This window comes from Lampris incognitus, chromosome 3, assembly GCF_029633865.1.
Source record: "Lampris incognitus isolate fLamInc1 chromosome 3, fLamInc1.hap2, whole genome shotgun sequence".
Lineage (NCBI taxonomy): Eukaryota > Metazoa > Chordata > Actinopteri > Lampriformes > Lampridae > Lampris > Lampris incognitus.
This window is the reverse complement of record NC_079213.1, coordinates 23,385,345-23,457,120: the sequence shown is the minus strand read 5'-3', so window position 1 is coordinate 23,457,120 and position 71,776 is coordinate 23,385,345. Positions and strand designations below refer to the sequence as shown.

The 71,776-nt window shown below is 46.8% G+C and overlaps 9 non-coding genes across 9 annotated transcripts; all 9 read left to right on the top strand.

Annotated features, from left to right (window-relative positions):
• Window positions 1-33,509: 33,509 nt before the first annotated feature.
• Window positions 33,510-33,581, top strand: trnad-guc (transfer RNA aspartic acid (anticodon GUC)). Its single transcript has one exon. It is a non-coding gene; the product is annotated as a tRNA-Asp (tRNA).
• A 4,479-nt stretch (window positions 33,582-38,060) lies between these two features.
• trnar-acg (transfer RNA arginine (anticodon ACG)) lies at window positions 38,061-38,133 on the top strand. The gene has a single exon. It is a non-coding gene; the product is annotated as a tRNA-Arg (tRNA).
• A 611-nt stretch (window positions 38,134-38,744) lies between these two features.
• On the top strand, window positions 38,745-38,816 carry trnad-guc (transfer RNA aspartic acid (anticodon GUC)). The gene has a single exon. It is a non-coding gene; the product is annotated as a tRNA-Asp (tRNA).
• Window positions 38,817-45,876: 7,060 nt separating this feature from the next.
• Window positions 45,877-45,951, top strand: trnad-guc (transfer RNA aspartic acid (anticodon GUC)). Its single transcript has one exon. It is a non-coding gene; the product is annotated as a tRNA-Asp (tRNA).
• Window positions 45,952-54,477: 8,526 nt separating this feature from the next.
• Window positions 54,478-54,549, top strand: trnad-guc (transfer RNA aspartic acid (anticodon GUC)). Its single transcript has one exon. It is a non-coding gene; the product is annotated as a tRNA-Asp (tRNA).
• A 1,509-nt stretch (window positions 54,550-56,058) lies between these two features.
• Window positions 56,059-56,130, top strand: trnad-guc (transfer RNA aspartic acid (anticodon GUC)). Its single transcript has one exon. It is a non-coding gene; the product is annotated as a tRNA-Asp (tRNA).
• A 1,509-nt stretch (window positions 56,131-57,639) lies between these two features.
• On the top strand, window positions 57,640-57,711 carry trnad-guc (transfer RNA aspartic acid (anticodon GUC)). Its single transcript has one exon. It is a non-coding gene; the product is annotated as a tRNA-Asp (tRNA).
• Window positions 57,712-59,220: 1,509 nt separating this feature from the next.
• On the top strand, window positions 59,221-59,292 carry trnad-guc (transfer RNA aspartic acid (anticodon GUC)). Its single transcript has one exon. It is a non-coding gene; the product is annotated as a tRNA-Asp (tRNA).
• A 1,509-nt stretch (window positions 59,293-60,801) lies between these two features.
• trnad-guc (transfer RNA aspartic acid (anticodon GUC)) lies at window positions 60,802-60,873 on the top strand. The gene has a single exon. It is a non-coding gene; the product is annotated as a tRNA-Asp (tRNA).
• Window positions 60,874-71,776: the final 10,903 nt, after the last annotated feature.

Below are 71,776 nucleotides of genomic sequence, written 5' to 3'. Positions count from 1 at the left end.
ACATTAATTACAAATAATAACTAGACATTCACTGACATTAATTACAAACAAGCTCCATGTGCCAAAATAGGCAAAAATTAGAACCTTTTTCCCCATAAAATGGGAAAATGTTAAGATATTTTTACAAATTTCGTCTGGGCCCCAACTACTAAGCCATATAAGTGTGCTAATAAAATTTAAAAGAAATCGGTAAAGAAATGTGACTGGTAGAGCGTTCACAAGCAAGTGTCTGTGGTTGCAACAGACGCTGATTCACTAAAACTGCCCCTTCTCCTCAGCCCACTGCTTCTTTTCTGTCTTGTAGAAGGCTGACTGTTGAAATTCCCCCCAGGTCATTTCAGTGTTCAGTCCATCTGCCCTGTACAGGGACAGCACCTTGGCAGGACAGTAAATGTACTTGCCCACCACACTCCGGAACCAATGGTGGCCATGTGGGCTTTCTGGCCCCTGCTTTAGGGGCTTGTGGCAGAACATGCAGAGCCGACCGGTGGGCTGCGGGTTTTCTGCCTTCCGTTTCACCCACAGCTCAGCCAACCTCCATGCCTCTGCTGACCTGAGCTTGGCTGCCTCAAGCTCTCTGGTAAAGAACGGCATTTCGGCAAAGTCCACAAATGGCATTCTGGGGTCAGTGAGGCCTTCTGCTGCATACAGCTGGTGGACTCTTACCGAGCAGTAGAAGTACTTTACCTCCCCTGACTGGTAAAAAAAGTGGATGGAGGAACCGTCTCCCCGGAACCGTGACTTCGGCAGGCCACAACCAAGACAGCTCCTCATCTTCTTTTTTCCCAGCTGCTGCTGCTGTTGTTGCAGTGCCATATGTTTCTGTGTGTGTGTGTACATACACACAGGGTGTTGTGATGCGTCTAGTGCAGCAGTGTGTAGTTGGAGGGAAGGTGCATGTGTTCTTCCAACCCGCTTGTGTCCTTCCTGCCCTTAGCTTGCTGCCGCTGGCTAGCCTTTGTGGCGAATAGGGAAGCATCCTAGCGTGTAAGCCTTCCCTTGCCAGTACATAGCCTCTCCTTCACCAAGACTCCTGCCAGGCCTCCCCGTGGCCACACATGGTAACTGGGGTCTTGCGGCCCCAGGCTAACTTGGCAGGGGATCTCGGAGCAGCAGTGGGCCCCAGAGATATGGTGTGCAGGCCCACCCTGGTGGACACGCCCTGGCACCTATCAACCACTGCCCCGCTGCCTTGTGGGTGAGTCTGGAAGACATAAGGCTAAGGGAGCTCACCCCAACAGCAAAGCAAGCTGTGGCGGCACGCTTCGAGGCGGTTTCCGAAAAACTGGATTTCCGGCAGCCCCCTGCAGTTGTGTGGAGGTGCCGGTCGTCTAGGGATCCCCCTTGCCATCGGAACCATCTCCTCTACAATCAAGTCATGTGGCGTTGGGAGAAGCGCACCCCCCATGCCACTTTAAAAACCATCTCTGCGCAGGTATCTTCTGCTATCTGAGTCCTCAAAGGACCCACAAATAGAAGAAGATGGTCATCATCGGGCACGATGGACAACCAGCAAGCAAGCAAGCCATATGTTTCTGGATGATGTCCCGCACCATGTCCTCAATGGCAGGCTTTGTCAAAGGGGCCTCCTGGGGATCACTCGTAGGTGGATTTACCGCAGCAGGTGGCAGCGTCACCACTGGCACACTCTTGGTCTCACTCTCCGCTGTCAGGTGTTGCCACAGCTGCTGCGTCTCCAGGAGTTTCTCGGGGCTGGTGTTCAGGGCTGTGCTGGTGTTGGTCTGCTTTGCCCAATGCTTCACATACCATGAAATGTGCGGCTTTGTTGTGGGAGGCAACAGGCTGTTGGGATCACAGGGAGCAGCCAGCACCAAGCCAGCATACTCCCTGTCCACCTGCTGCAGGAAGTCCTTCGACCCTTGGTGGATTGCTATGAGGCCGTCTATGACCTTCCTCATGGCCTATGGTCCAAGACATACAGAAGCCCGCCTGCCTTGATGGACGTTGTGCAAGTGGCATGCAGAGAGGCTATGATGGGCAGTGCAGGTATCACTGGCAGATCTGAAAATAAGCAGAAATAACAAATAATAAAGATTAAATATGGCTCTTTCCAGGATAAGTAACATTACAGTTTGGTGAATACCATATACAATAAGTATTTAGCAATAAGTAAACATACAGCTATTAAATTGTAGATGGCCTTCTTGTACAACACTTTTATCTGAATCATAATCTTGAGTATGCATCTCATTCAGCTATTACTAGAAGATGTGTAAAATGAGTTATATTAACTTAATTACCTCCATCCATGTCCGACGTCTCACTTTTGATCGGGGTTGATTGCTGGATTGGCAGGAGTGTGGCACAGGGCAAGGCTGGAGAAGTCTCACCAAAGATGTCATCCTGCAACTGAAGTAGCACATGCATTTCAATTACATGGGGGGTGGAGCAGCCATAGAGACGGGGCAAGATATAATTGTTCCTCACTCTCTCCATAATGGCGTGCTCTGGTTTCCAAATGAAAAAAGGGTGTAGTTGGAAGTATTTCAGAGATGGCAAATTATAGAGTGAATCTATGAGTTCTGGCTGGGTTGGATGACGCCACAAGGAGATCATACCCATTACATGTCGCACGGCTCGAGATCCTGGCCACAGTCCCAAAGTTTCCATCTCTGCCTTTACCCAGATCTGTTGGCTGTGGGAGCAGTTCCACTGGCTGACGTCTTGGTCATACCTGGGGAGTAGTGGGATAGTAGATGGAGCAGGATGGGGTAGAGCATCAGCAGCAGTTGGAGTAGGATGGGGTAGACCGTGAGCAGCAGACGTGGAAGGAGATGGAGCAGAGTGTGGTGGGCATGGTGGAATAATAGATGCAGACAGCGCAGGGGCCTGCTGGTCTCTGATAGCTGGAAAATATGCAGCAGAGGTGCACAACTCCAGTCACTGGTGACCGAAATGCTTTCTGGATTTATCCTAGATTAGCTGGAGAGTGTACTCACTTAATATTGACAAAATATCAGCACACACTCTTTTTGCATGAAGAATGCAGCATAGCCATCGGCCCTGCTATCCCAAACATCCAACCAGGTGTTCTTGGCCCGGGCTCCAAAGCCCACAAGTCTCTCGTCCTCTGAGGACACAACAGGTGCAGGTGTTTGTTTGCTGAGGTAGTCCAGGAGGTCATTGGTGTTCTGAAAGCCCCTGGAGTACTTGATAAAGGACATTAAGCTGTCCTTACTGTTTCCCTCTGCATGGAAGTGCCCTGATAGTATCTCCTGGTCTACCTTGTTGATGAGGTACAAGATGTAGCCTACATCATTTTCCAGCAGCCAGCAGGAGGATTTCCCCTTGTATTTTCCAAACTGGAGGATGTATTCTCCTATTAACTCCTGCCAGTCTGAAACATCCCCCCATCTCTGTAAGACCCCAGTGTGGGTGTTGGCCATCACCACATCTTCCCTCTGAGGTACAGACTTGTCCTGCAGGGACGGGTTGCTCTTCAGGCGTTTGGCAGCATCAGAGGGGTCCTGCCGTAAATGGCCTGAGTGGCCTCTTCTGAAGGCCACCTGGACCTTACCTGGGAAGAACGCCATCTTCTTCATGGAGCTGACTCTATACCACATAAGACAGATAGTGTTGATTGATTGATACAGATACAATGCACATAGATTAAAACAAAATATTCCATGTAATAATCCCAAAGCAGGAGAAACAAATTTGCTCTAATTTATAGATAGCTGGCCGATAGTAGCTATACTCTTTTGATGGTCACTACATCACACTTGTTGCTGCCTTTCTACTTCACAGACAGTAGATTTGACTTTGATGTGTGGGAGATGAAAGGTGGAATAACCCCAAGATTATTCAAAGTAATTAGACCTACACTGAGATAAAACTAATGACAAAAACCCGAAACTATTTCAAGTTACTTTACCTTATGTGTCAATCAAACATTTAACCGTGAATGAACATGTTTGCGTTGATTCCTTAGGGAAAACAGGTGCAAACTTTCCACTGGTATTTTAGATATTAGCTAACGTTAGCGACTGTGTAACATTAATTTAAATAGTCATGACATGAAACAAATACTTTGATCGACAGTAATACTGACAACAACATGACATAACGTTAGTTACCTACATATCAATAAAGTTTGGGTTACAAGATAAAATAACATCATTCGCTAACTTCATAACTAGTTAACTGTTAGTTAGCTAGCAAGCTAACGTTAGTCAGTCAGTTGACATAACGTTATAACGTTACATTAATTACACATCAATAACTTTATTCCAAATCGTTGCTAATGCGGACAAAACAATAATAAATTAAGGTGACCTTACCAAAAATGTCCAAAAGTACGTTGGTCTCGTCGCTGTGTTCACTGCAGCTACTTCACTTGTCTGATAGGAACAGCGCCCCCAAAATCGCTATAGTGGCCAAAACTGGAACTGATCAGTAAGGTTAAGGCTTACCATAGAGAATGAATGGGAAAATTTAAGAGTTAAGCTTAACCATATGTAGCCCGTGGAATTAGATACCACACAGGACACAATTACTTCCGGGGTTCTTGTAGCTTTAATTTTATTGTTTGAACCTTCGAATGCAGATCGTTTTACTGAGTGCATACATTCCTGTGTCTTTCGAGCAAACAGCTCATAAATGTTCACAGATGTGGCAAGTTTAACAGAAAAGATTTTAAAAAGGGAAATAATAAATACAAAATACGGTGCAAAATACGGCAGTGGACTATGTACGTTAAACAGGGTTTAACAAAGACATGTGGAACTTCCTGAAGATCGCGCAACTTCTCACTCTGTCAGTTACCTTTAAACAGAATTAAAATGCATATAAAACCTTTACATCCCAAATACAATGGCATGGTGTGGCTTTATTCACGCCAACATTACCTTGTCATGCCTGCAATGGCGAACAACGGTCGACGGCTCGCGCCCAAAATCACCGAACATCAACTCCAGTAGCGTCTAAATCAAACCATCTTGTCAAATTACCGACATACAATATTGTTTGGAATAATGTTACAGGTATATTTCACAAGATATTTACCCTTACTTACTACGGAGTCAGAGCACTGTCACACCGCAATCTTCAGGCGCTCCACACAAGAAAAAAAAGAAAGAATACCCAAGATGGACTTGGATAACTTGCACGGAGTTACAATAAAAGTCCGCCACTGCCACTTACTGGTCAAAACATGCAATGACAACCAAAACTATAAAAATACACTCACAATCTGCCTCACAATTTAAATACATCAAATGACATTTTACATGGCTTGACAGTGTAACAATTACATATATTAACAGTTAAACTATACTAAATTTAAGTGGAAAATCATTTAACATATTTAACAGATTTACCACCCGGCTACATACTCCCCTGCAAATATAGTCAACGTCCTCGGTGACTACGAAACATGAACTGACTCAAATACTCCCTGCAAGGCCTTTTCAAAGAGAGCAGCACCCAGGCTTGTCAAAACCTTAGAGACCATGTCTGTGCTGACTGAGACTGCATTACAGGCTGACTTTGGCAGATGAAATGGGTTTGAATGAGATCCAGCCATTTCCCGCTTGCTTTTCCTAATGGCAGGTTTAGGTGCATAGGTTCTACGTCCTGCTCCACCAGCATCCTCTGTTAGTGCGGGCCTGTCCCTGTTTTCAATAATGGGCAAGTCACTGTCGCTAACGTTTGGATGCACATCATTAACACATTCTGTTTCTGTGCCACAATTTCTCATATCTGAATAACCTTCCTCAGGTCCTTCACCGTCACTCTCATCTGTGGGTGCTGTCACAGGTAAACTAACACTTTCTGCTGCAAGAGGCAGGTTAGGTACTTGCACAAGCCGGCGAGGGATGACTTCCTCAACAATAACAAAATCAGCCTCAGGTGACTCAGGCTCATCCTCAGCTACAGGCTATGTAGTGGTCTGTAACCTAGTTCTAGTTCTTGGTTTGGGAACTGGTTTCGCACAAGGTCGCAACTCTGACCTATGAACTCTTTTAATGGGACCTCCCTCAAAAGGTTCAACAGTGTGTGTGGTACCCTGGATGTCAACTACCTTGTAGACTGTTGAGGTCCATGTGTCCTGAATCTTATGTCTACCTGGGGGTCTGTGACGTAGGAAAACCAACTGACCAATGTCCACAGGAGGACAATACACCTTCTCATTTTGCAGTGAGATCCTCTCAGCTGCCTTCTGCTCTGAGTACTCTCTGGCTCTCTCATGTGCCTGTCGGAGTCTCTCCTGATGAACAGACAACCAATCCTGTTTCCTGTCTGACACACACTCACGCCCTAATAAAGCATCTACTGGGAGATGTGGCTGTACCCCGAAAAGCAAATAATAAGGCGAGTACCCTGTGGTGGAATGAGGAGTGACATTATAGGCATATACTACTTCAGACAGATGCTCTGGCCAACGCTTTTTTTTCTCTGGTGGGAGTGTCCTTAACAAGTCAAGGAGTGTGCGATTGTATCTTTCACACTGACCGTTTCCCTGTGGCCTGTAGGGAGTTGTCCGTGTCTTTTTAACCCCATAGAGTTTGCACAGCTCTGCTATAATTTCACTCTCGAAATTTCGACCTTGGTCTGAGTGCAGTCTCTCTGGGACCCCATATTTCATGAACCACTCCCTGAGCAAAACTTTAGCTGTAGTGTCAGCCTTCTGGTCTTTGGTAGCATACGCTTGTGTGAACTTTGTAAACACATCGGTCACAACAAGGACATTTTCACGGCCATCTGAAGCTGCCTCCAACACTGTAAAATCAACAGCCACCACTTCTAGAGGTCGGGAGGCCAGGAATGCCTGAACTGGAGCATGGATTTTTGGCTGAGGCATCTTGGTCAAAATGCACCGCTCGCAGTTTTTAACCCAGCTTTCCACATCCTCGCATAGCCCTACCCAAAAACACCTCCCTCTTAGCAAGTTTACAGTGCGCTCTATGCCCTGATGTCCCATGTTGTTATGTACATTTTCTAGAACTTGGTCCCTCAAACAACTAGGCACGAGTAACTGCCACACTTCTCCATGACGTGGGTCTGTGATAACCCTGTACAACAACCCTTCTCGTTGTTGTATGCATCTCCATTGTTTCAACAATCTTTTCACTTGACTAGACAGGGCTGCTCTCTCTCTGGGACATGGCCTCCTCCCCCGATCCCAAAATGCCCTAAACTCTTTTAGGGTGGGGTCACCGGCCTGAAAACCTACCAGCTCCTCTCTGGTATAACCTGGCAGTGTGGGGGTGTTGCCCTGTTTAGTACCTGTCTCACCAGACCTCGACTCCCCAGCACGGATCGGTCTCACTTTGTAACACTCCAGACCTCTAGAGACAAGACCAGGATCCAGAACTGTTCCTCGCTCAATCAGGTTACACACAGTGATACAGTCGTCAAAATCCGAGTCAGGGTCTGTTTCAGGCTCCCCTGCAAACTCCTGCCTAGAGAGAGCATCTGCGGCGGCATTACTGCAACCAGGACGGTACTTAACCTCGAAATCAAAAACAGACAGTTGCGCTACCCACCTCTGCTCTATAGCACCTAACTTGGCTGTCTTGAGGTGGCAGAGGGGATTGTTATCAGTCAGGACAACAAACTTTGAACCAAGCAAGTAACCCCTGAATTTTTCAGCAACTGCCCATTTTAAGGCAAGCAACTCCAACTTCATGCTACTATAATTTCGGTCATTCTTCTCAGCCTGGCGTAGTCTGCGGCTAGCATATGCTAGGACACGTCTGGTGTCACCTTGCTGCTGACACAATACAGCACCTAATCCATGCTGACTAGCATCTGTCTCAACTACAAATGGTTGTGTGAAATCGGCAAAACCCAAAATGGGAGCAGAGGTAAGTTTTTCCTTTAACTGCTCAAAGGAAGAGTCACACTCTGGTGTCCACATATTACAAAACTGGTGACCTACTTTCCCTGTTTTTTTCACACCTGAACATTTGTTGACTAGGTCATGCAGTGGCCCGGCAATCTGTGAGAAGCCTCGAATGAATCTCCTGTAGTAACTACAGAAACCCAAGAACGACTGCAGCTCTTTGGCAGTGGTTGGGACCTTCCAGTTCTTAACAGCAGAGACCTTGGAGGGGTCAGTTCCTATACCTTCTGCTGACACCTGATGACCCAAAAACTTTACTGACTGTTGTAGAAAAGCACACTTCTGCAACTTCACCTTAAGGCCCGTCTCTGCCAGTCTCTTAAACACAGTCTCAAGTCTCTCCAAATGCTGCTCAAATGTCTCTGAAAAAACCAAGATGTCATCTAGGTAGACCAGGAGTATCTGAAAAATGAGATCATTCATAGTAACTTGCATAAGTCTCTGAAATGTAGCTGGACCGTTACAAACACCAAAAGGCATTCTCACGTACTCATACAGACCAAACGGTGTAGTAAATGCAGTCTTAGTCCGATCTCTCTCATGCATAGCTACCTGGTGGTATCCGCTCGCCAGATCTATGGTCGAAAAGAACTTTGCCCCTCTCAGCGCATCAAAACTCTCATCAATTCTCGGGAGCGGGAATGCATCACGTCTTGTCTTTGAGTTGAGTTTCCTGTAATCGACACATAGCCTCAGACTACCATCTGCCTTTCTCACTAGTACTATGGGCGAAGCATAAGCACTAGAGCTTTCTTGAATGACCCCTTTTTTAAGCAGCTTGCCAATATGTTCCCTGACTTCACTGTACTGTGTGGGTCGGATTCGTCTGTATGGCTGTGTTACAGGTATGTCATCTGTCAGATGGATCTCATGTTGTACTTTGTCAGTGTGGCCTAGATCTTCATCTTCTGTTGCAAACACAAAAGAGTACTTCTCCAGTAACAAAGTCAGCTGTGCTTGCTGTTCTGGGCTACCACAAAAATTGAGCTTGCCGAGAATTTCCTGCACATCTGTCGGTGTTTCGGGGTGTTCACTGATACTCACTTGTTCAGTGTCTGCTGAGATTCTCTGGAACTGTACCTCACAAAGCTCATCATTTTTCACACAGTCTACCTGAGTCAAAACCCCTAGCCTAGTCCGTGGCCCTAGCCAGATATCTTCATCAGACATGTTCATGACTCGGACTGGAAAAATGTGATTGCCTGATGAAACCAAAGTAGGCACAACAACCAAACCTCCAGGAACGGGGACACCCACAGACTCCAGCAACAAAAAAGAACCATCCTCACTCACAGTCCTGAGTCCCCTAGCCATAACTGTAGCAGCAGATGAAGCAGGTATATGGACTACATCCTTACCAGCTACCCTAGCGAAAGAGAGTCTGTCTGTTGCATGTACTGCATGAAGATGATTAAAAGCCTCTCTCCAGTTTGAGTCAAACCTCTCCTGCAGTGTGGTGTGTCAAACTCAGTGTGTACTAGCTCTCTGCATTTTTTGACAATGTTCATCCCTATTAGACCTGGAACAGAGGAAGAGTGTTCAGAATCTTTAACTATCAGAAAACCTCGCTCTGGGATAGTCAGACCCATGGCTTCTACATCAAGCTCCACATAGCCCATATAGGGTATGTCTAATCCATTAGCTGCAGTGATCTTTAACCACTCAAATGCCGGGTGAATGTCTTCGCCTTTCACTGACAGGTGTTCCCTGAAAAAACTCTCAGAAATTGTACTGACCTGGCTACCAGTGTCAAGTAAGCAGGACACTGTAACACCTCGTAGTTTCACCTCAACAGTTTTACATTCTCCGACTGCACGCTCTAAGATCCTGCTTCTGTCTGGAGTCTCTTTTGGTGAGCCAGCTTCCTCCCCTCGAGTTGTGTGGCTCATGACAACTGAGGGTGCGAGTTTTCCTGCACTACATAAGAACTAGGTGTTGCGTCCCCTTGACCCCCTCTGGCCTGTGAGCATTTTCTTGCAATGTGACCTATGCCTCTACACTTGAAACAGATAGGCGGACCATCTGGTGTGAACTTTGGCTGGGGTCTAGGTCGTGGCTTGGGCTCTAGGAATGTCTGTTGAGTGCTGCGCTTACTCAGTTCACCTACAGCAAAGGCTAGATCAGCGAGTGTTTTGCCTAACTCTGCTAGCTGTTTTTCTTGATGGGCTACTGCTCTCCGAACATCATTTAATGCAATACCTTGGTCATTGTTTGTTTTAATAATAGAGCACTGGGTCTCCGGAACCTCTGATGTAACTTGGTTGCTCTTTATGACCCTGGGACGATGAGACCTGCTGTCCTCCATCTCCCACAGGAGGGCCTCGTTCCTCACATCTAGAAGACTGCTCTCTGGTTTGTCCCTAACCATTTTCCTGAGTTCACGCCTGAGTGCTGCTTCTCTTAAACCCTCAATAAACCGGTCTCTGAGCACAGTTTTCTCATTAGGTATTACATCTGTGGACTGTTTCACTACAGAGCTCAAAATCTGGGATAGTGCATGGGAGTAGTCACGGAGGTCTTCTCCATCAGCTTGGTTACGGTTGTAAAAGGTCTGCAAAAGCTGCGTGGAACTGCGCTTTTCCCCAAATGCATTGCTCAGGTAAGAGTATAAATCACTGGGCCCCACTGACTGACCCCGCATGCATAGTCACACCTCTTCCAATGCAGGGCCACGCAATAGAGATAGTATATAGTCACATTGTTCTTCTGTTGTTTGCTCTCTGTATCTTAAAACCCTTTCAACCTCTTCAATAAACTCTTCGACAGATCTCCTGTCTGTACCACACTCCCCACTAAATGCTTGGATCTGGCGTTCTCTTGGAACGTAGATGTATGAACGTGTGGGTGCACTGTTATCACTTGCTCTCTGAGCCCTTGCTTCACCATTTAACCTGGTGAGCTCATCTCGCAGTCTGGCGAGCCCTTGCATGGTGGTCTGCATTTCTTTTTTAGCACCTTCACCTATACCCATTATGCCACCTGAGGTGTGGCCATTATCATTACGTGAACTCCCTTCATCACCAGAATCACTAGACATAATGATATATTAATCTTTACTCAGTCCAGTATAAATGAGGATATTTAGTTCAAAACCTGGTTCAAGGATACTACAAGGACAGTCTTTAACTTGGAGCCTTGCTGGATCTTGGTCTTTGTAGCTGAAGTTAGCGCTGGAGTCCTCTGCGCTCGTACGGCTGAGTCGTGTGAAACAGGAAGCACCAGAACCTCTTAGAGGCCCTCACGTCGTCTCTCGCTGGTCACCACCTCCACAGCAGGATGGCTTCAGACTCAACACCAACGGACGTCACCAGCAATCTTCACCACTGCCGTATTTTTTTTTAAGTAAAAATAAGCCACTCTGTTGCCAATTTAAAAAAAAAAGTTTTAGCTACACCCCACTCCTGGTAGCAAAATTATGTAGCCCGTGGAATTAGATACCACACAGGACACAATTACTTCCGGGGTTCTTGTAGCTTTAATTTTATTGTTTGAACCTTCGAATGCAGATCGTTTTACTGAGTGCATACATTCCTGTGTCTTTCGAGCAAACAGCTCATAAATGTTCACAGATGTGGCAAGTTTAACAGAAAAGATTTTAAAAAGGGAAATAATAAATACAAAATACGGTGCAAAATACGGCAGTGGACTATGTACGTTAAACAGGGTTTAACAAAGACATGTGGAACTTCCTGAAGATCGCGCAACTTCTCACTCTGTCAGTTACCTTTAAACAGAATTAAAATGCATATAAAACCTTTACATCCCAAATACAATGGCATGGTGTGGCTTTATTCACGCCAACATTACCTTGTCATGCCTGCAATGGCGAACAACGGTCGACGGCTCGCGCCCAAAATCACCGAACATCAACTCCAGTAGCGTCTAAATCAAACCATCTTGTCAAATTACCGACATACAATATTGTTTGGAATAATGTTACAGGTATATTTCACAAGATATTTACCCTTACTTACTACGGAGTCAGAGCACTGTCACACCGCAATCTTCAGGCGCTCCACACAAGAAAAAAAAGAAAGAATACCCAAGATGCACTTGGATAACTTGCACGGAGTTACAATAAAAGTCCGCCACTGCCACTTACTGGTCAAAACATGCAATGACAACCAAAACTATAAAAATACACTCACAATCTGCCTCACAATTTAAAAACATCAAATGACATTTTACATGGCTTGACAGTGTAACAATTACATATATTAACAGTTAAACTATACTAAATTTAAGTGGAAAATCATTTAACAGATTTACCACCCGGCTACACATAGAAGGCTGTCGCTGCCGCGCGACAGACCGGGATTCAATTCCCCGACGGGGAGGGTGCATCAATTTATGACTTGAGTCGTTACCATGTTGACTTCTCCCCATGTTTCCTTCAACGATGGCAGGAGTGTGACTGCCTGCTCCTTGCTGGGGAAAACTAAATCAGCAGCAAACCAAGGCAACAATAAAAACCTATCTAATATCTCTGCCTGCTCTTTCCTCTGTGCCTAAATTAAGACCTAGTATTTTGGTATAGCTATTGTTGGTCTTATATGGACGGTTTCTGCTCTAGATCCTCTATATAGCTTTTGGGATTGCTCTGTGTTTACTTTTGCCTCTGATGTTTCAACAGCCAAAGGAACTTAAATTTGAAAGATAATAGCTTAGAAGAGAACTGCAATGACTTCAACTTTGGACACAACAGGGTTTTTTACAAAAGTTGTACAATATCAGATCAACAGAAATATAAACGGAGAAAGTGACGTGCAAACACATTTTAGCTTGTTTGCAGATTTAAACAGTCTACGGTTTTGTGTAAAGACTTGTAGTTCGCTGTATTGCGGTGATGGTACACTGCTTAGTACTCTGCCTTGTAGATGCAGCAACCCAGGTTTGAATCCCGGGCATGACAGTGGTTGTTGTGAATTTATGGTTCTATGAAGGACTTTCGCATTGGGAGTAATTTAACTGAAAAATACTTAAGTCCCCATGTATTTCCATGCACAACATGCTATCGTGCCATTATAACTGAAAGTTTGGTGTGACCTCAAGGCGCCGTGCAGTAAAGCATAACAGTTGAAAGACTATTTTCCAGCCAAAAGCCGTGTGTGTTTAATATGTGTGAGTTGAATTGAACATACAGAGGTGTCATTTATGGGCTAGTGGCGCAATGGATAACGCATCTGACTACGGATCAGAAGATTCTAGCTTCGACTCCTGGCTAGCTCGTTTTACATGGGAAAAAGTCTCTTTAAGAGTATCCAAGTTGCCACACAGTAATTTGTAGGCGTGTTATGAGTCCAAGAAAAGTCTGGCAAAATGGTTATCACATAGAGTTTCATCAACACTTAATACTGTGTCCTAACTGAATGCGACGCGAGGGAGCTTCAGGAACAAATTAGTTTGGCTGCTTTAATTTTTACAAAAATGTCCCAAATGGCCTCGAGTGACGCAGTGCTGTCGTGGACGATGCAGTCGGTTGTTGGATGCCCTGTTTTATTTACTTGATGTCCCTCGGGTTGAAAAGCGTTATGTCACGGACGAGTGTTGTATTCTTATGGACAAAGTACCCGGGGATGACTTTATATAAAGGAGCTTTTATTCATATCTCTCGGCTGTACATGTCCACCTGACTGTCAAGGCATTGGAGAGCGCAGTTCTGGGTTTTGGCGCTTTTGCACCTAATATTTATATCCTTTCTGGGCGGGGTTACATCCGGTCAACAACATGTAAACAATAAGTAGTTCCGTATACACAGTGAATGATAGAACATTTATCAATACACCACATGCCTCCCCGGAAACTTTAAACCTCTCATATTTTCATCTGAACAAAAAAAAAAAAAAAAAACCCGTTTTCCACCCACAGCAGTGACATTCTTTTTCCTATTACAGTCAACACTCAATGAACAGTTGTTTACAATCAATGTTTCTCCTAAACAGATTATAAAGTTAACCTATCAGGTGCTCGCCTGTTTCGCTGTGGTCGGGTGCGTGGTGCTTCCGTAGCGGCAGATGCTTCATCTCTTTCCAGTTCACCACTTGGTACCCCCTTTGTTTCTGGAGCCCTGACAAACACATGTTCTGCAATGTCAAATTCTGGGTCTCCTGTGTTGTCTGTGGTCTTATCTGTGATCAACTGGTCAATGTGTTTCTTGAGGGTTTGCCCCTCTACCTTGACTAAGTAAGTCACTGGCCCTAGAGTTCGCTCTATCGCCCCTGGTTTCAATTTCTAAACCACCCCCTCCCCGAAAATCCCTAACCTTCACCTTCTGATTGGGCTGGAGGGTTCTAGGACTGCCTGTAACCTTTGTGTGTTTCTCTTGCATCTGTGCTGAGAATTTTGGCTTTATCAGTGACAACCTGGTTCGAACCTGAAAGAGCTCAGCTGGGGTTTTCCCTGTGGTTGTTGATGGAGTGTTCCTATAACTAAACAAAAAACTATCAATGCACTGTTGCACTGGATACCCATATTCCTTCTGCTTCTCTAAAGACTGTTTAAAAGTCTGGACCAACCTTTCTGCTTGTCCACTGGAAGCTGGATTGTAAGGAGTGGACTTGATGTGTTTGACACCATTTTATTCTAAGAAGGTTCAAACTCCCTTGACACTAGCTGTGGGCCATTATGTGAAACGACCACTTGGGGGAGCCCCCACGCTGCAAAGAGGCCCCTCATTGCATCTACTAGGGCTGTAGCTGTAGTCCTGGTCATAAGCTTGACCTCTGGCCAGCGCGAGTATGCATCACTGACCAAAAGAAACGGCTGTTTCCCTTTTTCTGCAAAATCGATGTGGATTCGTTCCCATGGCTGCTCTGGCCATTTCCATGGGTGTACGGGCGCTTTGGTGGGCAGGTGTCTGTTTGCTTGGCATAAAATACAATTGTTTACCATATTTTCTATTTCCTGATCTAAGCGTGGCCACCAAAAATGGCTTCTGGCTACTGCTTTTGTCTTCACAATGCCCAAATGCTCTGTATGCAACTCTTTCAAGAGTGTAGGTCTCAGTGTCATGGGTATGATTACCTGTAAACCCCATAACACACAGTCGGCTTCCACTGTGAGCTCGTCACGTCTGTTCCAATATGGCTTTAATTCTTCATCTGCTACATGTTTAGGCCATCCTGTCTGTATAAAATGCCTAACTTTTGTGAGCACCCTGTCTTTATCTGTTTGGATTTTAATATCTTTGGCAGAGACCGGCATTGCTTCTAACCAAGACACTCTGTACTCTGGGTTACTCGTTGGTGCTTCTCCCTGTACTGGGAGCCTGGACAGACCATCTGCATTTGCATGCTGTAAGGAGGGTTTGTAGACTATGGCATACTGATAGGCGGAGAGGAGTAATGCCTATCTCTGCAGGCGGGCAGCGGCTAATGCTGGACCCTTGTTGTTGGCCCTAGAATCTTTACTAAAGGCTTATGATCCGTCACTAATATGAATTTCCTTCCATATAAGTAGTCCCTAAATTTTTTTATCCCAAAAATGATGCCTAGTGCTTCTTTCTCAATTTGAGAGTAGTTGATCTCAGTTTTGCTAAGCGTGCGTGAGGCATATGCGATTGGACGTTCACTACCATCTGCCATTCTATGTGCTATCACTGCTCCTAACCCATAGGCACTTGCATCACATGCTAGTAATAGTGGTAGCTGGGGGTCAAAGTGAGTCAGCACTGTGTCTGATGTTAACTGGCTCTTGGCCTTCTCAAAGGCTTCCTGGCACTTAGTAGACCATACCCATGGCTTGTCTTTCTGTAACAACTCAGTCATAGGCTTTATGATAGTGGATAAGTTGTCCATAAACTTCCCATAATATGTCAGTAGGGCTAAGAATGCTCTCAGTTCTGTGACATTCTTTGGGGTGGGAGCATTTGCTATGGCTGTTACCTTCTCTTCTATGGGGTGTAACCCTTCCTTGTCTATTTTGTGCCCTAAATATGTAACACTTGGCTGGCAGAAGGCACACTTGTCTTTGTTCACCCTTACACCTCTGTCTTGTAACCACTCCAGCACTCGTTCTACCTTTTCCCAGTGTTCGGCTTTTGTTGTCCCTGTTGTAGCACACTTGATAAGAATGACACTTACAAGGGCTGGTGTTTTTGTTGTTTTACTCCATCTGTCAAATAGACATTACAGAGGACACGTTTTCAGAGCATGGCTAACTATACGAACGGCAACACTCATCTCCAATTTATACACAATAAGAGCACCAAATATATTCTTCCATAAATTCACATTAGTCTAGCCTACCGCTAGCAAAGCTAAACAGTATATAACGTTACGGAACATGGGGGGATCAAAATAGCAACACACATAGGCCTACCTTCATATTTACACAGTGTGGAGACACTAAACATAGTAAAGGGAGACTAATCACACATACAGACAATGTCAAAGCCAAGCTACAGAACAATGGGTTCAGACCGCGGGAGCTATGGCTATGCTAACGTTAGCAAGTCGCTAGCAATCTAGCTAACGTTAGCCAGTGATATGACGTTATCAAAATAAATATGAAAGTCCCTTCGTGGGTATTTCTAATAGGCATCCATATCCCACCTACACATCATATTTAATCACCATCCTAATTCCATATGTCTAACTAGTCTGCTTACCTGTCAAATAGACATTACAGAGGACACGTTTTCAGAGCATGGCTAACTATACGAACGGCAACACTCATCTGACGACTCTACCCGAATGCCCCAGAGTGCACCGCGGGAGCCAGCACTACGTCACACAGGCTAGAAGCAATTAACCTGCAGTGCCCTCCTGTGGCGAGAACCGGCTATCACAACAACACAGCAGACAATTCTCCTCTTTACTAGTAGTGAGTGGTCAATGAAGGTAAGTATATAAAATAAAAAATAGATGGGGGGCTACTAAATCCCAAGTACCCCACACTCTCCCCTCAAAAGATAATGGCGTCCCGACATAACAAATCTACCAGTCCACATTGCATAACTTTTCATTGAAAAGATAGGTTATTACTAAGCAGGAGTCAATCTGGATACTGTACTGTAATCAGTCATAACATATAACACACATCTCCTATTAATGGTATATGTTTGCAGTAAATAATGTGCACTTGAATCCACTGCTTCGTCCGTCTTGAGGCCGGGGAGCTATAGTATCTGACTAAAAGCAAATAACTTTGTAATAGTAATATCCCTGGTGGTAACAGGTGTGTTCTAAAACACCAATGCTACAGTAACTCTATGTCTGGTGATCACAGGACAACTAAAATCACATAGCTATAACAATTGTAACATGTCAAAAGTTTTTTTTTTGTGGTTTTTTAAAAAAAAATTTTTCCCATTTATTTATTTATACTGACTTGTCTGATTTGCTTATCTACCAGACACACTAGGCTGCCCTAGTCTGTGATAAGTAAACACTGGTGTAGGTTTTCTATTTCTCAAAGGATATGCTTTTTCTCTGGCAGGCTGCACAGCTTCCCCTGGAGGAGGCTGCAAGGCATCTTCTGGTGGAGGCTGCAAGGCATCTTCCGGGCTCTTGTCGTCATCGGGCTCATCCTCTTCTTCAGCTCCAGATGTCTCGCCATTCTCTGACACTGTCCCATTGTCCTCTATTGTTGCAGGCTGCTCCGCAAAATCCTCTTCATCTTGACCGTCTCTTTCCTCCGGATAGAACTCCAAGGCGTCTGGGCTCAGCTGACTCTGGATCCGCTCACTGGCTCTGACTGTTGGTCGTCCCACAATGCATCTCCAGTTATCCTCATCATCTGAGTCACTGTCCTGTTCCTGGTTCCACTGCATTTGTCTGTCTGTCTTCTTTCTCTCCCGTCTAGGTTTCACAGGTAAGTCCTCTTCTCTTGGTTCCACCGGCAGGAAGTCGCATGGCAGAAGAAGGTTCCTATGCATGATTCTGGTTCGTCCTTTTCCATTCTCCGGCTTCAGCTCATACACAGGGCTGTCGGCGTGCTTCCTCTGTGTTACTACATGCACCTGGTCCTCCCAGAATGGTCTTAATTTCCCCGGTCCTCCTTTCTCGTTCAGGTTGCGGATGAGAACCCTGCATCCGGGATACAGCTCTGTCCCGTGGGCCTTTTTGTCGTATAGTGTTTTGTTTCTGGCCCCCTCCTTCCGTGCTGTCTCTGATGCTAGGCGATAGGCGTCATTCATGCGGGCCTTCCAATTCTCTGCATATTCTTGATGGGATAGTGTCTGGTCCTTTGCTCTAAGGCCAAACATCAGGTCAATGGGAAGTCTTGGATTTCTGCCGAACAACAGATAGTAAGGTGCAAATCCGGTCGCTTCATTTCGGGTGCAGTTGTATGCATGTATCACCTTTGGGAGTGACGCTTTCCAATCCGTTTTCGCAACCGCTGGCAGGTTTCTCAGCATCGCCAGAACCGTTCTGTTGAAATGCTCGACCTGACCATTTCCTTGCGGGTGATACGGTGTTGTGTGAGAACCCCTGACTCCACTGTACTCCTGCAGCTTGGCGAAGAGCTTATTGTCAAACTCCTTCCCTTGGTCATGGTGCAGCGTCGCCGGGAAACCAAATCTCAGCACAAAGTCCCCGAATACCTTCTCTGCGGCGGTCTTGGCAGCTTTGTTTCTGCATGCATAGGCTTGAACAAAACGGGTAAAGTGGTCCATAACCACCAGTATATACTCGTACCCTCCCTTACACTTCTCTAAGTGTAAGAAGTCAATGGAGACCATCTCAAATGGGTGTGTGGTCACGATGTTGGTGAGAGGGGCTCTGGTTGGTTTGTTGGGGCGCTTGGTCTTCAGGCAGCTACACACCTGTGTGATGTAATGTTCCACATCTTTCTGCATGTGAGGCCAATAGAAACGGTCCCTCAACAGGTGTAACACCCTCTCCACGCCTAGATGGCCCAGGTCTCTGTGCAGTTCTTTATACACCAGCTCATGGAACTTTTTCGGCAGGACTAGCTGAGTTCGGGTAGCTGTTTTCCGGCGCAGGATGCCATCATCATCAAGGCACAGCCGAAGCTTCTCTCTCATGACTGTCGCAACACCCCTGCTCGCACACTGTGTTTTTCCCCGAGGCCACTGATTGGAGGTTATGTACTTCAGCACCTCACCAATGACAGCATCCTCCCTCTGGGCGTCTCTCACCGTCTGACTGGGTATCTCTGCCACAGGTGATGTATGTTCCTTCTCAAACTCGGCTAGTGCTGTGGCTATGGTTACCGGACACATCCAAGGCTCAGCTCTCTCCAGCTGTACTGACAGCGCCTGGGTCACACTGTTCATGACCTCGGGGTGTACTTCTTGTGAACAGGTCTGCATGTACTGCTCCATCGGCATGCGTGAGAGGCCATCTGCGTCCCCATTGGCTCGTCCAGGCCGGTACTTGATAGAGAACTGGAAATCGGCTAACTCTGCTACCCACCTGTGGGTGGTCGCATTCAGTTTGGCTGTCGTGAGCACATAGGTGAGGGGATTATTGTCTGTGTAGACAGTGAATGATGGAGCGTGGTAGAGGTAATCTCTAAATCTCTCACATATGGCCCATTTCATCGCGAGGAACTCCAACTTCCCTGAGTGGAGATGGTAGTTCTTCTCAGGAGTTGTCAGTGTCCTCGACCCGTACGCGATGACTGCCAGCCCACCCTGTGACTGTCTTTGATACAATACTGCCCCGAGGCCCTCTCGTGACGTGTCGCAGTGAAGGATAAAGGGCTGTTCAAAGTCTGGGTAGCCCAACACTGGTGGCTGGATGAGGAATTCAATCAACTGACAGAGGACCTGTTGGTGTTCAGCTGTCCACTTAACTGGGTGAGAGGAGGGCAGATGGTCTCGGGAGCCCTTCCTCCCCTTGTCCTTTCTCTTTTGTTTGAGCTTCCCCGCTGCTGTCTTCTCTGGGGTGAGGAGGTCATAGAGAGGCCTTGCGATTCGGGAGAAGTTAGGTATGTAGGGCCGGTAATACGAGATGAATCCCAGCATCTTCCTGAGCTCTCCGATGGTCATAGGTTCTCTCTCCTTCAGTGCCTGGACCGGGGCCACATCAGCGGGGTCCATTGTGTATCCATCCTTGGTCACAAGCCTTCCCAGGAACCTTACTTGGTTTTTGAAGAGTTCTCATTTTCTTGCCGTCAGCTTGATTCCATGGCTTCTGTAGCGGTGCAGTACTCTTCTCAGGTGCTGGAGGTGTTCGTCGAATGTGGTTGAGTGGACCAGGTTGTCATCTAAATACGGCTGACAAATGTCGTCCCTCAGCCCAATCAAACATTCCTCCATGGACCTCTGGAACTCTGCTGGTGCTGAGGACAGTCCGAAGGGAATTCTCACCCATTCATATAATCCCCACGGGGTGATGAATGCAGTCAGTGGGCGGCTGGACTCCTCAAGAAACCCCTGGTGATATGCCTTCCCCTGATCCAAGACAGAAAACCAGGCACTCCCCTTCAGGCTGTCGAGCATATCCTGGATGCGTGGTATTGGATGGCGGTCTGGGATGGACCTCTTGTTCAACTCACGGTAGTCACAGCAGAGGCGGAGGCTCCCATCCTTTTTCCGCACACACACGATTGGGCTTGAGTAGGGTGATTTTGACTTAGTTATCCAGCCTCTGTTCAGTAAATCCTCGAGGTATTCCTTCACTTCTTTATGAAGAGGCTTTGGGACTGATGTGTATGTCCGCTTCACCGGTGTGGTGTCACTCAGGCGGATCTGGAGCTGGAGTGATGGAATAGTCCCCACATCATGGTCATCGCGTGCGAACACACTACTCTCCTCCCGCAGTAGCTCTCTCACCTGCAGTTGTTGTTCAGGTGTCAGGTGGTTCAGAGGGACAGGCGGATCCCATAGATCTTCCTCCTGGTGTTCCGTCTTGACATCATCTGGCCCTTTCTGCTTTGTTGTGTCTCTAATCACAGGTCTTCATTCTGTACCTGTTGTGGAGGTCCCTGGGATGACTGGGTTCACTGTACTAGTCCCATCCACATCCAACGGCTTCACGGCAGCAGGGTAGATGGCTCTAGTTCTTTGGGTCTGCCCCAGGGGAGTCCGTGGCGGCAGTGTGATGTCATGAGCTGTGACGTTAGTCACTGGGACAGCGATGCGTGACCAGGTTCCCTTCTGTAAACATACAATGTTTTCATCCACCTTCAGGCCCTCTGGCCACTTTGGGTTCACATTAGGCTCAAAGAGGACGTTCTGGTCTGCTTGGAGGGGCCCTGCTCTAACACCACACTTAACAATCTTTGTCTGGCCCGCCGGAATAGTCATGCTTTCTCGGCCCACTTTAACCATCCCCTCACCTTCCATATCATCTCGGCTCTTTATCAGCTTCACGAGGACTTCAGCCTTCTTGTAGTCAACCGCGAACGCAATGCTTAGTGCCTTTGTGATTACACTTGATGGCTGTCCAGCTCCAGACTCTAACAGGTGTTCAATTACATTGTAACCGATGATCGGTTCTTCTGTGGTGCCCTGGTGTGTGGTTACTAGTATTGGCACAGTGAATTCCATTGGTGGGGTCTGAGTGGTGCTATTCGGTGCTAACTGGACAGTCACTTCCACCCATCCAGAGAAAGGAATGGTTGTCTGGTTTGCTGCTTTACCAGTCAGGGTGCCAGGGCCAAGGATCTCTTCTGTGCTTCTCACCTTGGTGTGTGGGAGATGTTTTCTCCTCCATTCTTCACTGATTAGGCAGACCTGCGACCCGGTATCCCACATTGCCTGTGTGGCTACACCATCAATGTAACAGTTTATCATGTATTTCTTTCCAATTAGGTTCAGCAGCTGTGACTGGCGTTTTGAGGAGATATGACTCACTGTGGGTGCTTGCTGTTCCCGCCCTGCCTCGTCTCGCTGTCGGGCAGACACTCTGGCTTCTAGTAGCTGAATACTGTCGTCGACGAGCTTGCTGGTAACAGTACAGCTAGATGTGTCTACCTGCTCCGATTTTTCAGGCCTCTGAGCTCTACACCCTCTTGAAAGATGGCCACTCTGTCCGCATTTGAAACAGTGGTTGCACTGGTCGCCCCTTTCACTGTCTTGACAGGCTTTGCATCCGCGCTTCCTCACAGGCTGCTGCTGACGAGAAGGTCTTTGGCCAGAGGAGTGGTTCATGGCTTTTCTCATCTGTTCCATTTCTCCTTTCAGCTGTTGGATTATCTCGTAGAACGCAGACTCCTTTTGGTTCCCTGCCTGTGTCTTAAGGGCTTTCACACTCGCGGATGTTGATGGCGATGACTCCTGACCCCCGACCACTGCAGCTTCCGCTCCTAGATACTGATGTGCCTCAGCTCGCACTTCCCGCACTCTGGTTTCCTTACTGTGGGAGCTCTTCTTGAATTTCCGCTGTCTCTCTGACTCGAAACTTGCGGCCTCTATCATCTTAACAATGAGAACATCATCAGTAGTTGCTTGATCATCGAGATAGCTCTTGAGCTGATATTTTACCTGGTCACTCACTAGCCCAGTTCCCACAGCTCTTAGGAACTTCTTCTGTATCAGTTCAGGGCTGTATTGTTCATCAGAGCCAGGCTCTCTCGCTGCTGCTAAGAGTCTCTCTTCACATGCTATGGCTCGGAACAGGAAGTTCTGTGGTGACTCCTGACTGTCCTGTGTGATGTTGATTAGTCGGTGATATAGGTCCACAGAGCTATCCTCTTTGAAATGGCCTTTCAGAATGGTCCTCAGCTGAGGGAGGGTGAGTTCGGTTTTGATCTCTAACAAGTCACGGAGAGTCAGCCCAGGGCTGATGGCTCGGATTACAGCCTCTATTATCTCCAACTCGCTGTGGCCTTTTCTCACCCCCATATCAATCTGATGCGTAAGATTTATATAAGACAACTTGTCTATCTGCCCCCGTTCTCCTATTTGGCCATTTATCTTAAAGTCTCTGCGTATGGTCACTTCAGGGGGTTGGATTACTGACGGGGTTGGGTTTGAAGGTTGACTAGGTCTACTGGGTTCTTTAAGACTTAGTTTCTCACTGAGGCGTGATATCTCTTCCTCAAGCGCTTTTGTGGATGCAGTAAAGCTGGACTGTAAGGCCTGATATTGTTCATGTAAGCTTGCCAATTCAGCAGCATCCTTGTTAGTACTGTCTGCACCTGCACCAGTATGTGACTCCGCCCCTCTCTGCTTCATTTCACTAGAGAGGTCCACTAGTCTGGACAGAAACTGACGTGCTACCTCTTCATCCTCCTTCTCAATTGCTTCATCCACAGTTTCACTAATAAGTCTGATCAGCGCATGCCTCTTTGTCTGGTTTTCAGTGGGGACTTTAGCAATAACACACACCTCTTTTAACTGGTCCAGCCCTAACTGCAGGAGGGTCTCACTCAGCCTGTCTTGCAGTTGCTCAAGCTCCAGTTCCATTGTTGGTCACGTGTTCTCACTCCGCTCCCCACTTCTTCTCCTGACAATGGTGGCAATGGCGCTGATCCCGGGTTTCGGCACCAATATTTGTAGCACACTTGATAAGAATGACACTTACAAGGGCTGGTGTTTTTGTTGTTTTACTCCATCTGTCAAATAGACATTACAGAGGACACGTTTTCAGAGCATGGCTAACTATACAAACGGCAACACTCATCTCACGACTCTACCCGAATGCCCCAGAGTGCACCGCGAGAGCCAGCACTACGTCACACAGGCTAGAAGCAATTAACCTGCAGTGCCCTCCTGTGGCGAGAACCGGCTATCACAACAACACAGCAGACAATTCTCCTCTTTACTAGTAGTGAGTGGTCAATGAAGGTAAGTATATGAAATAGAAGGTAAGTATATAAAATAAAAAATAGATGGGGGGCTACTAAATCCCAAGTACCCCACACATATAAGGCCAAAAATAGCTATACCAAAATACTAGGTTTTAATTTAGGCAAAGGAACTTAAATTTGAAAGGTAATAGATTAGAAGAGAACTGCAATGACTTCAACGTTGGACACAACAGGAATTTTACAAAGGTTGTACAACATCAGATCAAGATAAATATAAACGGAGAAAGTGATGTGCAGACACAATTTGTCTTGTGCGCAGTTTTAAACAGTTTACGGTTTTGTGTAAAGATTGGTAGCGCGCTGTACTGTGGTGGTGGTGGTGGTACGGTGTTTAGCGCTCTGCGTTGCAGACGCAGCAACTCAAGTTTGAATCCCGGGCATGGCAGTGGTTGCTGTGAATTTATGGTTCTATGAAGGACTTTCGTATTGGGAGTAATTTAAGTGAAAAATACTGAAGTGCCCATGTATTTCCATGCACAACATGCTATCGTGCCATTATAACTGAAAGTTTGGTGTGACCTCAAGGCGCCGTGCAGTAAAGCATAACAGTTGAAAGAGTATTTTTCCAGTCAAAAGCCATGTGTGTGTAATATGTGTGAGTTGAATTGAACAGCCAGAGCTGCCACCTATGGGCTAGTGGCGCAATGGATAACGCGTCTGACTACGGAGCAGAAGATTCTAGGTTCGACTCCTGGCTAGCTCGTTTTACGTGGGAAAAAGTCTCTATAAGAGTGTCAAAGGTACCACACAGTAATTTGTAGGTGTGTTATGAGTCCAAGAAGAGTCTGGCAAAATGGTTATCACATAGAGTTTCACCAACACTAAATACTGTGTCCTAACTGAATGCGACGCGAGGGAGCTTCAGGAACTAATTAGTTTCACTGCTTTAATTTTTACAAAAATGTCCCAAATGGCCTCCAGTGATGCAGCGCTGTAGTGCACGATGCAGTGGGTTGTTTTCAGCTGAAATGTTGTTGGATGCCCTGTTTTATTTACTTGATGTCCCTCGCGTTGAAAAGCGCTATGTCACGGACGAGAAACTTCTCCAGTCTGCTCTCGATCGCAAAGCTGATAGGGACACGGTTTCTTACATGACGGTTTCAGTGTGGACAGAGTGTCCGATGCGACACGATAGTCACACATTCGCATCCAGTTAGGACACGATGTAAGGAGACCTCCACTCACTGCTGGTGAATATCTCGACTCAGTTCATCCGTTGGTTATGCTGTCATTAAGCTCTTTTCTGGTCCTCTATATGCATACCATCCGGTAAAGAGCCAACAATAGGCCCACGTTTTCCGTTGCAGAGAGTCCTCGTCAGTATAGTGGCTAGTATCCCTGCCTGTCACGCAGGAGACCGGGGTTCAATTCCCCGACGGGGAGGATGCATCAATTTATGACTTGAGTCGTTACCATGTTGACTTCTCCCTATTATTCCTACAACGATGGCAGGAGTGCGACTGCCTGCTTCTTTCTGGGGAAAACTAAATCAACAGCAAACCAAGGCAACAGTAAAAACTAGTGTTGTAGTCAAGACTGCACCAACCGAGACCAAGACATTATCGAGAGTATCGAGACAAGACCAAGACATTTGGAGGTCAAGACCAAGACATTTGGAGGTCGAGACCAAGACTGTATATATCAAAGAAAAATCACAACAAAACAGAACAAATGACCAGTATCTTTTTTTAAATCAAGTTTGCTTTTACATAAATGCAACAGCAACATTTCTTTTCAGCAAGGTATTTTTTAATAATTTTCTTGAACATTTTGCATTTGGGTGCTTTGCCAGCTATTTTGACTCATTTTCAAGCAATTAAGTCTTTTTTTGTTTATATCTTGCAAGAAGATGTTAATCTGGATTTGTTGAATTATTGTGCCTAAGTGTAAACAGATAAATACATCATCTGAAATAAGATACACTTTCTTTTAGTTTTTGCACGAGTCTTATAAAAGACATGTAGATTTCCAAAGATGCAAAAAAGTGAGCACACTCACATAGAAAAAGAAAAAACAACTTAGGTGCACGGCTATGAAGAACTTTCACAACAACAGAGAAGGCCAGACAATGTCCTTTTTATAAGTATCAATTCTCCTGGGCAGCCATAACAACTTTGCTTCATAAAATTAAAGCATAAATTTACTAGGAATAATTTAACTGAAAATTGTGGCATGCCAAGCATGAACAAAATGCGTAAAACCCTTAAAAATCTGAGCTCAACACTAAGAATACACTCACAAAGGGGTGGTTGTGAAAGACCTCAAAGGTCCCATTTCTGGGCCAGGGTTAGGGTGAGATGGGATGATCCTGCATGGCTCTAGGGATGAGGAGGTTAAACAAAAGCTTGGTTGCACTTCAGAAAAATTAGAGCCTGAAGCATTTTGTGACCTAAACAGGCCCGGTGGGGCCTCATGATGATGCCTCCTCTACTAAATACCCTCTCAACTGGTGCAGAGGATGCTGGAACTGACAACACCTTCAGTGCCAAGTTGTGGAGTTGTGGAAATCTGTCATGGTTTTTGTCCCAGAAGACAAGTGCATCATCAGTTTCAGTATCCTGTATGGCATCAAAGTATTTACTTATCTGTGCCCTGATACTTGTATCTTGGCCTGTGCTGCGCTTTTTGTGAGCCTTGTAACGAGAAAGAAGGCGTGGGCATTTGACTGGAGGTGAATCACCAGGTGACTCTCCATTTCTGGCCCCGTAGTCCATTGCACTACCTTCACAGTCCATCAAGTTTTCAACCTCAGCGATCAAAGTGTCTGAAAAACACAAGCAAATGGAACAAAAAAAAAAAACAGGTTAGATTAAAGGATATACAGTGTCTGCAGGTATCAAATAATAAACTGCTCTCACAATATTTTTCTCTTGATGTAAAATGTATGTGTGTATACCTGTCAGTGTTTTCTTCAGCTCATCTCTAAACTTCATGAGTGGCGTTGCATTTAGCCCATTAGTAACATCCAGATCCACCCAGCTTAATCCAAACTGTGGATCAAGCATTGTAGCTAAAAAATAGACATTATAGCTGAAAGGTTCCTGTCCCCCACTTTCTTTAGTCATATTTGTTTTGCCAAAGATTCCACTGAATCTTTTAATCAGAGACTGATGGAGGGCCTTTACTAATGGCCAACACTGTACTCGTGTCTCCCCCATCTTCACAAGGTGTGTATGCAGGTCCAGAACAGTCGGAACAACCATGCTAATGGTAACGGATTTCTCTCCCTCTGTCAGGTCTGTTGCCTCTGAGAATGGTGCGAGAACTGAAGTCAGCTCTTTAAGCTGGTTCCACTCACGAGTGCTGAATACCACTTCTTCATAGTCCTTGCTGCACATTTCAGTCAGAGCTTTATGGTCCAGAGATGTGAGGGCCTGCACTTGTTTGAAAGTGCTGTTCCAGTGAGTGCTGTTTGCAACAGGAATAGTCTTCGTAAAGTCAAATGCAGCCTCAAATTTGTCTTTGAACTGTGAGCTGCTGTGTAACAGAGTTGAGAAGCGTGATGTTTTGGCAATGCTGCGAGAGATGGCTTTAACTTCTTTCATGCCGTCATTCACAACTAACTGCAGGGAGTGAGCAAAACAAGAAAGACGCTCACCTGATGACCAGAGTAGCGCTGTGTCCTCCACAGAATTCGTGTCCTCCCACAGGTGCTCATCATCTAGATTCTCCTCCTCACTCTCACTGCCATCTGACTGCGGTTGTGGCATCTGAACTTTAAAAGCACACTTCATATTGGCAGCATTGTCTGTGACAATATAACTTATCTTCTGACGGATACCATATTCGTCGGTGATCTCCTCAAAGGCAGAAGAAATTCGCTCTCCACTATGTTTGCCTGTGAAACGTCTACAGTCCAGCAAGTAGGATTCAAGGGCATAGGATTAATTTGACTTGTTGCACACATGAGCAGTTACTCCGAGGAAGGAACGCAGTCTACGATCAGACCAGATATCAGTAGTTAAGGACACTGTTGAGCTTTTCTCCAGCTTCTCAAGAACAGTCTCCTTAACTTTCTTTACCAAAACTGGTATGTGTTTCTCACAAATTGTTCTCCTAGAGATTGGTGTGTACTTGTTATCTACAATCTCAAGAAAGTGTTTAAAATGTTCATTTTCCACAAGGGACAGTGGCAGGCAACACCCAATTATCAAATTTTTGACAATGGCATCGCTGATGGCTTGCTGCCTTGGGGAATGGAGACTGTAGATCTGCACTTTCTGGGCAAAGGATGCCATAGTTGGCTGTGTAGCATCTGCCTGTTGTCCAGCCTTGTACGCCAGGAACCTGAAATTGAGGAGGAATTAAAATGATTACGTCCCACCAATACCAAGAGAAAATTCTCAGAAGATTCAAACGTTACATCTCTAACAGGCATGTGCTTAGTACAAACAAGCAACAAATTATAGAAGCCTACCTAATATCTCTGCCTGCTTTTTCCTTTTTGCCTAAATTAAAACCTAGTATTTTGGTATAGCTATTTTTGGCCTTATATGGACAGTTTCCTGCTATTTCTAGATCCTCTATATACATTTTGGGATTTCTCTGTGTTTACTTTTGCCTCTGATGTTTCAACAGCCGAAGGAACTTAAATTTGAAAGGTAATAGAATAGAAGAGAACTGCAATGACTTCAACGTTGGACACAACAGGATTTTTACAAAGGTTGTACAACATCAGATCAAGAGAAATATAAAGGGAGAAAGTGATGTGCAGACACAATTTGTCTTGTGCGCAGTTTTAAACAGTTTACGGTTTTGTGTAAAGATTGGTAGTTCGCTGTATTGCCGTGGTGGTGGTGGTGCGGTGTTTAGTCCTCTGCGTTGCAGGCGCAGCAATTCAGGTTTGAATCCCGGGGATGTCAGTGGTTGTTGTGAATTTATGGTTCTATGAAGGACTTTTCCATTGGGAGTAATTTAAGTGAAAAATACTTAAGTGCCCATGTATTTCCATGCACAACATGCTATCGTGCCATTATGACTGAAAGTTTGGTGTGACCTCAAGGCGCCGTGCAGTAAAGCATAACAGTTGAAAGACTATTTTTCTAGTCAAAAGCCATGTGTGTGTAATATGTGTGAGTTGAATTGAACAGACAGAGGTGCCATCTGTGGCGCGATGGATAACGCGTCTGACTACGGATTAGAAGATTCTAGCTCGTTTTACATGGGAAAAGTCTCTTTGAGAGTGTCCAAGTTGCCACACAGTAATTTGTAGGTGTGATATGAGTCCAAGAAAAGTCTGGCAAAATGGTTATTGTTATGTATGCACACATCGACAGTGCTGCATTTGATTTGGTGCTGTTCTATTGTGCTGGGATCGATTGGTGATGCCTGCGGGCTCTGGGTTGTTTGATCGGGTCTGCCTTTGATGCTGTGTCAGTCTAAATAAAGAATGCCACGGAGAGGTTGTGTCGAGCGACAGCGCTGTGTCCTGACGTGATTTAAAAATACAATATTGGCGACGAGGATGGCTGATATCTCTCTCCCACCACCTGCCCCCTTCCTGGCATTACCTGGCGAGCCTCCGGTACCATGGACTCGCTGGCTACATAGTTTTGAAAATTACATCATCGCCTCAGGGCTCGACGACGTGAGCCAGGCTAGGAAGACAGCTCTGTTGCTACACTGCTTGGGAGCAGAGGGTCATCGTGTGCTCGGGACTCTGGGAAACGTCACAAACTTTGCCGAAGCTGTGGGACTTATGAGCACCCATTTCGCTGCTCCACAGAGTGCCCTCCTTCGGCGATTTATATTCCGTCAGCGACACCAACTGCCTGGTGAGTCTGTGCGGCAGTACGTAGCTAATTTGCGAGGGCTAGCTAGCTCATGCAAGTTTGGCGCGCTTCAGGACGAGATGGTTCGCGACCAGCTAATCGAACACACCAACAACGCAAAGGTGCGTGAGACTCTCCTGCTGGAAAAAGACGATCTGCTGCTGTCCAGAGCAATTACCATCGCACTACAGGTTGAGGGAGCAGCTGAGTGTGCTGCTATGCTAAATACACAGCAAGTGGCCACCTCCAGTCAAGCTGCCAACGACTCCTCCCTCTACTCACGGCTGCCCCTCGGGACGCAACCCAGCCAGAGCGAGGCGGGCGCCGACTCCACTGGGGACGTCTTGCAACTGCAACGACGGCGTTCTCGGCCCCGCCCTCAACAGTCCTGTGGTAACTGTGGGTCTCGGTCTCATGTTTCAAGGGCTCAGAACTGCCCTGCCCGTGGCCAGACATGCCGTAGCTGCGGTAAGCACAATCACTTTGCCAACGTCTGTCGATCTTCCCCGGCTGGGTCAGAGGGCCACACCCCCCAGTCTTCAACCGCCGTCATTCACAAGGTGAGCTCTGCGCCAGTGTCATTCAAATCATGCACAGTCAACATTAATGATGTGTGCATCCCCCTGCTGTTGGACACCGGTGCAAGTGTGTCTCTCCTGAATGTTGATACCTACAGTCAATTTTTCGGTTCACTGCCACTGTCCGCACCCTCAGCTGTCCTCTGTGGGTATGGTGACTCCAAAATCGATCTGGTTGGCTCTCTCCAAGTGACTGTCCGCTATGGAACCAAGCTGGTGCCCAATGCAGTTTTTCATGTGGCACGCCGTGGGGCCAACCTGATGGGCCTGGACCTGTTCTCCGCTCTGGGGTTCTCCCTCTTAGACACAAGGGGGGCAGCAATCCTGACTGTCGCCACACCTTGGCAGCAGAAGTGGCCATCGCTGTTTATGGGGCTGGGCTGCCTCTCCGCCTTCACCCATCAACCTCTCCTCAACCCTGCTGTGAAATCTGTCATCCAACCACTGCGCCGCATCCCGTTGGCTCTCCGTGATGGGGTCTCCGCCGAGCTGCAACAACTGCTGGAAGCTGGCATCATTGAACCGGTGGACGCGTCACCTTGGGTCTCAAACCTCGTGGTGGCTAAGAAGAAGTCGGGGGGCGTGCGTGTCTGCGTCGATCTACGTGCAGTAAATAAGGCAGTGGTCCCTGATAAGTATCCACTGCCCACCTCAGAAGAACTAACTGCTCAGTTCTATGGCTCTGAGGTGTTCTCCAAGCTCGACCTCAGACAGGGGTACTTACAGGTGCCCCTCCACCCCAGCAGCCGAAACCTCACAGCCTTTGTGACACATGCAGGAGTGTTTCGCTACACCAGGATGCCTTTCGGTCTCAGCTCCGCCCCTAGCTGCTTCCAGAAAATCATGGTCTCCGTGCTGGCTGGCATACTGGGCGTGGCCATTTATCTGGACGATATAGTGGTACACGGGCCCACCAGTGAAATCCACGACAAGCGCCTTAACATGGTCTTCGCAGCCCTGTCCAAGCACAAGCTAACTCTCAATGCTGAGAAATGTGTCCTCTCTGTGCCAGCCATCGACTTCGTGGGGTTCCGGCTGTCAGCGAGCGGTGTAACTCCACTACAATCCAACGTGGACGCCATTCAGGCCATCCCTGAGCCCAGCTCGGCCGCCCAGGTCGCCTCCTTCCTGGGTATGACAAGTTACTACCTGAGGTTTCTTCCCCAGTACTCTGCGACCACAGCCCCCCTGCGCCAGCTGCTGCGTAAGGACGAGCCATGGGTGTGGTCAAAGGCATGCAGTGACGCTGTGCGTGATCTCAAGACTCAACTGACTTCACCACCAGTGTTGGCTCACTTCGACATCTCCAGCTCCACCTTTGTGACCTGTGACGCATCAGCCACAGCGATAGGGGCCGTGCTGTCTCAAACCCAGAACGGTGTGGAGAAGCCCATTGCCTTCGCCTCCCGTGCCCTCAACCTGACCGAGCAGCGGTACTCCGTGGGTGAGCGTGAGGCGTTAGCCTGTATCTGGGCTTGTGAAAGGTGGCACCTCTACCTCTATGGCCGCTCCTTCACCCTCAGGACAGATCACCAGGCCCTGACAGCGCTGCTGTCCACATCTGGGACAGGCCACAAACCCCTGAGGCTGCACCGCTGGTCTGACCGCCTCCGCCAGTACAACTTCAGCCTGCAGTTCACCCCAGGCAGAGACAATGTTGTCGCCGACCTGCTCTCTCGCTCTGTCTCCACCCCAGCTCCACAGACGGACACTGACTGTGTGGAAAAGGACATTGTCCAAATGCTACACACACCCCTCCAGGCCACTGTCTCTCTGCAGGAGCTGAGGGCAGCCTCCGAACAGGACCCTGTCCTCTCCCAGCTCCGCACCTACATCCAGAACGGCTGGCCTCGCAAGGTCCCAGAGGAGCTGGCTGCGTTCGCCCGAGTCAGACAGGAGCTCTCCTGCTGGAACGACACCTGCGTGGCACGTGGGTTTTGCACAGTGGTCCCAGCTGCTCTCTGTGCACGTGTTTTGAATACGGCGCATGAAGGCCACCTGGGCATTGTGAAACTGAAACAGCGCTGCCGAGACCTGGTGTGGTGGCCGGGGATAGACAGAGATATTGAGGCTCTGGTGAAGGACTGTTCTGCCTGCCTTGTGAGTGGCAAGACTGGCCACCAGGCTCCCCCACCCCTGCAACCTCTCGCCTGGCCCTCTCAGCCCTGGGAACACCTGCAGTTGGACATTTGTGGTGAGATCCATGGAGTTCCCCACCACCAACGCTTCATGGTGGTCGCCTACGATCTACACTCAAAATGGCCTGAACTCACCACTTCCGGCACTGTGACCTCACAGATCATCATCGACTTCCTGGACTCTCTTTTCTCTCGCTGGGGCCTCCCAAAGGCCATCACCACTGACAACGGCCCTCAGCTGGTCTCTGCTGAGTTCACTGCTTATCTCGAAAGCAAGGGCATCCGTCATATACGCACTGCGTACTACCACCCCCGGGCCAATGGCGGCGTTGAACGTTTTCACCAGTCAGTGAAGAACGGCCTCAGAGCACACATGGCCCAAGGGTGCTCTTTCACGCAGGCCATCCGTCACACTCTGCTGCACTATCGGGCCACACAGCACTCGACCACAGGCGTCTCCCCAGCCTCTCTCATGCTAGGCCGGGAACTGTGCATGCCCCTTGACAGGCTCCGCCCCTCCACACCTCAGGCACCTCCCTCTGGGGTCAGAGCCTCAGTCACTCGTCAGCAGACGCGGATGAAGCAACGGTTTGACCAGTCAAAACGAACCAGGGTGCCAGACATCAATGTGTCAGACTGGGTCAGGGTCCGCAGGCCCCACAGGGACAATAAAATGGCTTCATTCTGGTCCTCTCCTCTCCAAGTCACCCGTCAGCTGGGCCCAGCCACTTACCTCCTCAGAGATGGCACTCGGTGGCACTCCAGTCATCTACGGAAGGTGTCAGCTCCGCCACACACAGCTGGTGACACAACCATAGCCATTCCCTCAGCATGGCGAGACGCCCCGGGGCTTCATGCAGCTCCTACACGGGCCCCAGACATTTCTGGGCCTCAGCTTCCCCTGCCATCTCCCTCATCACATAGAGTTTCACCAACACTAAATACTGCGTGCTAACTGAATGCGACGCGAGGGAGCTTCAGGAACTAATTAGTTTCACTGCTTTAATTTTTACAAAAATGTCCCAAATGGCCTCAAATGACGCAGCGCTGTAGTGCACGATGTAGTGGGTTGTTTTCTGCTGAAATGTTGTTGGATGCCCTGTTTTATTTACTTGATGTCCCTCGCGTTGAAAAGCGCTATGTCACGGACGAGAAACTTCTCCAGTCTGCTCTCGATCGCAAAGCTGATAGGGACACGGTTTCTTACATGACGGTTTCAGTGTGGACAGAGTGTCCGATGCGACACGATAGTCACACATTCGCATCCAGTTAGGACACGATGTAAGGAGACTTCCACTCACTGCTGGTGAATATCTCTCGACTCAGTTCATCCGTTGCTTATGCTGTCATTAAGCTCTTTTCTGGTCCTCTATATGCATACCGTCCGGTAAAGAGCCATCAATAGGCCCACGTTTTCCGTTGCAGAGAGTCCTCGTTAGTGTAGTGGTTAGTATCCCTGCCTGTCACACAGGAGACCGGGGTTCAATTCCCCGACGGGGAGGATGCATTAACTTACGACTTGAGTCGTTACCATGTTGACTTCTCCCTATGTTTCCTTCAACGATGGCAGGAGTGCGATTGTCTGCTTCTTGCTGGGGAAAACTAAATCAACAGCAAACCAAGGCAACAGTAAATACCTATCTAATATCTCTGCCTGCTCTTTCCTCTTTGGCTGTTGAAACATCAGAGGCAAAAGTAAACGCAGAGAAATCCAAAACTTTATATAGAGGATATAGAAATAGCAGAAAAATGTCCATATAAGGCCAAAAATAGCTATACCAAAATACTAGGTTTTAATTTAGGCAAAGGAACTTAAATTTGAAAGGTAATAGATTAGAAGAGAACTGCAATGACTTCAACGTTGGACACAACAGGAATTTTACAAAGGTCGTACAACATCACATCAAGAGAAATATAAACGGAGAAAGTGATGTGCAAACACAATTTGTCTTGTGCGCAGTTTTAAACAGTTTACGGTTTTGTGTAAAGATTGGTAACGCGCTGTGCTGTGGTGGTGGTGGTACGGTGTTTAGTGCTCTGCGTTGCAGACACAGCAACTCAAGTTTGAATCCCGGGCATGGCAGTGGTTGTTTTGAATTCATGGTTCTATGAAGGACTTTCGCATTGGGAGTAATTTAACTGAAAAATACTTAAGTGCAAATGTATTTCCATGCACAACATGCTATCGTGCCATTATAACTGAAAGTTTGGTGTGACCCCAAGGCACCGTGCAGTAAAGCATAACAGTTGAAAGAGTATTGTTGAACATAATGTGCAGTCTCACATATACAGCCAGTCAGGCACTGTATTATTTACTGCGCTATAAGCAGCTATTTTGGTCCTTGCGGGTATCCATATGTGTGTGTGTGTGTGTGTGTGTGTGTGTGTGTGTGTGTGTGTGTGTGTGTGTGTGTGTGTGTGTGTGTATGACTTCCGCGCATGTGCAATAAAAGTTCTCTTCCTGCCCCACCAAGTACGACTGGACGTCTAATGTTTGCTCCTGCAGTCTAACTCTACAAAAGTATATTAACATACCAAACAAGTATGTAGCTAGACATCCGTGACATAAATATGAACAATGCAACAGGTTATGGGCCCAGTGCCATGTCTAGTCAGCGATTTAATAGACTTTTGTTCGACGGCGACGAGAGAGGATACGAGTTATGGGAAACTCGCTTCCTAGCCCACATGGAGTTGAGAGGACTCGGCGAGACTCTGCTGAACGTGCCAGTTATCGCTGCGGGCGAAAATGCTGTCCAGTTGAGAGAAGCAGACGTCAAGAAAAACAGAGAAGCGTACGCGGAGCTAGTGCAAGTTTTAGACAACAAGAGCTTGTCACTAATTATGCGGGATGCAGCAGCCGACGGTAGGGCGGCATTGAAGATACTTCGGCAACATTACGCGGGCAAAGGGAAACCGCGCGTGGTGAGTTTATATTGTGAACTCTCAGCTCTTCGCATGGAAAGCAACGAGACCGTCACGGAGTATATTGTTCGTGCAGAGACAATATTCTCGTCGTTGAAAGGAGCCGACGAGAACATAAGTGACGGGTTGCAAGTGGGAATGGTAGTGAAAGGACTGCCGGACTCTTTCAAACCGTTCGTGGTTCATATTACTCAGAGTAGTGACAGCCTGACATTCAGTGAATTTAAGGCAAAACTAAGGAGCTTTGAAGACACAGAAAGGTACAAGCCGAGTAATGGTGATGACGGGGACAGTGTGATAAGAGCTGCCACAGCAGCCACCACCTCTCGTGGAAGAGGTAGAGAGAGAAAGAGCATGGCCGAAATTGAGTGCTTCAGATGCCACAAAAAAGGGCATATGTCTCGAACATGTACGAGCATGCCTGAACCAAGAAGAGCGGAACGCAGGAGAGACGCGCGAGGCCGGGGGAAGCAGCGAGACGCCATCGCGGGAGTGACCGGAGCAGAGCAGGGTGCAGCGGGGGACCAGGACGGACGCTGGGGAGCGCACCGAGAGACAGACGGCACCCACCGAGAAATAGAGGCGGACGCCGATGACCGGGAAGGCAGGTCATATTGCTTCAAGATGAAAGAGGACACCAGGCCGGTGAGGCGGACTGTCAACAACAGAGGTTTGATGGTCGACTGTGGCGCGACGTCACACATGATAAATGACTTTACAAAGTTCAAAACAGTCGATAAAGGCTTTAAGCCCAAGAGTCACGTGATTGAACTTGCAGACGGGACAAAGGCTACCGGAGTTGCCAAGGCCAGAGGAGAAGCTGAAGTCACCTTAATTGACAGCGAAGGAAGAAAGGTGACAGCACGACTGAAGAGGGCCCTGTATATCCCGACGTTTCCTCAGGACATTTTTTCTGTTAAAGCAGCCTCAAGTAACGGAGCAGAAATCCACTTAAAGGAATGTGAAAATTGGATGGGGTATAAAAACGAGGGTACCAAGTTTAACATTTAAGTATTTGGGAAACTGTATTATTTGTCTACAGCTAATAATACTGATGATAATGTTGACGGATACAAAGGATGTCATGATATTGAAACGTGGCACAGAATCCTTGGTCATTGTAACTTAGATGATGTTTCAAGACTAGAAGGTGTAGTTGAAGGAATGATGATTAAGGGGAAAAATGACAAATCTAACTTCAACTGTGAAACATGTACACAAGGAAAATTTGTGGAGTCTAGAAATAGACAGGCTGATAGCAAAGCTAAAGGAATACTTGAACTAGTCCATACAGATCTGTGCGGCCCGATCGAGCCTACTGATAAAGATGGGTATAAATACACCATAGCTTTCACAGATGACTATAGCAGTATGACATGGACATATTTCATGAGGTCAAAGAGTGATACAGCTAAGGCTACCGAAAAATTCTTAGCTGACACTGCCTCCTTTGGGCAGGTGAAAACCATTAGGTCAGACAATGGTACCGAGTTCACTGGAGGATGTTTCCAAGATCTGCTGAGAGAAAATAAAATTAGTCACCAAACTAGTGCCCCCTACTCGCCGCATCAGAACGGCACGGCAGAACGAAACTGGAGAACATTATTTGACATGGCACGATGTATGCTGCTAGAAAGTAAGATGCCAAAACAGCTATGGAGGTTTGCGGTGCAGACAGCTGCACAGATACGCAACAGGTGCTATTGTAAGCGATTAAAGCAAACCCCATACAGTGCTTTCGCAGGGAAAACACCAAATATTTCCCATATGATGGTTGTTGGCACTGAGTGCTATGCCTATAGACAAGACAAAAAGAAACTGGATCCAAGGTGCGAGAAGGGCATTTTCATAGGATATGATAAATACAGCCCTGCATACAATGTATATTATCCAAAAACAGGAAAAGTGTCATAGCATAGATTAGTTAAGTTCATACAGAAGAGCAACAGAGACTGCCAGACACAAACAGGTCCACACAACGATGGAGACAGCTATGAGGATATAGACTCATACGAGCCTGATGTAGTACCAGTTAGGACTGATGAGCAGCCCCAGATTACAGGTACAGGAGGTGAAAGTGGTACACTTTCTAATAACCAGGGGGATAGTGAGGGCAGAAACCGCTACCCAACTAGAGAGAGGAAGACCCCAAAATATCTTGAAGAATACCACTGTAAAGCAGAATGTACTGACGAGCAAAATGTGGATTATTTTTATAGAGCTGTATTTGGGGTACCAAACACATTTAAGGAAGACCTGTTTTTCTTTTCATGTAAGTCTGTAAAGGTGAGCCTGAGTGAGGGTGTTGAACATAATGTGCAGTCTCACATATACAGCCTGTCAGCCACTGTATTATTTACTGCGCTATAAGCAGCTATTTTGGTCCTTGCGGGTATCCATATGTGTGTGTGTGTGTGACTTCTGCGCATGTGCAATAAAAGTTCTCTTCCTGCCCCACCAAGTACGACTGGACGTCTAATGTTTGCTCCTGCAGTCTAACTCTACAAAAGTATATTAACATACCAAACAAGTATGTAGCTAGACATCCGTGACATAAATATGAACAATGCAACACAATGACTTCAACGTTGGACACAACGGGAATTTTACAAAGGTTGTACAACATCAGATTAAGATAAATATAAACGGAGAAAGTGATGTGCAGACACAATTTGTCTTGTGCGCAGTTTTAAACAGTTTACGGTTTTGTGTAAAGAGTGGTAGCGCGCTATACTGTGGTGGTGGTGGTACGGTGTTTAGTGCTCTGCGTTGCAGGCGCAGCAACTCAGGTTTGAATCCCGGGCATGGCAGTGGTTGTTGTGAATTTATGGTTCTATGAAGGACTTTCGTATTGGGAGTAAGTTAAGTGAAAAATACTTAAGTGCCCATGTATTTCCATGCACAACATGCTATCGTGCCATTATAACTGAAAGTTTGGTGTGACCTCAAGGCGCCGTGCAGTAAAGCATAACAGTTGAAAGAGTATTTTTCCAGTCAAAAGCCATGTGTGTGTAATATGTGTGAGTTGAATTGAACAGACAGAGGTGCCGTCTATGGACTAGTGGCGCAATGGATAACGCGTCTGACTACGGATCAGAAGATTCTAGGTTCGACTCCTGGCTAGCTCGTTTTACATGGGAAAAAGTCTCTTTAAGAGTGTCCATGGTACCACACAGTAATTTGTAGGTGTGTTATGAGTCCAAGAAATGTCTGGCAAAATGGTTATCACATAGAGTTTCACCAACACTAATCACTGTGTCCTAACTGAATGCGACGCGAGGGAGCGTCAGGAACTAATTAGTTTGACTGCTTTATTTTTTTACAAAAATTTCCCAAATGGCCTCAAATGACGCAGCGCTGTAGTGGACGATGCAGTGGGCTGTTTTCAGCTGAAATGTTGTTGGATGCCCTGTTTTATTTACTTGATGTCCCTCGCGTTGAAAAGCGTTATGTCACGGACGAGAAACATCTCCAGTCTGCTCTCGATCGCAAAGCTGATAGGGACACGGTTTCTTACATGACGGTTTCAGGGTGGACAGAGTGTCCGATGCGACACGATAGTCACGCATTCGCGTCCAGTTAGGACACGATGTAAGGAGACTTCCACTCACTGCTGGTGAATATCTCTCGACTCAGTTCATCCGTTGGTTATGCTGTCATTAAGCTCTTTTCTGGTCCTCTATATGCATACCGTCCGGTAAAGAGCAAACTATAGGCCCACGTTTTCCGTTGCAGAGAGTCCTCGTTAGTATAGTGGCTAGTATCCCTGCCTGTCACGCAGGAGACCGGGGTTAAATTCCCCGACGGGGAGGGTGCATCAATTTATGACTTGAGTCGTTACCATGTTGACTTCTCCCTATGTTTCCTTCAACGATGGCAGTAGTGCGACTGTCTGATTCTTGCTGGGGAAAACTAAATCAACAGCAAACCAAGGCAACAGTAAAAATCTATCTAACATCTCTGCCTGCTCTTTCCTCTTTGTTGTTGAAACATCAGAGGCAAAAGTAAACACAGAGAAATCCAAAACTTTATATAGAGGATCTAGAAATAGCAGAAAACTGTCCATAAAAGGCCAAAAATAGCTATACCAAAATACTAGGTTTTAATTTAGGCAAAGGAACTTAAATTTGAAAGGTAATAGATTAGAAGAGAACTGCAATGATTTCAACGTTGGACACAACAGGAATTTTACAAAGGTTGTACAACATCAGATCAAGATAAATATAAACGGAGAAAGTGATGTGCAGACACAATTTGTCTTGTGCGCAGTTTTAAACAGTTTACGGTTTTGTGTAAAGATTGGTAGCGCGCTGTACTGTGGTGGTGGTGGTGGTACGGTGTTTAGTGCTCTGCGTTGCAGGCGCAGCAACTCAGGTTTGAATCCCGGGCATGGCAGTGGTTGTTGTGAATTTATGTGTAGCGAATTCGGGGGGCAGTCTGGGAGACCGTCGCCATGGCCGGGACGCGAACCTGTGTCTCCCGCTCCGCAAGCGACAACGTTAACCAGTCGACTAAAGGGTCTGACCCTTTAGCCGAGCGGTTAGCGATGTCGCCTTGTGGCGCAGCACACCCCACTCCTGGTACCAAAATTATGTAGCCCGTGGAATTAGATACCACACAGGACACAATTACTTCCGGGGTTCTTGTAGCTTTAATTTTATTGTTTGAACCTTCGAATGCAGATCGTTTTACTGAGTGCATACATTCCTGTGTCTTTCGAGCAAACAGCTCATAAATGTTCACAGATGTGGCAAGTTTAACAGAAAAGATTTTAAAAAGGGAAATAATAAATACAAAATACGGTGCAAAATACGGCAGTGGACTATGTACGTTAAACAGGGTTTAACAAAGACATGTGGAACTTCCTGAAGATCGCGCAACTTCTCACTCTGTCAGTTACCTTTAAACAGAATTAAAATGCATATAAAACCTTTACATCCCAAATACAATGGCATGGTGTGGCTTTATTCACGCCAACATTACCTTGTCATGCCTGCAATGGCGAACAGCGGTCGACGGCTCGCGCCCAAAATCACCGAACATCAACTCCAGTAGCGTCTAAATCAAACCATCTTGTCAAATTACCGACATACAATATTGTTTGGAATAATGTTACAGGTATATTTCACAAGATATTTACCCTTACTTACTACGGAGTCAGAGCCTCGTCACACCGCAATCTTCAGGCGCCCCACACAAGAAAAAAAGAAAGAATACCCAAGATGCACTTGGATAACTTGCACGGAGTTACAATAAAAGTCCGCCACTGCCACTTACTGGTCAAAACATGCAATGACAACCAAAACTATAAAAATACACTCACAATCTGCCTCACAATTTAAATACATCAAATGACATTTTACATGGCTTGACAGTGTAACAATTACATATATTAACAGTTAAACTATACTAAATTTAAGTGGAAAATCATTTAACATATTTAACAGATTTACCACCCGGCTACATATGGTTCTATGAAGGACTTTCGTATTGGGAGTAAGTTAGGTGAAAAATACTTAAGTGCCCATGTATTTCCATGCACAACATGCTATCGTGCCATTATAACTGAAAGTTTGGTTAGACCTCAAGGCGCCGTGCAGTAAAGCATAACAGTTGAAAGAGTATTTTTCCAGTCAAAAGCCATGTGTGTGTAATATGTGTGAGTTGAATTGAACAGCCAGAGGTGCCATCTATGGGCTAGTGGCGCAATGGATAACGCGTCTGACAACGGGTCAGAAGATTCGAGGTTCGACTCCTGGCCAGCTCGTTTTACGTGGGAAAAAGTCTCTTTAAGAGTGTCCATGGTACCACACAGTAATTTGTAGGTGTGTTATGAGTCCAAGAAATGTCTGGCAAAATGGTTATCACATAGAGTTTCACCAACACTAATCACTGTGTCCTAACTGAATGCGACGCGAGGGAGCGTCAGGAACTAATTAGTTTGACTGCTTTAATTTTTACAAAAATGTCCCAAATGGCCTCGAGTGATGCAGCGCTGTAGGGCACGATGCAGTGGGTTGTTTTCAGCTGAAATGTTGTTGGGTGCCCTGTTTTATTTACTTGATGTCCCTCGCGTTGAAAAGCGCTATGTCACGGACGAGAAACTTCTCCAGTCTGCTCTCGATCGCAAAGCTGATAGGGACACGGTTTCTTACATGACGGTTTCAGTGTGGACAGAGTGTCCGATGCGACACGATAGTCACACATTCGCATCCAGTTAGGACACGATGTAAGGAGACTTCCACTCACTGCTGGTGAATATCTCGACTCAGTTCATCCGTTGGTTATGCTGTCATTAAGCTCTTTTCTGGTCCTCTATATGCATACCATCCGGTAAAGAGCCAACAATAGGCCCACGTTTTCCGTTGCAGAGAGTCCTCGTTAGTATAGTGGCTAGTATCCCTGCCTGTCACGCAGGAGACCGGGGTTCAATTTCCCGACGGGGAGGATGCATCAATTTATGACTTGAGTCGTTACCATGTTGACTTCTCCCTATATTTCCTACAACGATGGCAGGAGTGCGACTGCCTGCTTCTTTCTGGGGAAAACTAAATCAACAGCAAACCAAGGCAACAGTAAAAACTAGTGTTGTAGTCAAGACTGCACCAACCGAGACAAAGACATTATCGAGCCTAGAGAGTATCGAGACAAGACCAAGACATTTGGAGGTCGAGACCAAGACAAGACCAAGACATTTGGAGGTCGAGACCGAGATAAGACCAAGACTGTATATATCAAAGAAAAATCACAACAAAACAGAACAAATGACCAGTATCTTTTTTTTTAAATCAAGTTTGCTTTTACACAAATGCAACAGCAACATTTCTTTTCAGCAAGGTATTTTTTAATAATTTTCTTGAACATTTTGCATTTTGGTGCTTTGCCAGCTATTTTGACTCATTTTCAAGCAATTAAGTCTTTTTTTGTTTATATCTTGCAAGAAGATGTTAATCTGGATTTGTTGAATTATTGTGCCTAAGTGTAAACAGATAAATACATCATCTGAAATAAGATACACTTTCTTTTAGTTTTTGCACGAGTCTTATAAAAGACATGTAGATTTCCAAAGATGCAAAAAAGTGAGCACACTCACATAGAAAAAGAAAAAACAACTTAGGTGCACGGCTATGAAGAACTTTCACAACAACAGAGAAGGCCAGACAATGTCCTTTTTATAAGTATCAATTCTCCTGGGCAGCCATAACAACTTTGCTTCATAAAATTAAAGCATAAATTTACTAGGAATAATTTAACTGAAAATTGTGGCATGCCAAGCATGAACAAAATGCGTAAAACCCTTAAAAATCTGAGCTCAACACTAAGAATACACTCACAAAGGGGTGGTTGTGAAAGACCTCAAAGGTCCCATTTCTGGGCCAGGGTTAGGGTGAGATGGGATGATCCTGCATGGCTCTAGGGATGAGGAGGTTAAATAAAAGCTTGGTTGCACTTCAGAAAAATTAGAGCCTGAAGCATTTTGTGACCTAAACAGGCTCGGTGGGGCCTCATGATGATGCCTCCTCTACTAAATACCCTCTCAACTGGTGCAGAGGATGCTGGAACTGACAACACCTTCAGTGCAGAGTTGTGGAGTTGTGGAAATCTGTCATGGTTTTTGTCCCAGAAGACAAGTGCATCATCAGTTTCAGTATCCTGTATGGCATCAAAGTATTTACTTATCTGTGCCCTGATACTTGTATCTTGGCCTGTGCTGCGCTTTTCGTGAGCCTTGTAACGAGAAAGAAGGCGTGGGCATTTGACTGGAGGTGAATCACCAGGTGACTCTCCATTTCTGGCCCCGTAGTCCATTGCACTACCTTCACAGTCCATCAAGTTTTCAACCTCAGCGATCAAAGTGTCTGAAAAACACAAGCAAATGGAATAAAAAAAAAAACAGGTTAGATTAAAGGATATACAGTGTCTGCAGGTATCAAATAATAAACTGCTCTCACAATATTTTTCTCTTGATGTAAAATGTATGTGTGTATACCTGTCAGTGTTTTCTTCAGCTCATCTCTAAACTTCATGAGTGGCGTTGCATTTAGCCCATTAGTAACATCCAGATCCACCCAGCTTAATCCAAACTGTGGATCAAGCATTGTAGCTAAAAAATAGACATTATAGCTGAAAGGTTCCTGTCCCCCACTGTCTTTAGTCATATTTGTTTTGCCAAAGATTCCACTGACTCTTTTAATCAGAGACTGATGGAGGGCCTTTACTAATGGCCAACACTGTACTCGTGTCTCCCCCATCTTCACAAGGTGTGTATGCAGGTCCAGAACAGTCGGAACAACCATGCTAATGGTAACGGATTTCTCTCCCTCTGTCAGGTCTGTTGCCTGAGAATGGTGCGAGAACTGAAGTCAGCTCTTTAAGCTGGTTCCACTCACGAGTGCTGAATACCACTTCTTCATAGTCCTTGCTGCACATTTCAGTCAGAGCTTTATGGTCCAGAGATGTGAGGGCCTGCACTTGTTTGAAAGTGCTGTTCCAGCGAGTGCGGTTTGCAACAGGAATAGTCTTAGTAAAGTCAAATGCAGCCTCAAATTTGTCTTTGAACTGTGAGCTGCTGTGTAACAGAGTTGAGAAGCGTGATGTTTTGGCAATGCTGCGAGAGATGGCTTTAACTTCCTTCATGCTGTCATTCACAACTAACTGCAGGGGGTGAGCAAAACAAGAAAGACGCTCACCTGATGACCAGAGTAGCACTGTGTCCTCCACAGAATTCATGTCCTCCCACAGGTGCTCATCATCTAGATTCTCCTCCTCACTCTCACTGCCATCTGACTGCTGTTGTGGCATCTGAACTTTAAAAGCACACTTCATATTGGCAGCATTGTCTGTAACAATATAACTTATCTTCTGACGGATACCATATTCGTCGGTGATCTCCTCAAAGGCAGAAGAAATTCGCTCTCCACTATGTTTGCCTGTGAAACGTCTACAGTCCAGCAAGTAGGATTCAAGGGCATAGGATTAATTTGACTTGTTGCACACATGAGCAGTTACTCCGAGGAAGGAACGCAGTCTACGATCAGACCAGATATCAGTAGTTAAGGACACTGTTGAGCTTTTCTCCAGCTTCTCAAGAACAGTCTCCTTAACTTTCTTTACCAAAACTGGTATGTGTTTCTCACAAATTGTTCTCCTAGAGATTGGTGTGTACTTGTTATCTACAATCTCAAGAAAGTGTTTAAAATGTTCATTTTCCACAAGGGACAGTGGCAGGCAACACCCAATTATCAAATTTTTGACAATGGCATCGCTGATGGCTTGCTGCCTTGGGGAATGGAGACTGTAGATCTGCACTTTCTGGGCAAAGGATGCCATAGTTGGCTGTGTAGCATCTGCCTGTTGTCCAGCCTTGTACTCCAGGAACCTGAAATTGAGGAGGAATTAAAATGATTACGTCCCACCAATACCAAGAGAAAATTCTCAGAAGATTCAAACGTTACATCTCTAACAGGCATGTGCTTAGTACAAACAAGCAACAAATTATAGAAGCCTACCTAATATCTCTGCCTGCTCTTTCCTCTTTGCCTAAATTAAAACCTAGTATTTTGGTATAGCTATTTTTGGCCTTATATGGACAGTTTTCTGCTATTTCTAGATCCTCTATATAAATTTTGGGATTTCTCTGTGTTTACTTTTGCCTCTGATGTTTCAACAGCCGAAGGAACTTAAATTTGAAAGGTAATAGAATAGAAGAGAACTGCAATGACTTCAATGTTGGACACAACAGGATTTTTACAAAGGTTGTACAACATCAGATCAAGATAAATATAAAGGGAGAAAGTGATGTGCAGACACAATTTGTCTTGTGCGCAGTTTTAAACAGTTTACGGTTGTGTGTAAAGATTGGTAGTGTCCTGTACTGTGGTGGTGGTGGTACGGTGTTTAGTCCTCTGCGTTGCAGGCGCAGCAACTCAGGTTTGAATCCCGGGGATGTCAGCGGTTGTTGTGAATTTATGGTTCTATGAAGGACTTTCGCATTGGGAGTAATTTAAGTGAAAAATACTTAAGTGCCCATGTATTTCCATGTACAACATGCTATCGTGCCATTATAACTGAAAGTTTGGTGTGACCTCAAGGCGCCTTGCAGTAAAGCATAACAGTTGAAAGACTATTTTTCTAGTCAAAAGCCATGTGTGTGTAATATGTGCGAGTCGAATTGAACAGACAGAGGTGCCATCTGTGGCGCGATGGATAACGCGTCTGACTACGGATTAGAAGATTCTAGGTTCGACTCCTGGCTACCTCGTTTTACGTGGGAAAAAGTCTCTATAAGAGTGTCCAAGGTACCACACAGTAATTTGTAGGTGTGTTATGAGTCCAAGAAAAGTCTGGCAAAATGGTTATCACATAGAGTTTCACCAACACTAATGACTGTGTCCTAACTGAATGCGACGCGAGGGAGCGTCAGGAACTAATTAGTTTGACTGCTTTATTTTTTACAAAAATGTCCCAAATGGCCTCAAATGAAGCAGCGCTGTAGTGGACGATGCAGTGGGCTGTTTTCAGCTGAAATGTTGTTGGATGCCCTGTTTTATTTACTTGATGTCCCTCGCGTTGAAAAGCGTTATGTCACGGACGAGAAACTTCTCCAGTCTGCTCTCGATCGCAAAGCTGATAGGGACACGGTTTCTTACATGACGGTTTCAGGGTGGACAGAGTGTCCGATGTGACACTATAGTCACACATTCGCGTCCAGTTAGGACACGATGTAAGGAGACTTCCACTCACTGCTGGTGAATATCTCTCGACTCAGTTCATCCGTTGGTTATGCTGTCATTAAGCTCTTTTCTGGTCCTCTATATGCATACCGTCCGGTAAAGAGCAAACAATAGGCCCACGTTTTCCATTGCAGAGAGTCCTCGTTAGTATAGTGGTTAGTATCCCTGCCTGTCACGCAGGAGACCGGGGTTCAATTCCCCGACGACGAGGATGCATTAACTTACGACTTGAGTCGTTACCATGTTGACTTCTCTCTATGTTTCTGTAACCCGCACTTTGCGTTCGGCCGTCGTCTCCCTACACGCCCTGGGACTCTGCGTTGTGTTTGTTGTAGTATGATGTTGGCGTGGAAAAGGAAGGAGGCGGAGGCTTGGGATCGTGGCTGAGACCTGGACACTTTATTGGCACTCGCTTACACTTCACCTCTCATCAATCAGCTGGCCGCTGGCCTCCTCATACTCACAGCTTCCGGCAGACAAACAAAAAACCATGTGATCAACGTAGCCTTTTGCCCGGGACAAGACTTAGGGGTACGGTGTTGCAAAAGGGACAAACATCGCCATTTGCGGCATTCCCAGGGGAACATACAGCGTAACAGTGCCACCCTGTGGCGGAAATACATTACTACCTTACATCTACCCCTTCTTTAATTGATGGCGTCCCAGCCATCAGACCAAACAAAACAAAACAAATAAAACTTATGAGCATAAACATTAAAACAGATCACACTGAAAGTGACGTATTAATACCATGAGTTGCATATGAAATGTAGATGTGTAAATGCAATCAAAGTAAATAAACCATTAATAAAACTTGTTTTTTTTTTTTCGTGGATTATACGTGCCTTGCTACTCTCTCTGCTATGGCCCTCTGCCACAATGTCCAGCCCCTCTCTATCTTCTGCTGTTCCTCTTTTGATCTCACCACCTGTGACTCGTAAGACAGTTTCTTTGGGGGACGTCGAGTTCTCTGTGGGTTCCTCCTCAGGCTGGGGCCATCAAGTGCGTTGGTGTCACTGACATTTAAGTCCTCTTCCCCCCCTTGACTCACTTTTTCGGCTTCCTCCCCCATTACCTCCATGCCATCCACCTCCCAGTCCCCCATGTCCGACTCAACTCCTGCACTTGTTGCTGCACCAGCCCGCTCCACCGGAAGAAACATACACTGTGTAAGAAGGTTGCGGTGAACCACTCTCTCTTTTTCACCATCCTCTGTTCGGACCACATACACAGGTATACTGGGTTGTTTCTTCACCACAATGTATGGGCGTGACTCCCATCTGTCTCCCAGTTTCTGCCGTCCCTCCACATGACATATTTTGACCAAGACTCTGTCCCCTGGGCTGAAACCTTGACTCTTTGCCTTTTGATCATAATGCCTTTTCTGCTGCTCTTTTGCATGTCGTGAGGCCTGGTTAGCCTGAGTATAAGCTTCCGACAGACAGTCATGCAGTGTCTGGACATATTCACTATACTCACATGGCTCTTTGGTGGTAGAAAGCCCAAAAATCAGGTCGACTGGGAGTCGTGGATGTCTACCAAACATTAGGTAATATGGTGTGTACCCAGTAGAGTCATGTTTGGTGCAGTTATACGCATGTGTCATTGCATCCACATACTCATGCCAGTGGGGTTTCAGGTGAGGCTCTAGTGTCCCCAGCATGTCCATGAGAGTCCGGTTGAACCTTTCGGTGGTGCCGTTACCCTGGGGGTGATAGGGGGTTGTGTGTGTCTTAGTGACACCAGTACACTTACACAGCTCTTTCACCACAGCACTTTCAAAATTACGCCCCTGGTCTGCATGTAGTTTTGCTGGGAATCCAAACCGACAGAAAAAGTTCTTCCACAGTACCTTCGCCACTGTACAGGCTTTTTGGTCTTTAGTGGGATAGGCCTGGGCTTACCGGGAGAAGTGGTCAGTGACAATAAGCACATTTTCTATGCCTCCCTTTGATTTCTCCAGAGTCAGAAAGTCTACACACACAAGTTCCATAGGAGCGCTGCTGTGAATACTGACCAGGGGAGCCCTGAGGCCTGCAGTCGGAGTCTTTCTGAGGCAGCACCTTTCACACTGCTCACACCAAGCCTTGATTTCCTGGAACATCTTAGGCCAGTAAAACCTCTCCCTTATCATCTGCAGCGTTCTCTCAAACCCTAAATGCCCTGAGTCATCATGAAGTGCAGTCTTGACGGATGTGTGAAATCTCTCTGGTAGTACCAGCTGCTCTACTACTCCCCTTTGACAGTCTTGGACCTGACGATACATTATTCCATCCCTTACTAATAACCTCCGCCACTCTTTTAAGAGAAGGCAAACCTGCCTGCCACCACCAATCCTCTCGCTGCGGCTCGGTTTTTGGTTCACACTTTTAAAGTGCAAAACGGGACCGATTACAGCATCCTCTTTTTGCCCTGCACGAATCTCCTGTTTTGTCAATGCAGGTAGAGAGTCCATCCCCACATCTTGATAGGATTCACCGAGCGTGTGTGACAGAGGTTCTTGATGCTCAGGTCCCTCTGAAGCGGAGCTTTCCAGTTGTTGGGGAGATTGTTCCTCTACACACCTTTGTACTTTGACTGATACAAGCTGAGGGCAGGTTTGCAGGACTTGGGTGACCTCCTGGTTAGACAGCCGGGAGAGGGCATCAGTGTTCGCATTATTCTGTCCCCTTCGATACTGCACATCAAAATCAAATGCTGACAGCCGAGACACCCACCGCTGACCTGTAGCATCCAATTTTGCAGACGACATGACATACTTGAGGGGGTTATTGTCTGTCTGGACTGAGAACTTGCGCCCATATAGATGGTCATAGAACTTGTCGGTCACTGCCCATTTCAGAGCGAGGAACTCTAGTTTGTGTGCAGGATACCTCGTCTCTGCTGGGCTCAAGCCTCTGCTGCCATAAGCTACGACTCTCTCGACTCCGTCCTGAACTTGGGCTAATACAGCACCAAGCCCCTCCCCCGAGGCGTCAGTCTGGAGCAGAAAGGGTAGGCTGTAGTCTGGATAGCCTAACACTGGAGCAGTTGTCAATCTTTCTCTCAGTGACTGAAAAGCCTCCTCACACTCATCAGTCCAGACAAAGGGCGGATCAGGCACTAACCTCTTCTTCCCCCCTCTCCGTTTCTTTCTAGGGTCACCAGCGGTAAGGTGGTACAGGGGCGCGGCCAAGGTAGAGTAACTGCACACAAACCGCCTGTAATATCCGGTGAATCCCAGGAACTGAAGCACCTCTTTACGATTCGTGGGCCTCGCCCAGTCCTTGACTCTGCTGATCTTCTCTGGGTCTGTCCTGATGCCCTCCGCAGACACCAGGTGACCCAAGTAGTGCACCTCCTTTCTCACAAGCTGACATTTGGAAGGCTTCAACTTCAAGCCATGCTCCTTCAGTCGATCGAACACCAGCTGCAGCCTCTCCAGATGCTCATCAAAGGTTTTAGAGAATATGATCAGATCATCAAGGTAGATCAGGAGATGGGTGAAGTTCAGATCGCCAAAGCAGCAGGTCATGAATCTCTGGAAGGTGGACGGAGCGTTTTGAAGGCCGAAAGGCATTCTGTTGGCTTCAAACAGCCCCATGGGAGTACTGAATGCTGTTTTGTGTTTGTCCTGCTCCGCCACCTCTACCTGCCAGTATCCAGATGTGAGATCAAGTGTTGAGAAATACTTTGCTTGACCCAGAGCCTCCAATTAGCGCTGTGTATGTCTTTCTTTGTGGGCCAGTTTTGATTTTGCACATTAAGTCCATCTCTTTCCCTCCCGGGATGCGTATTTTACGGCCAGTGTACACAGCAGGGCCCACCATGTCGTCTGCTCCTGTATATTCAGTGTCGCCAGTTTCCAGTAAAGCTGTGTACCACTCTGGATGGCTTTCCTTCACCCGCTGAAGATATTGCTCCCCATAGGTTGCTTGGTGGTGCCTCCTGGCGGCACGGACGACATTAGTTCCCACAAGCAGTGGGACGGAGGAGCGATACTCGGAGTCAGGGACAACAAAAGCCGGCACTCTCTGGAACTCTTTCCCCAGCACTTTCAACTTAATACGCAGGACACCAGAGTAAGGCACATCCTGACCTGCTGCACCTGCTATGGGTATTTTAGAGGGCCGTAGTTTCTGTCCATGGAGGTCAGGGTGGTTGCACCAGTATCCGTGAGTAATACTGGTTACCTGAGAGCCGGAATCGATAAGAGCCCTGCACTTTAATCCATTGACTTCCACCTCACCCTCATTCCTGGGACCCACAATAGGAATGTCCTCTACTCCATCATCAGTATCGCTCACCTGCAGTGGGGGGTCTTGCTGCTTGCCCATGGTTGCCCCAGTTACCACAGGCTCTAGGCGTTTAAATGCTGCGTTGAGTGGGACGTGGTGCTCTCTGCGGAGGTCGCAGGCTGGGGTCGGTGAGTCCAGGGCAGACTGGGATCTGGGAGCACCGCTCGACATACTCGGGCTATATGCCCTTGCTTCCCACACCGGTAGCAAACAACACTGGAGCCCTGAGTAACTGTTCTGGGAGATGGTTGGGGCCTTAGTGGGGGTGCAGGGGCTGGTGCAGGGGTAGGTGCAGCAATTCTCAACTCAAGGTGAGCCAACTTGGTCACCTGTTCTTCTTGGCTAAGAGCTAATTTCTTGACCATATCTTTAAGCTCTGTCCACTCTGAAGTGTGTTTTGACCTCTCTGACCTCATATTGGTATCACATTCTGATGTGACCTGCACCTGAGTGAGCGCTTTCTTTGTCTTGTGTTGTGACTGGAACTTCTGAGTCTCTTTTGCAAGGTTTCTAAGCTCTGCTTGCAGCTCCCGGAAACTCCAAAGCCTGGGCTTCATTGGTGCGATCCTTGCATACACCATCTCATCCATAAGCCCTCTTAGAAACTGTCGAGTGAGTTTACTATCACAATCAGGAAATTGCCTGCCCCCTCTCTGACTTTCCTCTACCGCTCTCAGTGTTGCCTCCAGAGCAATAGCATAAGAGCAGGCAGACTCTCCGGACCTCTGGCTGCGCTCATAGAAGTCGGCTAGTGGATCAAGTGAGCCTTGTGTGTCGCTGTATTCAGCCCTGAGCTCCTCATACGCCTTCTCTGGAGTCTGGTCGTGGGGGGGTAGGTTCAGGACTAGCTTCCTGGCCTCACCGCTCAGGTGTCGCACAACAGTCGAAAAGCGGAGGTGTGTGGGGAGCTCGATTGCCTCCAGAAGGTACTGCATATCACGAACCCAGTCTTCTACAAGTATTTTGCTGTCTGGATTGCCAGTGAAGATTTGGACATTTTTTACCTGATGAGTTTGCATGAACCCACCATATGCAGCTGGTGGAAGGGTTGTGTTTGCTGCGGCTCTGGCGGCAGCATTCATTGGGGGCTCATACGGACGTGGGTGCATGTGCGGGGTGGTGGATGGGTGTTGTGGGAGTGTGTTGTGGTACATGACAGCTCGAGGGTCTGAGGCAGGGGCTGTGTGGTTAGGGTCTACATGTTGCACTGCTAGTGGGGTGGTCACCTCTTGGGGGTAGAGGGCAGCAGGCTGTGACATATGCAGCTGGGGGATTGATCCATGCTGCAAACTTTGAAGGGTCTGGCCAGTAGAAGAGAGGTAGCTCATAATGTTCATCATTGGTGGCATTTGAAAGCTTGGCATGAGGGCCTGGGGCACAGGGGGATTATATGCAGGACCAGTGTAGACCTGGGGTTTAGGCTCGGCAGCAGGGCTTTGGTAAGGAGGGGTGTCTGGGTGAGTCATGGTCGGCCGCTGTACAGTTTGCATTTCCGTGGAGGTGGGGCACGAGAGGCTGTGAATGGGCAAAGGGTGTGTGTGCTGGTTCACACTGGCTTGGGCCGGGGGATTAGGTTCCACTAATATCTGTACAGCTGGAAGGGATGCACTGGGCAGGCTGTAGTGTGGCCTGCTGTTTCGGTGGATTGGTTTGGCAGCTGGGCTGCTGTCAAAACATAGTGAGGGTGCTTGCATTGGAGCTCTAGAGGCTGGCAAGGTGGGTGCATGAGCTGGAGTGGAGTAGTGAATAGGGTAAGGTGACAGTATTGGGGGTGGTGGAGTGAGTGGTGCACTTAGTCCTGGGTATGGGGGCTGCTGACTGCTGTGGTGGTCTTGAGGGAGGATCAGCTGTTGGGTGGTGGTGGGGCTAGTGAAGTAGTTGTTAAGCTTTGGCCTCACTGATTGCTGTTGATTTGCAGCACTGGTGGTTGTTACGCCCTTGCTTGAAAGGTGGGGTTGTGTCTGGGCTGGAGTGTCACAGTTGTGGCTGGCTGTGGGCATCGGGGGCAGTTGGGAACCCGGTGTGGCAGCAGAGGCACCTTCTTGCTTTGACTGATAATCTGCATAGTCACTGAACATTTTGATATATTTTTTTCTAAATCACTATGACTGGTTTAACTGTTGGTGTCAAAACAGATGACTATTAATGATTCACTGTGTTCACAGAATAAGTTTAGCTGTGTATGCAAAATCTCCCCCTTTTTTCCAGTAAATATATCAAAAAACAATAATCACCATCAACTCAAAACTCACATTAAACTTGAGTCAAAATCAGATGGTCAATACACAACCCTTAACCAAAACCAAAAAATTATGAATGATATATATCAGCATAATGTTAAACACAGTGTTCCTATAGCAGGATCTCACATAGCACACTTTTACACAACTCAAATAACAGTTAAGTTTATGGAAATATCATAAAAAGTCCTCAAATGGATATAGCAAGCTTTCAACAGTCTTTAAAGGATATTTGAAGAGGTGAGTATCTTGCCAATGCTGCAGCGGCGATGACAGTAGTTCAGTCCACCACACTGTCCAGTCACTGAAGGTCACGCAGTTCAATGCGGCAGCAAAGGCGAGGACGCGAGTCTCTGTATCTCCTTGGATCTCGAAGCACCACGATCCGGGTCACGGCACCATGATGTAACCCGCACTTTGCGTTCGGCCGTCGTCTCCCTACACGCCCTGGGACTCTGCGTTGTGTTTGTTGTAGTATGATGTTGGCGTGGAAAAGGAAGGAGGCGGAGGCTTGGGATCGTGGCTGAGACCTGGACACTTTATTGGCACTCGCTTACACTTCACCTCTCATCAATCAGCTGGCCGCTGGCCTCCTCATACTCACAGCTTCCGGCAGACAAACAAAAAACCATGTGATCAACGTAGCCTTTTGCCCGGGACAAGACTTAGGGGTACGGTGTTGCAAAAGGGACAAACATCGCCATTTGCGGCATTCCCAGGGGAACATACAGCGTAACAGTGCCACCCTGTGGCGGAAATACATTACTACCTTACATCTCCTTCAACGATGGCAGGAGTGCGATTGTCTGCTTCTTGCTGGGGAAAACTAAATCAAGAGCAAACCAAGGCAACAGTAAAAACCTATCTAATATCTCTGCCTGTTCTTTCCTCTTTGCCTAAATTAAAACCTAGTATTTTGGTATAGCTATTCTTGGTCTTATATGGACAGTTTTCTGCTATTTCTAGATCCTGTATATAAATTTTGGGATTTCTCTGTGTTTACTTTTGCCTCTGATGTTTCAACAGCCGAAGGAACTTAAATTTGAAAGGTAATAGAATAGAAGAGAACTGCAATGACTTCAACGTTGGACACAACAGGATTTTTACAAAGGTTGTACAACATCAGATCAAGAGAAATATAAAGGGAGAAAGTGATGTGCAGACACAATTTGTCTTGTGCGAAGTTTTAAACAGTTTACGGTTTTGTGTAAAGATTGGTAGTGCGCTGTAATGTGGTGGTACGGTGTTTAGTGCTCTGCGTTGCAGGCGCCGCAACCCAGGTTTGAATCCCGGGCATGGCAGTGGTTGTTGTGAATTTATGGTTCTATGAAGGACTTTCGCATTGGGAGTAATTTAAGTGAAAAATACTTACGTGCCCATGTATTTCCATGCACAACATGCTATCGTGCCATTATAACGGAAAGTTTGGTGTGACCTCAAGGCCCCATGCAGTAAAGCATAACAGTTGAAAGAGTATTTTTCCAGTCAAAAGCCATGTGTGTGTAATATGTGTGAGTTGAATTGAACAGACAGAGGTGCCATGTATGAGCTAGTGGCGCAATGGATAACGCGTCTGACAACGGATCAGAAGATTCTAGCTTCGACTCCTCGCTAGCTCGTTTTACGTGGGAAAAAGTCTCTTTAAGAGTGTCCAAGTTGCCACACAGTAAGTTGTAGTTGTGTTATGGTTCCAAGAAAAGTCTGGCAAAACGGTTATCACATAGAGTTTTACAAACATTGTGTCCTAACTGAATACGACGGCAGGGAGCGTCAGGAACTAATTAGTTTGACTGCTTTATTTTTTACAAAAATTTCCCAAATGGCCTCAAATGACGCAGCGCTGTAGTGGACGATGCAGTGGGTTGTTTTCAGCTGAAATGTTGTTGGATGCCCTGTTTTATTTACTTGATGTCCCTCGCGTTGAAAAGCGCTATGTCACGGACGAGAAACTTCTCCAGTCTGCTCTCGATCGCAAAGCTGATAGGGACACGGTTTCTTACATGACGGTTTCAGTGTGGACAGAGTGTCCGATGCGACACGATAGTCACACATTCGCGTCCAGTTAGGACACGATGTAAGGAGACTTCCACTCACTGCTGGTGAATATCTCTCGACTCAGTTCATCCGTTGCTTATGCTGTCATTAAGCTCTTTTCTGGTCCTCTATATGCATACCGTCCGGTAAAGAGCCAACAATAGGCCCACGTTTTCCGTTGCAGAGAGTCCTCGTTAGTATAGTGGCTAGTATCCCTGCCTGTCACGCAGGAGACCGGGGTTCAATTCCCCGACGGGGAGGGTACATCAATTTATGACTTGAGTCGTTACCATGTTGACTTCTCCCTATGTTTCCTTCAACGATGGCAGTAGTGCGACTGTCTGCTTCTTGCTGGGGAAAACTAAATCAACAGCAAACCAAGGCAACAGTAAAAACCTATCTAATATCTCTCCCTGTTCTTTCCTCTTTGCCTAAATTAAAACCTAGTATTTTGGTATAGCTATTTTTGGCCTTATATGGACAGTTTTCTGCTATTTCTAGATCCTCTATATAAATTTTGGGATTTCTCTGTGTTTCCTTTGGTCTCTGATGTTTCAACAGCCGAAGAAACTTAAATTTGAAAGGTAATAGAATAGAAGAGAACTGCAATGACTTCAACGTTGGACACAACGGGACTTTTACAAAGGTTGTGCAACATCAGATAAAGAGAAATATAAACGGAGAAAGTGATGTGCAAACACAATTTGTCTTGTGCGCAGTTTTAAACAGTTTACGGTTTTGTGTAAAGATTGGTAGTGTGCTGTACAGTGGTTGTGGTGGTGGTGGTACGGTGTTTAGTTCTCTGCGCTGCATGCGCAGCAAACCGGGTTTGAATCCCGGGCATGGTAGTGGTTGTTGTGAATTTATGGTTCTATGAAGGACTTTCGCATTGGGAGTAATTTAAGTGAAAAATAATTAAGTGCCCATGCATTTCCATGCACAACATGCTATCGTGCCATTATAACTGAAAGTTTGGTTAGACCTCAAGGCGCCGTGCAGTAAAGCATAACAGTTGAAAGACAACTTTTCCAGTCAAAAGCCATGTGTGTGTAATATGTGTGAGTTGAATTGAACAGACAGAGGTGCCTTCTATGGGCTAGTGGCGCAATGGATAACGCGTCTGACTACGCATCAGAAGATTCTAGCTTCGACTCCTCGCTAGCTCGTTTTACATGGGAAAAAGTCTCTTTAAGAGTGTCCAAGTTGCCACACAGTAATTTGTAGGTGTGTTATGGTTCCAAGAAAAGTCTTGCAAAACGGTTATCACATAGAGTTTCACAAACATTGTGTCCTAACTGAATGCGACTGCAGGGAGCGTCAGGAACTAATTAGTTTGACTGCTTTATTTTTTACAAAAATTTCCCAAATGGCCTCAAATGACGAAGCGCTGTAGTGGACGATGCAGTGGGTTGTTTTCAGCTGAAATGTTGTTGGGTGCCCTGTTTTATTTACTTGATGTCCCTCGCGTTGAAAAGCGCTATGTCACGGACGAGAAACTTCTCCAGTCTGCTCTCGATCGCAAAGCTGATAGGGACACGGTTTCTTACATGACGGTTTCAGTGTGGACAGAGTGTCCGATGCGACACGATAGTCACACATTCGCGTCCAGTTAGGACACGATGTAAGGAGACTTCCACTCACTGCTGGTGAATATCTCTCGACTCAGTTCATCCGTTGCTTATGCTGTCATTAAGCTCTTTTCTGGTCCTCTATATGCATACCGTCCGGTAAAGAGCCAACAATAGGCCCACGTTTTCCGTTGCAGAGAGTCCTCGTTAGTATAGTGGCTAGTATCCCTGCCTGTCACGCAGGAGACCGGGGTTCAATTCCCCGACGGGGAGGGTACATCAATTTATGACTTGAGTCGTTACCATGTTGACTTCTCCCTATGTTTCCTTCAACGATGGCAGTAGTGCGACTGTCTGCTTCTTGCTGGGGAAAACTAAATCAACAGCAAACCAAGGCAACAGTAAAAACCTATCTAATATCTCTGCCTGTTCTTTCCTCTTTGCCTAAATTAAAACCTAGTATTTTGGTATAGCTATTTTTGGCCTTATATGAACAGTTTTCTGCTATTTCTAGATCCTCTATATAAATTTTGGGATTTCTCTGTGTTTCCTTTGGTCTCTGATGTTTCAACAGCCGAAGAAACTTAAATTTGAAAGGTAATAGAATAGAAGAGAACTGCAATGACTTCAACGTTGGACACAACGGGACTTTTACAAAGGTTGTGCAACATCAGATCAAGAGAAATATAAACGGAGAAAGTGATGTGCAAACACAATTTGTCTTGTGCGCAGTTTTAAACAGCTTACGGTTTTGTGTAAAGATTGGTAGTGTGCTGTACAGTGGTTGTGGTGGTGGTGGTACGGTGTTTAGTTCTCTGCGCTGCATGCGCAGCAAACCGGGTTTGAATCCCGGGCATGGTAGTGGTTGTTGTGAATTTATGGTTCTATGAAGGACTTTCGCATTGGGAGTAATTTAAGTGAAAAATAATTAAGTGCCCATGCATTTCCATGCACAACATGCTATCGTGCCATTATAACTGAAAGTTTGGTTAGACCTCAAGGCGCCGTGCAGTAAAGCATAACAGTTGAAAGACAACTTTTCCAGTCAAAAGCCATGTGTGTGTAATATGTGTGAGTTGAATTGAACAGACAGAGGTGCCATCTATGGGCTAGTGGCGCAATGGATAACGCGTCTGACTACGCATCAGAAGATTCTAGCTTCGACTCCTCGCTAGCTCGTTTTACATGGGAAAAAGTCTCTTTAAGAGTGTCCAAGTTGCCACACAGTAATTTGTAGGTGTGTTATGGTTCCAAGAAAAGTCTTGCAAAACGGTTATCACATAGAGTTTCACAAACATTGTGTCCTAACTGAATGCGACGGCAGGGAGCGTCAGGAACTAATTAGTTTGACTGCTTTATTTTTTACAAAAATTTCCCAAATGGCCTCAAATGACGCAGCGCTGTAGTGGACGATGCAGTGGGTTGTTTTCAGCTGAAATGTTGTTGGATGCCCTGTTTTATTTACTTGATGTCCCTCGCGTTGAAAAGCGCTATGTCACGGACGAGAAACTTCTCCAGTCTGCTCTCGATCGCAAAGCTGATAGGGACACGGTTTCTTACATGACCGTTTCAGCGTGGACAGAGTGTCCGATGCGACATGATAGTCACACATTCGCGTCCAGTTAGGACACGATGTAAGGAGACTTCCACTCACTGCTGGTGAATATCTCCCGACTCAGGTCATCCGTTGCTTATGCTGTCATTAAGCTCTTTTCTGGTCCTCTATATGCATACCGTCCGGTAAAGAGCCAACAATAGGCCCACGTTTTCCATTGCAGAGAGTCCTCGTTAGTATAGTGGCTAGTATCCCTGCCTGTCACGCAGGAGACCGGGGTTCAATTCCCCGACGGGGAGGGTACATCAATTTATGACTTGAGTCGTTACCATGTTGACTTCTCCCTATGTTTCCTTCAACGATGGCAGTAGTGCGACTGTCTGCTTCTTGCTGGGGAAAACTAAATCAACAGCAAACCAAGGCAACAGTAAAAACCTATCTAATATCTCTCCCTGTTCTTTCCTCTTTGCCTAAATTAAAACCTAGTATTTTGGTATAGCTATTTTTGGCCTTATATGGACAGTTTTCTGCTATTTCTAGATCCTCTATATAAATTTTGGGATTTCTCTGTGTTTCCTTTGGTCTCTGATGTTTCAACAGCCGAAGAAACTTAAATTTGAAAGGTAATAGAATAGAAGAGAACTGCAATGACTTCAACGTTGGACACAACGGGACTTTTACAAAGGTTGTGCAACATCAGATCAAGAGAAATATAAACGGAGAAAGTGATGTGCAAACACAATTTGTCTTGTGCGCAGTTTTAAACAGTTTACGGTTTTGTGTAAAGATTGGTAGTGTGCTGTACAGTGGTTGTGGTGGTGGTGGTACGGTGTTTAGTTCTCTGCGCTGCATGCGCAGCAAACCGGGTTTGAATCCCGGGCATGGTAGTGGTTGTTGTGAGTTTTTGGTTCTATGAAGGACTTTCGCATTGGGAGTAATTTAAGTGAAAAATAATTAAGTGCCCATGCATTTCCATGCACAACATGCTATCGTGCCATTATAACTGAAAGTTTGGTTAGACCTCAAGGCGCCGTGCAGTAAAGCATAACAGTTGAAAGACAACTTTTCCAGTCAAAAGCCATGTGTGTGTAATATGTGTGAGTTGAATTGAACAGACAGAGGTGCCATCTATGGGCTAGTGGCGCAATGGATAACGCGTCTGACTACGCATCAGAAGATTCTAGCTTCGACTCCTCGCTAGCTCGTTTTACATGGGAAAAAGTCTCTTTAAGAGTGTCCAAGTTGCCACACAGTAATTTGTAGGTGTGTTATGGTTCCAAGAAAAGTCTTGCAAAACGGTTATCACATAGAGTTTCACAAACATTGTGTCCTAACTGAATGCGACGGCAGGGAGCGTCAGGAACTAATTAGTTTGACTGCTTTATTTTTTACAAAAATTTCCCAAATGGCCTCAAATGACGCAGCGCTGTAGTGGACGATGCAGTGGGTTGTTTTCAGCTGAAATGTTGTTGGATGCCCTGTTTTATTTACTTGATGTCCCTCGCGTTGAAAAGCGCTATGTCACGGACGAGAAACTTCTCCAGTCTGCTCTCGATCGCAAAGCTGATAGGGACACGGTTTCTTACATGACCGTTTCAGCGTGGACAGAGTGTCCGATGCGACATGATAGTCACACATTCGCGTCCAGTTAGGACACGATGTAAGGAGACTTCCACTCACTGCTGGTGAATATCTCCCGACTCAGTTCATCCGTTGCTTATGCTGTCATTAAGCTCTTTTCTGGTCCTCTATATGCATACCGTCCGGTAAAGAGCCAACAATAGGCCCACGTTTTCCATTGCAGAGAGTCCTCGTTAGTATAGTGGCTAGTATCCCTGCCTGTCACGCAGGAGACCGGGGTTCAATTCCCCGACGGGGAGGGTACATCAATTTATGACTTGAGTCGTTACCATGTTGACTTCTCCCTATGTTTCCTTCAACGATGGCAGTAGTGCGACTGTCTGCTTCTTGCTGGGGAAAACTAAATCAACAGCAAACCAAGGCAACAGTAAAAACCTATCTAATATCTCTCCCTGTTCTTTCCTCTTTGCCTAAATTAAAACCTAGTATTTTGGTATAGCTATTTTTGGCCTTATATGGACAGTTTTCTGCTATTTCTAGATCCTCTATATAAATTTTGGGATTTCTCTGTGTTTCCTTTGGTCTCTGATGTTTCAACAGCCGAAGAAACTTAAATTTGAAAGGTAATAGAATAGAAGAGAACTGCAATGACTTCAACGTTGGACACAACGGGACTTTTACAAAGGTTGTGCAACATCAGATAAAGAGAAATATAAACGGAGAAAGTGATGTGCAAACACAATTTGTCTTGTGCGCAGTTTTAAACAGTTTACGGTTTTGTGTAAAGATTGGTAGTGTGCTGTACAGTGGTTGTGGTGGTGGTGGTACGGTGTTTCGTTCTCTGCGCTGCATGCGCAGCAAACCGGGTTTGAATCCCGGGCATGGTAGTGGTTGTTGTGAATTTATGGTTCTATGAAGGACTTTCGCATTGGGAGTAATTTAAGTGAAAAATAATTAAGTGCCCATGCATTTCCATGCACAACATGCTATCGTGCCATTATAACTGAAAGTTTGGTTAGACCTCAAGGCGCCGTGCAGTAAAGCATAACAGTTGAAAGACAACTTTTCCAGTCAAAAGCCATGTGTGTGTAATATGTGTGAGTTGAATTGAACAGACAGAGGTGCCATCTATGGGCTAGTGGCGCAATGGATAACGCGTCTGACTACGCATCAGAAGATTCTAGCTTCGACTCCTCGCTAGCTCGTTTTACATGGGAAAAAGTCTCTTTAAGAGTGTCCAAGTTGCCACACAGTAATTTGTAGGTGTGTTATGGTTCCAAGAAAAGTCTTGCAAAACGGTTATCACATAGAGTTTCACAAACATTGTGTCCTAACTGAATGCGACGGCAGGGAGCGTCAGGAACTAATTAGTTTGACTGCTTTATCTTTTACAAAAATTTCCCAAATGGCCTCAAATGACGCAGCGCTGTAGTGCACGATGCAGTGGGTTGTTTTCAGCTGAAATGTTGTTGGATGCCCTGTTTTATTTACTTGATGTCCCTCGCGTTGAAAAGCGCTATGTCACGGACGAGAAACTTCTCCAGTCTGCTCTCGATCGCAAAGCTGATAGGGACACGGTTTCTTACATGACCGTTTCAGCGTGGACAGAGTGTCCGATGCGACATGATAGTCACACATTCGCGTCCAGTTAGGACACGATGTAAGGAGACTTCCACTCACTGCTGGTGAATATCTCCCGACTCAGTTCATCCGTTGCTTATGCTGTCATTAAGCTCTTTTCTGGTCCTCTATATGCATACCGTCCGGTAAAGAGCCAACAATAGGCCCACGTTTTCCATTGCAGAGAGTCCTCGTTAGTATAGTGGCTAGTATCCCTGCCTGTCACGCAGGAGACCGGGGTTCAATTCCCCGACGGGGAGGGTACATCAATTTATGACTTGAGTCGTTAGCATGTTGACTTCTTCTTATGTTTTATTCAACGATGGCAGGAGTGCGACTGCCTGCTTCTTGCTGGGGAAAACTAAATCAACAGCAAACCAAGGCAACAGTAAAAACCTATCTAATATCTCTGCCTGCTCTTTCCTCTTTGGCTGTTGAAACATCAGAGGCAAAAGTAAACACAGAGAAATCCAAAACTTTATATAGAGGATCTAGAAATAGGAGAAAACTGTCCATAAAAGGCCAAAAATAGCTATACCAAAATACTAGGTTTTAATTTAGGCAAAGGAACTTAAATTTGAAAGGTAATAGATCAGAAGAGAACTGCAATGTGTTAAGGTTTGTAGAACGAACCCAATAGCGACAACACAAGACAAAGTAAAGCACCAACCTGGCAGGACTCGTAGAGGAGAGCCGGCCGGGCCTGGACAGAAGGGGGAGGCGCTTCAGGCGGAACTTGAGAATAGCTTCTTAAAAATGGGAAAACGTAAACTGCCCCCTTAATCCGAAAAGGAAAAAAAGTAAACTGCTCCTTTAAAGTCCGAAAGGGAAAAAACACAAACTGCTCCTTTAAAGTCCGAAAGGGGAAAAAACACAAACTGCTCCTTTAAGGTAGAAGTCCAACCGAGTAATAAGATCCACAGTGAGAGGGGAGAAATTAGAATATCAAAAACTTGATCTCAACTAGAAAATCACGATGGGAAAATCCAATGGGGAAAACACAAAAAGAGTTCCTCTCCGAACAAGCTCTCAAGGAGAACTGACACAAGGGAATAATCAAACAAGCAAAAACACGGAGAATACTACAATCTGTACTCCACCGGGAGACACAGAAATGTCACAAAACTCGAGACGAAGAATTTACTCACGGGACTGTTCAGGACGAACTCGCGACGAGTTCTGGAAAGCAAACAAACTTATACTAGAGTGGTAAACGAGTAGGCAGGCTGCAGGTGTTTCAGACGCGCCCCTCCCCCGCTCTCATTGCTGGTTGCCAGGTTGGTCAACAGACCGAGCCCTAACAGTACCCCCCCCCCCTCTACGGGAGCCACCAGGCGACCTGCCAGGCTTGTCAGGGTGACGGCGATAGAACTCAGCGAGCAGACCAGGGTCCATGATGAGCTGGCGGGATACCCAGCTTCGTTCCTCCAACCCATAGCCCTCCCAGTCAACCAAATACTGGAACCCCCGTCCCCTGCGTCGGACGTCCATCAGCCGACGGACCTTCCACTGTGGATGCCCATCCACAATCTCAGGGGGAGGCGGAGCTGGGGCCGGAGGCATAAGGGGGCTCTCGGAGACAGGCTTTACTCGGGACACATGAAAAACCGGATGGATCTTCATGGAGGCCGGGAGCTTAAGACGCACAACTGCAGGACTGGGTACTTCCTGGATCTCGAAGGGTCCAACGAACCGGGGATTCAGCTTCTTGGCAGAGGACTGAAGGGGGAGATCCTTGGTGGACAGCCAGACTCTCTGTCCGGGTTGGTAAGCTGGTGCTGTGGATCGGCGACGGTTAGCTCCTCGTCTGGCACGTTCCGTAGCACGGAGCAGCGCAGCCCTGGTGATCTCCCAGACACGACGACAGCGGTCCAGATGAGTCTGCACGGAGGGAACCTCCACTTCGGACTCCTGTGCAGAGAAGACGGGCGGCTGGTAACCCAGGGATGCCTCAAAGGGCGAGAGGCCGGTGGTGGAGCTGACCAGGGAGTTGACCGCATACTCGACCCAGGGGAGAAACTGACTCCAGGAGGTTGGCTTCTTGGCAGCGACGCAACGGAGAGCAGATTCCACACTCTGGTTCATCCTCTCAGTCTGTCCGTTAGTCTGCGGATGATATCCCGACGAAAGGCTGACCGAGGCGCCCAACCCCTTGCAGAAAGCACGCCACACACGGGAAACAAACTGGGGCCCTCTGTCTGACACAATGTCCTTGGGAAGTCCATGCAAACGGAAGACGTGGCTCATCAGGAGGTCAGCGGTTTCTGAAGCAGAAGGAAGCTTAGGCAAAGCCACCAGGTGAACACCCTTGCTGAAGCGATCCACCACCGTCAGGATCACTGTGTTGCCCTGAGACGGAGGAAGTCCAGAGACAAAATCCAACGCCACATGGGACCAGGGCCGACTGGGAATAGGAAGGGGCTGCAGCAGACCAGCCGGTGCCTGGTGAGAGGCCTTGCTGCGGGCACAGATGGTGCAGGCCATGACGAACTCCTTGACGTCCCTCCTCATAGTGGGCCACCAGAACCGTCGAGCTATGAAAGTGAAAGTGCGGTGGACTCCAGGGTGGCAAGCGAGCTGACTGGTGTGGCCCCATTTGAGGACCCGAGACCTCACTGAGTCCGGAACAAACAGTCGGCGAGGCGGCACGTTGCTCGGGGCTGGACTGGAGCGCAAGGCGCGCTTGACCACCGTTTCAAGGCCCCAGGTCACCACGCCAACGACCTTGGTCTCAGGGAGGACGGGACTTGGTTCCACCGTTACAGGTTCCTTAAGGTGTTGACGAGACAGAGCATCTGCCTTGGTGTTGCGGGAGCCAGGACGATAAGTCAGTGTGAAGTCGAACCGACTGAGGAAGCTGGCCCACCGTGCCTGCCGACCATTGAGACGTTTGGTTGCCCGGATGAACGTCAGGTTCTTATGATCAGTCCAGATGGTAAATGGATGCTCTGCCCCCTCCAGCCAATGGCGCCATTCCTCAAGTGCAGCCACTACAGCGAGAAGCTCCCGATTACCAACATCGTAGTTCTCCTCGGCGGGAAGGAACCGGCGGGAGAAGAACGCGCAAGGATGAACCTTCTGGTCGGCCTCTGATCGTTGGGAGAGCACAGCCCCCAATCCGGTGTCCGAAGCGTCCACCTCAACTATGAACTGCCGCTTGGGATCGGGATGGAGTAGGACGGGGGCACTGGTGAACCTCTCCTTGAGCGACAGAAATGCAGAGCGAGCAGCTGGGGACCAGACGAACGGCTGAGAGGGGGAGGTTAGACGGGTGAGGGGTTCTGCTACAGAGCTGTAGTTTCGGACGAACCTCCTGTAAAAGTTCGCGAACCCGAGGAAGCTCTGCAGTTCCTTACGTGACTTAGGATCCGGCCATTCCACCACCGCTTTGATCTTGCGAGGATCAGCTCGAGTCTTGCCTCCCTCCACGATAAAACCTAAGTAGTCCACTGACTCAGAATGGAACAGGCATTTCTCAGCCTTGACGAACAGCCGGTTACGAAGGAGGCGTTCGAGAACCTGCCGCACGTGCTGGACATGCTCCTCGAGGGACCTGGAGAAGATGAGGATGTCATCAAGGTAGACGACAACGAATTGGTCGAGCATGTCGCGAAGGATGTCATTCATGAGTGCCTGGAACACCGCCGGGGCGTTGGTGAGGCCGAACGGCATTACCAGGTACTCATAATGACCACGGGGAGTCTTAAAGGCTGTCTTCCACTCGTCCCCTTTCCGGATCCGAACGAGATGGTAGGCGTTCCGGAGATCCAGCTTAGTGAAGACAGTCGCCTGGGTCAGGGGTTCGAGGGTGGAGCTCATCAGAGGCAGGGGGTATTTATTCTTGATGGTGATGTCGTTGAGTTGGCGATAATCAATGCAGGGTCGGAGACCACCATCCTTCTTCTTAACGAAAAAGAAACCAGCTGCCACCTGGGAGGATGAGGGTCGGATGAGCCCTGCCGCCAACGATTCTGAAATGTAATCGTCCATAGCAGCCTTCTCGGGGATGGAAAGGCTGTAAAGACGACTGCTAGGGAGAGAGGCCCCAGGACGGAGGTTGATAGCACAATCATATGGCCGATGCGGAGGGAGAGACTGAGCCCGCGTCTTGCTGAAGACCTCCCCGAGATCATGATACTCGGGAGGAACAGAGGAAAGATCGGGAGGAGGGGCAATCGGAACAGTCTGGACTGCTGGACCAGGTGCGGCCTGAAGACACCGGGCGTGACAGGAGGAGCTCCACTCCAAAATGTTACCAGACGACCAAGCAATGTGTGGCTCATGCTGAGCCAACCAGGGACGCCCCAAGATCACAGGAACTAAGGGAGACTGGATGACGAAGAACTGAAGGCTCTCCACATGGTTTCCAGCAATAGTGAGAGACACGGGACAGGACTGTCGGGTAACACTGGCCAGGCGGCGCTCATCCAGAGCAAAGGCCTCTATTGGCCTCTCCAATTCCTCACATGGAATGTTAGCTTGAGCAGCAAACGTAGAGTCCAAGAAACACCCATCAGCTCCCGAATCGATGAGTGCGCCTACAGTGAGCCGCTGGTCTGCCCAAGCCAGGGTAACGCTCACAAGATGGTTAGCCGGAGCAGGATGGCGGGAACAGGAAAGACGGCTCACTAGGATCTCCCGGGGTCCCAGTGAGCCTAATCTTTTGGCCGCGTAGGACACTCGCTGATCCGGTGTCCCTTAAGACCGCAGTAAAGACAGAGACCTGCCTTGAACCGGGCCTCACGTTCAGCGGGAGTCAGTCGTGTACGCCCAAGCTGCATAGGTTCCTCCTCTGTCACTGTCTGGGAGGAGGAGAGGCTTGCCACAGGGGAAGTGGAGTGCGACGAAGAAGAGCCCCCTTCGGAAGCTCTGGATGGCTGAGAGGTAGAAACGGTTCCCCGTAGACCTCGCTCGCGCCTTCTCTCGCGGAGACGTCCATCGATGCGGATGGCAAGGCTGATAAGGTCGTCGAGAGAGGTAGGATCCTCCCGGGTGGCTAGCTGATCCTTGACGGCATCGCTGAGGCCCCTACGGAAGGTTACCCGAAGTGACTGGTCGTTCCAGCCACTCTCAGCCGCAGCCAGCCTGAACTCGACTGAGTAGTCAGTGACACTGCCACTGCCCTGCTGGATCCTGCTCAATCGGACACCCGGATCCTGACCGTACACTGGATGATGGAATACCTTCCGAAGCTCAGCCACAAAGTCATCGTAGGAAGAGCAGAAACTGGCCCCCATGGACCAGGAAGCAGTGGCCCACTGAGCAGCGCGGCCAGTCAGCAGGTTAGTCACGTAAGCAACTTTTGCAGCATCTGTGGTGAACCCCCTGGAATGGTGGGCGAAGACAAGCTCACACTGCATGATGAACGTGGCACAGGTCTCAAAGTTGCCATCAAAAGGCCTGGGATTGGAGATACTGGGCTCCCGGAAATCCGAAACATAAACGGTAGGATTGTCTAAGGCAACGGCTGCGGGCACTGCTGGAGGAGGGGCGGCCGGAACTGGTGGGACAGCTGGCTGGATGGTGATAGCCGCTGTGAGAGTTTGCAACTGCTTAAGAACCTCCTCTTGTTGGCTCGCGAGCGCCGCTTGCTGGGCCGAAAGAGAATCCACCGAAGCCTGGAGGGGTTGCACCTGAGCCCGGAGGCCCTGCATGGCAACAGCGGCCTCTTGTAGTTGCTGGCCGTGGGAGGCTGTAAGCTGAATCTGCTTATAGAGAGCAGCCTGGACAGGATTGGCATCTGGGTTGTCTGGGTTCATAGTGAAGGCGAGTTCGTACTGTTAAGGTTTGTAGAACGAACCCAATAGCGACAACACAAGACAAAGTAAAGCACCAACCTGGCAGGACTCGTAGAGGAGAGCCGGCCGGGCCTGGACAGAAGGGGGAGGCGCTTCAGGCGGAACTTGAGAATAGCTTCTTAAAAATGGGAAAACGTAAACTGCCCCCTTAATCCGAAAAGGAAAAAAAGTAAACTGCTCCTTTAAAGTCCGAAAGGGAAAAAACGTAAACTGCTCCTTTAAAGTCCGAAAGGGAAAAAACACAAACTGCTCCTTTAAAGTCCGAAAGGGGAAAAAACACAAACTGCTCCTTTAAGGTAGAAGTCCAACCGAGTAATAAGATCCACAGTGAGAGGGGAGAAATTAGAATATCAAAAACTTGATCTCAACTAGAAAATCACGATGGGAAAATCCAATGGGGAAAACACAAAAAGAGTTCCTCTCCGAACAAGCTCTCAAGGAGAACTGACACAAGGGAATAATCAAACAAGCAAAAACACGGAGAATACTACAATCTGTACTCCACCGGGAGACACAGAAATGTCACAAAACTCGAGACGAAGAATTTACTCACGGGACTGTTCAGGACGAACTCGCGACGAGTTCTGGAAAGCAAACAAACTTATACTAGAGTGGTAAACGAGTAGGCAGGCTGCAGGTGTTTCAGACGCGCCCCTCCCCCGCTCTCATTGCTGGTTGCCAGGTTGGTCAACAGACCGAGCCCTAACACAATGACTTCAACGTTGGACACAACAGGAATTTTACAAAGGTTGTACAACATCAGATCAAGAGAAATATAAACGGAGAAAGTGATGTGCAGACACAATTTGTCTTGTGCACAGTTTTAAACAGTTTACGGTTTTGTGTAAAGATTGGTAGTGTGCTGTACAGTGGTTGTGGTGGTGGTGGTACGGTGTTTAGTTCTCTGCGCTGCATGCGCAGCAAACCGGGTTTGAATCCCGGGCATGGTAGTGGTTGTTGTGAATATATGGTTCTATGAAGGACTTTCGCATTGGGAGTAATTTAAGTGAAAAATAATTAAGTGCCCATGCATTTCCATGCACAACATGCTATCGTGCCATTATAACTGAAAGTTTGGTTAGACCTCAAGGCGCCGTGCAGTAAAGCATAACAGTTGAAAGAGTATTTTTCCAGTCAAAAGCCATCTGTGTGCAATATGTGTGAGTTGAATTGAACAGACAGAGGTGCCATCTATGGGCTAGTGGCGCAATGGATAACGCGTCTGACTACGGATCAGAAGATTCTAGCTTCGACTCCTGGCTAGCTCGTTTTACATGGGAAAAAGTCTCTTTAAGAGTGTCAAAGGTACCACACAGTAATTTGCAGGTGTGTTATGGGTCCAAGAGAAGTCTGGCAAAACGGTTATCACATAGAGTTTCACAAACATTGTGTCCTAACTGAATGCGACGGCAGGGAGCGTCAGGAACTAATTAGTTTGACTGCTTTATTTTTTACAAAAATTTCCCAAATGGCCTCAAATGACGCAGCGCTGTAGTGGACGATGCAGTGGGTTGTTTTCAGCTGAAATGTTGTTGGATGCCCTGTTTTATTTACTTGATGTCCCCCGCGTTGAAAAGCGCTATGTCACGGACGAGAAACTTCTCCAGTCTGCTCTCGATCGCAAAGCTGATAGGGACACGGTGTCTTACATGACGGTTTCAGTGTGGACAGAGTGTCCGATGCGACACGATAGTCACACATTCGCTTCCAGTTAGGACACGATGTAAGGAGACTTCCACTCACTGCTGGTGAATATCTCTCGACTCAGTTCATCCGTTGCTTATGCTGTCATTAAGCTCTTTTCTGGTCCTCTATATGCATACCGTCCGGTAAAGAGCCAACAATAGGCCCACGTTTTCCGTTGCAGAGAGTCCTCGTTAGTATAGTGGCTAGTATCCCTGCCTGTCACGCAGGAGACCGGGGTTCAATTCCCCGACGGGCAGGGTACATCAATTTATGACTTGAGTCGTTACCATGTTGACTTCTCCCTATGTTTCCTTCAACGATGGCAGTAGTGCGACTGTCTGCTTCTTGCTGGGGAAAACTAAATCAACAGCAAACCAAGGCAACAGTAAAAACCTATCTAATATCTCTCCCTGTTCTTTCCTCTTTGCCTAAATTAAAACCTAGTATTTTGGTATAGCTATTTTTGGCCTTATATGGACAGTTTTCTGCTATTTCTAGATCCTCTATATACATTTTGGGATTTCTCTGTGTTTCCTTTGGTCTCTGATGTTTCAACAGCCGAAGAAACTTAAATTTGAAAGGTAATAGAATAGAAGAGAACTGCAATGACTTCAACGTTGGACACAACGGGACTTTTACAAATGTAGCCGGGTGGTAAATCTGTTAAATATGTTAAATGATTTTCCACTTAAATTTAGTATAGTTTAACTGTTAATATATGTAATTGTTACACTGTCAAGCCATGTAAAATGTCATTTGATGTATTTAAATTTTGAGGCAGATTGTGAGTGTATTTTTATAGTTTTGGTTGTCATTGCATGTTTTGACCAGTAAGTGGCAGTGGCGGACTTTTATTGTAACTCCGTGCAAGTTATCCAAGTGCATCTTGGGTATTCTTTCTTTTTTTCTTGTGTGGAGCGCCTGAAGATTGCGGTGTGACGAGGCTCTGACTCCGTAGTAAACGCTACTGGAGTTGATGTTCGGTGATTTTGGGCGAGCCGTCGACCGCTGTTCGCCATTGCAGGCATGACAAGGTAACTGACAGAGTGAGAAGTTGCGCGATCTTCAGGAAGTTCCACATGTCTTTGTTAAACCCTGTTTAACGTACATAGTCCACTGCCGTATTTTGCACCGTATTTTGTATTTATTATTTCCCTTTTTAAAATCTTTTCTGTTAAACTTGCCACATCTGTGAACATTTATGAGCTGTTTGCTCGAAAGACACAGGAATGTATGCACTCAGTAAAACGATCTGCATTCGAAGGTTCAAACAATAAAATTAAAGCTACAAGAACCCCGGAAGTAATTGTGTCCTGTGTGGTATCTAATTCCACGGGCTACATAATTTTGGTACCAGGAGTGGGGTGTAGCTAAAACATTTTTTTTTAAAATTGGCAACAGAGTGGCTTATTTTTACTTAAAGAAAAATACAGCAGTGGTGAAGATTGCTGGTGACGTCCGTTGGTGTTGAGTCTGAAGCCATCCTGCTGTGGAGGTGGTGACCAGCGAGAGACGACGTGAGGGCATCTAAGAGGTTCTGGTGCTTCCTGTTTCACACGACTCAGCCGTACCAGCGCAGAGGACTCCAGCGCTAACTTCAGCTACAAAGACCAAGATCCAGCAAGGCTCCAAGTTAAAGACTGTCTTTGTAGTATCCTTGAACCAGGTTTTGAACTAAATATCCTCATTTATACTGGACTGAGTAAAGATTAATATATCATTATGTCTAGTGATTCTGGTGATGAAGGGAGTTCACGTAATGATAATGGCCACACCTCAGGTGGCATAATGGGTATAGGTGAAGGTGCTACAAAAGAAATGCAGACCACCATGCAAGAGCTTGCCAGACTGCGAGATGAGCTCACCAGGTTAAATGGTGAAGCAAGGGCTCAGAGAGCAAGTGATAACAGTGCACCCACACGTTCATACATCTACTTTCCAAGAGAACGCCAGATCCAAGCATTTAGTGGGGAGTGTGGTACAGACAGGAGATCTGTCGAAGAGTTTATTGAAGAGGTTGAAAGGGTTTTAAGATACAGAGAGCAAACAACAGAAGAACAATGTGACTATATACTATCTCTATTGCATGGCCCTGCATTGGAAGAGGTGCGACTATGCATGAGGGGTCAGTCAGTGGGGCCCAGTGATTTATACTCTTACCTGAGCAATGCATTTGGGGAAAAGCGCAGTTCCACACAGCTTTTGCAGACCTTTTACAACCGTAACCAAACTGATGGAGAAGACCTCCGTGACTACTCCCATGCACTATCCCAGATTTTGAGCTCTGTAGTGAAACAGTCCACAGATGTAATACCTAATGAGAAAACTGTGCTCAGAGACCGGTTTATTGAGGGTTTAAGAGAAGCAGCACTCAGGCGTGAACTCAGGAAAATGGTTAGGGACAAACCAGAGAGCAGTCTTCTAGATGTGAGGAACGAGGCCCTCCTGTGGGAGATGGAGGACAGCAGGTCTCATCGTCCCAGGGTCATAAAGAGCAACCAAGTTACATCAGAGGTTCCGGAGACCCAGTGCTCTATTATTAAAACAAACAATGACCAAGGTATTGCATTAAATGATGTTCGGAGAGCAGTAGCCCATCAAGAAAAACAGCTAGCAGAGTTAGGCAAAACACTCGCTGATCTAGCCTTTGCTGTAGGTGAACTGAGTAAGCGCAGCACTCAACAGACATTCCTAGAGCCCAAGCCACGACCTAGACCCCAGCCAAAGTTCACACCAGATGGTCCGCCTATCTGTTTCAAGTGTAGAGGCATAGGTCACATTGCAAGAAAATGCTCACAGGCCAGAGGGGGTCAAGGGGACGCAACACCTAGTTCTTATGTAGTGCAGGAAAACTCGCACCCTCAGTTGTCATGAGCCACACAACTCGAGGGGAGGAAGCTGGCTCACCAAAAGAGACTCCAGACAGAAGCAGGATCTTAGAGCGTGCAGTCGGAGAATGTAAAACTGTTGAGGTGAAACTACGAGGTGTTACAGTGTCCTGCTTACTTGACACTGGTAGCCAGGTCAGTACAATTTCTGAGAGTTTTTTCAGGGAACACCTGTCAGTGAAAGGTGAAGACATTCACCCGGCATTTGAGTGGTTAAAGATCACTGCAGCTAATGGATTAGACATACCCTATATGGGCTATGTGGAGCTTGATGTAGAAGCCATGGGTCTGACTATCCCAGAGCGAGGTTTTCTGATAGTTAAAGATTCTGAACACTCTTCCTCTGTTCCAGGTCTAATAGGGATGAACATTGTCAAAAAATGCAGAGAGCTAGTACACACTGAGTTTGGCACCACACTGCAGGAGAGGTTTGACTCAAACTGGAGAGAGGCTTTTAATCATCTTCATGCAGTACATGCAACAGACAGACTCTCTTTCGCTAGGGTAGCTGGTAAGGATGTAGTCCATATACCTGCTTCATCTGCTGCTACAGTTATGGCTAGGGGACTCAGGACCGTGAGTGAGGATGGTTCTTTTTTGTTGCTGGAGTCTGTGGGTGTCCCCGTTCCTGGAGGTTTGGTTGTTGTGCCTACTTTGGTTTCATCGGGCAATCACATTTTTCCAGTCCGAGTCATGAACATGTCTGATGAAGATATCTGGCTAGGGCCACGGACTAGGCTAGGGGTTTTGACTCAGGTAGACTGTGTGAAAAGTGATGAGCTTTGTGAGGT